Here is a 72,089-nt window from a genome sequence, read left to right as displayed (position 1 = left end):
GCTCTGGGTCGATGAGACCCGTTATAGTGGCATCAATGTGGGCAATGATGGGAGCTGCCACATGCCTAGCCACAGCAGCTGAAGACTTGGCGTTGGGGTAAACCATGGTGCAGTAGTCCTCAGATAGGACGTACGGCCGCTTAGACTTTACATTCCGGGCAAAACCACCAACCCACACCTTCAGTGTGGCCCGAGCCGCAGACTTTTGCTCCGGGGATGCCTGAAATAATAGTGGGAATTATAAAAGGGAAACTCCCAATGGTCCTTCAAGACCATAGCTATCTTACTAATAGTAAATAAAATAAGAAGGCAATATAGCCAACGGGACTCACCGAGTCAGATCCAAGGGTAGTGATGAGGTCGAAGCAAATCACACAGTTATCCGGGTGCCATACCACAACGTCTTCCAGTTGAACCCCACAAGGGGCGTGAGATCGGCAGACGGAGTGGCCACAAGGCTGGTGCAGAACAGCTGCACAGGCCGGCGTCAGACAATGCACCATCTGTAAAAAGAATAGTATATGAGAAACTGTAATTCTCTTAATTAGGGGCGGGTCTGGAGGACCCGGGCCTAACATAGGTCTAACACAAGATTAGAGCTTAACTGTACTATTCTATAAGTGGCCTAACATAGGTCTAACACAAGAATAGAGCTTAATTGTACTATTCTTTTAAGTAGGGCCTAACATAGGTCTAACACAAGATTAGACTGTAAAAAATAAAATAATTTTTTTTTTTTTTTTTTTTTTTTTTTTTTTTTTTTTTTAGGGGCGGGTTCCGGACCCGGGCCTAACATAGGTCTAACGCAAGGTTAGAGCTTAACTATAATATTCTTACATAGGGGCGGGACCGGGGGTCCCGGGCCTAAACATAAGTCTAACTTGAAACTAAAGTATAGCCATCCATTCCGGTCAAGCCGGGAGCATAAAAAAGGATGCAAAAACAAGGAATTAAGACACATAGTGTCTGATTTCCCGGGGTGGGGTAGACCCCGGGCCGGGAAATAAAGGTATATTCAATACCAATTCCTTTAGGGACTCCGGGGTAGTGATCTGTCATATATAATCATCATAGGAAATGTTATAAAATAATAGGGGGGCGGAACTGTAACTAAGAACTGCCAATCGAACCCGGAGGGTTTCGTATAACATAAGCCAGAATGAAAAGTGAATATAAAATAGGGTACACCGGGATCCAACTCTGTAGACCGGTGGCCAACCAGACTAGACAGAGACTAAACCGCCGGGCCACCCGGAGGACAAAGTCCATAAACACTTAACTACCCCCTCTAAAAGGAGGGAAGGCAACGGTCCCTTAGTGGAGGGGGGAGAAGCCTAGCCTCCCACCTAGCTAGAGGGGGAGCGTGGGGGAGGATCACGTGATACGAGGCAGCAGGGCTACCAACTGACGATCCCCAACCAGACAGATCAAACGGAGTAATGGCACAAATATTCATTATAATAATAATAATAGCGTTAAATATATGAATAAACACATAGAAAATTTTTGGGCAAGGCATGCAACATAAATAATTAAATCGCAAAAGACACACCTGATGGCTAAAATAACATTGCCGCCTTAGCACGGTCGGCAGCCATAGCGATACGTAAATGATATCGGCCCAAAAATTGAACCACGAGGATTCTAAACGCTAAATAATGAATATTCACAATAACAAATAATATTTGATAATAAAAATAATACACATAGTAACACCGCAAGTGAAAATTAAAAGCTCTCAAAAACAGGAGTACCAACTGTAGTGAAATCAAGCAAGATCGGTATGAACGAAGAGAATAAACTCCTATAATATAAATATTAAACGATCTAGGTTGCTCAAAACACAGTAAAACCCAGCTTGGTACTTAACTTGGACGGTGTCTCCTGGGAAACCGACGAAGAAGCCATAATTCACTAGAAAATATCCAAAAATTGAGAGCACTAGAAAAATGCGGGTTACTGCACAAGTCGTGCTAAACGGAGTTGTGTTCTGAGCGGATGCATTGTAGTAGTACCGAGTGAGGTTGAACGGCTCTCCTCTATTGGGGTTCTCTGTCGTGGATTAATCTAAATAGTGCGGGACCTCTGGATTATACGCCCAATTTTATACCGACACCAATAGGTGAGCGAGCTAGTTAACCTAGCACTCCTTTACATTTTTTCTCTGGTATATTTAGCAGTAAATTACCTAAGAATAAGTGCTTAAATGGAGCTTATTCACTGGGCGGCACAGGTTCGAGCCCAGAAATGGCTTGCATGTTTTGGTTTCGTACAGGACTGAGCACATCACCGTTGGTGGGGATAAAGGGTGCTGCTTTTCTACCCACCCTCTTACTGGGAAATTGACCAATATCTTTCTTTCTACAGGAGAGAGAAAAAAGCAATCCATGCCAAGAAATATCCCATAGTGGGACGAAGTATCGGTACACACTGCCCCTACTATCTGTCTCTCATATCAAATGCAGTGCCCTTAACCATACCTGGAAATGCTACTCTCTCGAAAAAGAGGTCACTGTCGAATGGTCGAATGATCTCCCCCCGCGTGCTCGAATATGGTACGCACCATAATAGGAATGTACGCAACCCCTAAGGAGGTGTATCGGTGTGCAGTTGTTCACCCACCTGCTACCAGTAAGACCGAGCTCGCGTTCCCTTGATCAGGATGAGGGATGCTGCCTTCGTTCCCTTCATTCTTCAGAATTTGACAGAGCCTACAGCCCAGCAAAACAATTATGGTAGAGCGCCAAATCAACTAACTCTCCGTTTACGCAACCAGCATGAAAGGGATGACATCGGCAGACAATATTTTCACAGAACTTACAACCTGTTTCCAGCTGACTAGTCACCACAAGACACATTTCCACTAGCATGGGCTCTACGCACTCTGTCTCCAAGCTCCTTTTGCCTACGCTTTAACTTATAGTGGCGTTCAAGCCACAAGGCATGTCATGTTTATTCTCAATGTTCTGTACCGACGCATCGAGAACTCTATGCATAGAGATCCTTACATGCATTGAGATCTTCTTACACTTTGAGATTGGTTAACAACATGGAGCTTTTCCACACATCCTCATCCTCATGTTGGAAGAGCAGGTGAATTCCCAGAAACACTCTTACGATCATTGGGACGCCATATCAAGTGTGCATGATCTTCGACAAAAGGCCTTCACATTCAGTGCCACACACTTCCGTTCGCCCTTCAGAAGCTGAAGCACATTGACCTCTGAGAAGTAAAATGTTTAAACTTTTATCCATGCATCTATATTGTTTCACCCATTTCCATTCTCAGTCTAGTATGCAAATACACTGAGAAGGATTTTCCTGAGGTACAGTTGAGACCCCTTCTCATGTGAGAGGAGTTATCTTGGGACATCGTCGACCCAACACCCAAATTTGAATCAGCGGATGCAGAGAATTCAGAGACGGAATCTGCTTTTGTCAAGTTATTGACACATTCAAAAGTTTAATGACCTTGAAGAGGAAACCATAGCTTTCTTCAGGAGAGGAACGACATCCTAGGATCAGTGCTTTGGCACCACGCAAGAATTGCAGACTCCTTAGAGTTGCTACTATTGGAACTTATTCATTCAGCATCATACTGGATTAATTCCTAGATCTCTAGTTGATGGAATTCCTTTCACTCCAGCAATGTATGTTGACAGCATGGACCCTGCTGGAAAGACTTGAGCATGACTCTCAAGATTTTAATCTGCTGCCAAGTGTGGAATAATGAGTTAGGACAGGTCAAATCTGGCGGGCAAGCGGCATGTGCACCATCTAGGGGCGCAAAAGGAAAACGGGGATATAAACAGATTCGCGAGGGAAGCCTCAGCTACCGGAACTGTTATACTACATTATCTTGATTTATTTGTAATAGTAAATATTATCTTGATTTATTTGCAAGTAATAGCATGAGATGGTGCATCATTATTATGATCCCAGAGGGGGCATTATGTTTTATTTATATTGCAAGCTACACAGCAGCCTGATGAGAGTCACACAATTGGATAGGCCAATCATGGGCACATTTTACAGTTCTTCCAATGAGTAATTTTATGCAGGTCTGGCAGTAAATATAAGCATGCATCAGTGTACATACCTAGATTAATATATATGACACTGCATATCCCATATCCATGCATGCCACAGGAAGGTCATATTTATATGTATATATATGTATGTAGCAGGATGGCCTATCACAGATATGGTAGTATATTTTATTTTATAACCATTACAAGTGTGTAATTACGTACATTTATTTTTTCAGCTTCAAACATTCGTAGCATGTACCTCAAATAAAGTCATCAACTCCACGAATGTCTTGTTGACCATGTTTGAAGAAATATTGTAGACAAGAATGCAGGGCATACAGACATGGCCACGTCATTGAGGTGTGAGGCTCCTGGGTGCACGGAGGTGAAGCAGGCGGATGATATGACAGCGTGCATAGCACTGATGCAATTACATCAGAATAACAAGCATGACGACAACTCGTCACGCCAGAAACCCCCCAAAATGAACCGCCCATTACTGAAATAAGGTGTCGGCGAAGATGACTGGGCCGCTTTCACAAGGCGGTGGGAAATGTTTCGCGATGGAACGTCTTTTGCACCTAACCAGACAACAGCTCACCTGCTCGCATGTCGTAAACCAGAACTTGAAGCCGCCCTATTCATAGAGGACCCCGCCATCGCTACAAAGACCGAGGTGGACGTACTAGTGGCAATAAAACGTCTGGCAGTACTGAGTGTGGCCTTAAGCGTATGGAGGACGACACTACTACAAACCACTCAGGCCCCTGGTGAACCTGTAAGGCAATATGTGGTAAGGGTGCGCGGGGTGGCCAATGTGTGTCAGTGGATTGTCACCAGCGCCTGCAAGTCCAACACCTGCACAGAGACTATTACATGTGACTACACAAAGGAGATTGTGAAGTTGATCCTGGTAAACGGACTCGCAGATGAAGAAATCAAAACAAATGTGTTGGGAACCCGAGGTCGATAAGACACTAAGCGAAACGGTAACACTCATCGACAGCAAGAAAACAGCTAGCCGGGCCATGTTAAGTGCAAACCCATCAGTATCAGCCAGCAGGTACAGGAAACAAGCAAAAATGACAACGAACACACCCCCCTCAACCACACCGAAAAAGGGCTACGAACAAGACACCTCAAGACATCAGTTTCGTTGCCAGTGCGGACGCCTCACTCCAAAGTTCGGAAAAGTGAGAGACAAAGTAAAGGAGTTTAATTTGTGCCTAGTATGCTGGAGGGAAAATGTCCAACGACAACGGAAGCCGAGACAATTATCGGCAGGTACTGAAGCAGGGGCGTTATTCTATCGCGCACAAGAAGAGGACACAGAAGCGGACAACAACAGAGTATATGCGTAGGGATGAACTCCTCAAACAAAGTTTTACCTCACCCAATGATACCCATCCGCATATCGGTGAACCCTGCTGCTTACAACAAAAAGATGCCAAACAAATCCTCATCCATTATGGCGGTCGCTGACTCCGGGGCTCAGATGTGCCTGATGGGGCTGCCAATCTTACTGAATATGGGTCTACAACAGCAACACCTCAAGCCAGCTAACAGATGCATCTTCGCAGCCAACAACCAGGAAATCAATGTGCTCGGCTCCATACACCTCATACTATCAGGCAAGAATGAGCAAGGCGCGCACATCACAACAACTGCCACGGTGCATGTCACAGACACCGACAACAAGTTTTACATCAGCCAAGCAGCTATGACGAAGCTTGGCATCATTGACCATGATTTCCCCAGGATTGGTGCCACAGGCAGGGTCGCAGTATGCCTAAATGAAGGGAAGTCCCACAGCAACAACTCGCTCGCAGAGTGCGGATCCCCACGCTGCACTCCACCTCCCGGCAACCAGCCAACCTGCCGTTCAAACCGTCAGCAGAGTTCACCAAAAACATGAAAGTGGGGCTACTGGAACGATATGCATCTTCAACCTTTAACACGTGTCCACACCAGCCACTGCCAACAATAACCGGACCACCCATGGAGATACGGATCATCGACCCTTAGGCAGAACCAACGGTGACAAAGAGACCCCCAAACATACCAGTACACTAGCAAAAAGAGGTGGCGGCCCTACTGGAAAGAGACGTAGCACTGGGTGTGATTGAACCCGTACCACCCAACACACCAGTGACCTGGCTACACAACATGGTTCTCACACAAAAACGAGATGGCACACCACGCCGCACTGTGGAAGCCCCTAAATTGACATTACATTCGAGAAACACATCACACCATCCCACCCATAAAGCAAGCCAGAGCAGTACCTCCTACTATGAGATTCAGGGCCTCTGTAACACGGTTTTTTCGCAATAATTTTTTATCTATGAATTTCATAAATATAACGCTTCTTCAGAATGCACATTATATTACACATAAATTTTGACTATATTCTGCATTACGTAGGTTGAATAAATTTGGTACCTATAATGTAAAAGTGACGTTTTTTGAAGACGGGCCAACTTACTCTGAGAAAAGATTTCGAACACACTCGTTACGTAACCTATGACGGCATTTCTTCCCTCTTTCTCGATCGATGATTGGCTATAAGTAACGAAGGCTATACCTCTGCCAACAATGACACAAAAGTTTAAATAAAAGCAAAGCAGTACACCTTTATGAACTCTGAAACCTCTCCACTGATAATTGTCATAATGAAAAAATCAACAAAATATGTTAATAAATACAAAAACACTTAGATTATTAGTCTAATTCCCAAAATAAGTTTCCTAAAAAAATTATAGTCTACTTTATAGGTCACAATCAGATTGACAAGGTGTAGGGAATAGTTGGTAATTTTCAAAAACGTAGTAGACAAGCTTGATTTGATGACTGCTATATCCAATGTCAAGCAATTTTTATTTATTGTCTATCTACCTACATATTTACTGAAAAAAAAAGCCAGTACCGTATTTTGGCTTTAAACCTTCACCAATAATTATCGTCAGAATGATGACTTCATGAGGCTCCACCCACTTTGGCCTCTTTATAATTCAGGATAACACTGAAGGCTATCATGGGCATTGTTGTATTATAAAATTTAAATTCTGGCTATAAAAACTCAATTCTCGAGTAGTTGTAAGAAGTGCTAAATGATCCTCAAGGATCCCAGCCGTTGGCCTAAACGTTTAATTCATGTATACTACTGTTGCAGCACTACTGCTACAGTAGTATTACTACGCTAGCACAGATACCCCACCCACATTTATGTATCGTTCCGCCATTCATAAAGTCTTTGGCATGTTTTTTTCACTGTGCAATAAGCCATGGCCTCCTCAGAAATTAAGTTTAACATTAGATGATAGGTTATTTCATTAAGCTGACAAATTATGGCAACTGGGTATGTTATTGCCGATGTTGAAGCTAAAGATAAAGTATGGTATCATTGCCTTCATTGCATTATCATCTTTACTACTATTTGTTTGGCTACATGTAGTAACTATTTTAAAAGATAAATGAATTATGTTCACTTTACTTCTATAAATTCCCATGAGATGTACAAATAAAACTCCTAAAACTATTCATGATTTATTTACAAAATGCAGTCATGCCCAAAACATAGCCAACACGGTCGTACGGCCTAAGAAGAAGAAAAAAAAATGATATCGGATGATCCGTTGGTCTGATGGAGATTTTAGCACAAAAATCTTATTTTAACAAAAATAGTTATATAAAGACTGTTTACATACAAACAATCTCTCTCTCTCTCTCTCTCTCTCTCTCTCTCTCTCTCTCTCTCTCTCTCTCTCTCTCTCTCTCTCTCTCTCTCTCTCTTTTTTTTTTTTTTTGGTGGCATAGTGAATAGTTAATGGAAATGTTCAAAAGCCTGAATGACATTACAAGTATTATAATCATGTTACGCTAAATACAAATCAGACCATAAACATTGGATTTAAACTAGAAACTGAATAATTACTTATTCAGGCTATAGTAAATATGGCCACGGGCTTTCTATTGACTGTATAAAGTTGCAAGTCGTAAGGCAAATGCAGTTTTGCAACCACGGGGGCAATTCCAAATCCTGTTAGCCATTCTTGACTGTTAAAGGTTTCAGAGCCGATGGAAGAAGGTGAATGGGTGTCTGGTGGATGGGCGGGGCAAAATTTTGTCAAAAGGTGTTTACATTGCTTACGTAATGAATGTTTTCGACTCTTGGCTCGTTATCACTGGCCATGGCGTCGACTAGATAATTTTTACTCTATAAAAATTAAAACTATCGGGTTTAGGTTATTGATAATGCAGACAAAATTTGTGTGGTTGTAAAATATACGTATGTCAACTTTCAGCTACATCCGATGCTTTGATAAGGAGCAAAGTCCAAAAAACCGTGTTACAGAGGCCCTGAATCTCATAGTAGTGCATACAAAACGGTCACTGACGCTTGGAACTGATTTCACTCCATTGATATTCGCGAACAGCAGACACAAGACAACTTTCCTCACTGAGCAGGGATGATTCCGCTACCGTCGCGCACCCATTGGCTTTCTCGCATCGCAGGGCGCGTACACACAACGATATGATGCGATTATTGCGGACGTCCCAAGAAAGACAAAATGCGTCGGTGACACCCTACTGCGGGACTCAAACTTACAAGAACACTGGCGGCGCGTCATAAATAACTTGGAACTCGTTGGAAGGAACGGCGTCGTTCTCAACCCAGCCAAGTTCCAATTCTCATCTACAGAGGTGGACTTTGCAGGATTCCAGGTTGGAGAAACGGATGTAAAACCCTTACCAAAATACCTGAACGCAATTGCAATGTTCCCAAGACCAAAGAACATCATAGACATTTGGGCATGGTTCGGACTAGTAAACCAGGTATCACACTATGGCAGAACAACTGACTTAATGGAACCGTTCAGGCCCCTACTCAGCCCAAAGGTACGCTTCCAGTGGGGCCCGGAACTCGAGAACGCATTCGAGGTCGAAGGCAGAAATTATACGCGAAATCGAGAAGGGGGTCGAGATCTTCAACCCAGACAAGCCAACATGCCTTAACCCAGATTGGTTAAAAGTCGGAATCGGGTATTGGCTTCGTCAGAAACACTGTACATGGGAGGCCTTCACACCAGGAAGTTGTCCAGATGGCTGGAAGACCACCCTACAGGATCGCGATTTCTCAAGGACGCAGAAAAGTGGTATGCACCAATTGAGGGGGAAGCCCTGGCCGTAGCACGAGCACTCGAGGACAGTCGATTCTTCACCATGGGGTGCAAAGACTTGATAATAGCAACAGACCACAAGCCACTCATGAAAATTCTAGGGGACAAAGAACTAGACACCATCACGAACCCAAGGCTCTTCCGACTCCAGCAGCGAACACTAAGGTGGAGATACCGAATCACTCACGTGCCGGAAAAGGACATACCCGCAGCAGACGCCACATCAAGGAACCCTTCATCCAATACACAGCCAAACACATTGGAGGTGATAACTGCTTTAAATGCCATTCCCTCGACACTCAACCACCTAGACGACATGGAAGCTGCTGTGATAGCAGTAGTAAGGTCGACAACGGACTCAATTAGAGCTGTGACATGGGAAAGAGTCAAAGGAAGCACCGCTGTGGACCCCTGCCTGCAAAGTCTGATACCATTCATTGAAAATGGGTTTCCATCTACAAGGGACAAACTAATTGAAGAGCTACAACCATATTGGCAGTACCGGGACAGGCTGTCGACAGTGGATAGCGTCATCATGATGGATGAAAGTGTCTTGATACCCTCGGCACTACGGGGTGAGATATTGAGAGCCCTACACGCGGCCCACCAAGGAACAAACAAAATGCAAAACAGAGCTCAGGGTTCCATGTTATGGCCAGAACTTGCCAAGGACATCGAAAACACAAGGAAAACACAAGGAACAATTGCCAAGCATGTTGGGGATGTCACTCCCACAACCACGCATGCCGCCGACACAACCGAGCGTCCCAACCCAACCATTTCAGGCCATTGCAGTGGGTTTCTTTGAAATTAAAGGCACTGGCTACCTGGTCATCGTCGACATATTCAGCGGTTGGCCCTACATTGTGACATCGGGTGCAGGGGCCAGGGGTTTCAGCAAAACTATCCTGCACTACTCCGCTACCTTCGGAGTGCCTCAGGAACTAAGCACCGACGGGGGACCTGAATTCTTTGCAAAGGAGACCCAGAGCGTACTACGGCGCTGGGGAGTCAGACACCATCTCTCATCTGTGTACCTCCCCCAGTCAAATGGGCGGGCGGAGGCAGCAGTCAAGACCATGAAACACCTCCTGATATCACACACCGATACGTACAGCAGCCTAGAAAGTGAAGCTGTAGCAGGAGGCCTACTCCAATACAGGAACACACCAGACCAGGAAACCGGCATGTCACCATCCTAGATCATATTTGGAAAAAACCTCAAGGATCTTCTACCTGTGGCGACTGGGACACAGGTCTTCTCCAATCCAGCAGTCCACTCAATATGGCGGGACACATGGGAACGCCAAGACGAAGCCCTGCGCTACCGATTCGCCAAGCAGGTAGACAAACCGACACTCAACACCCGACAGCTGCCGCCTCTGAAACCAGGAGACCGGGTCCTGCTGCAGAATCAGGCAGGTAATGCCAGGGGGCGATAGGACAGAACAGGTATCGTTGTGGAAACAAAACATAACCAATACTTAGTCAAAGTAGACGGGTCCGGGCGATCAACACTGCGCAATCGCCAATTCCTTCGCCATATACAAGGACTATCAAAGGTTGGACCATCAACTCTCGCCAGCTCTGCACAGACACATGCACCCGATAAGAGAGCACATAACTCCCGTGCACGGCAACCGTCGTACACCACACGAAAGACCCACACCACCAGGCACACAGCAAGAAGGGAACCCCACGGAGACACCACCCAAAGCCGAAGGTCAGACACCTGTCAGGTCGCCCACCATAATCAAGTCTGTCCCCGACGCTTCAAAATGCAAGCCAACCGAGTTACCAACCAGAGAAAAACCCAGCTCAAAATCGCCCATAACACAAAGCACAACACCCTCTCAAGGCAACACCAGACCATGCAGATGCAGATGATCCCCCGAGTACCTGAAGGACTATGTCACAGAATAGGTTCTCAGCTGAAAAACTGGGGGGGGATGTGGAATAATGAGTTAGTACAGGTCAAATCTAGCGGGCAAGCGGCATGTGCGCCACCTAGGGGCGCAAAAGGAAAACAGGGATATAAAAAGATTCGCGAGGGAAGCCTCAGCTACTGGAACTGTTATACTACAATGATCTTAGGAATATTATCTCTATTTATTTGTAAATAATAGTATAAGACAGTGCATCATTATTATGATCCCAGAGGGGGGTAATAGTATAAGACAGTGCATCATTATTATAATCCCAGAGGGGGCATTATGTTTTATTTATATTGCAGGCTACATAGCAGCCAGATGAGAGTCACACATTTGGATAGGCCAATCATGGGCACATTTTACAGTTCTCCCAATGAGTAATTTTATGCAGGTCTGGCAGTAAATATAAGCATGCATCACAGTGTACATACATAGATTAATATATATGACAGTGCATATCCCATATCCATGCATGCCACAGGAAAGTCATTTATATATATATATATATGTATGTAGCAGGATGGCCTATCACAGATATGGTAGCCTATTTTATTTTATAACCATTACAAGTGTGTAATTACGAACATTTATTTTTTCAGCTTCGAACATTCGTTGCATGTACCTCAAATAAAGTTATCAAATGCACGAATGTCTTATTGACCACCAAGTATGCTGCTTTCATTCCCAGCCTCAAAAAAAAAATAAAATCATGCTTTGAACACAGGGCAGTCATGTCTTTTGTCACGACCCAAGACTTTACAACCCTCAAGAGGAGAAAGAAGAGCACGAACTATGATTCTGTCTAGTGTAAAGGCTAGAACCTTCTTGCCACACCAATCGGGTAACCAGTGGGTGAACTGAATCCTGAAGAGATGTAATAATACCAAAGCTTACCACTAATCCACAGAGGTGAGACAGGAGGAATGTTTCTTATGAAGTGCGCCATGGAAGGAAGTAGATGTCACAATGTAGATGTGGAAGAAGGCAATCTGTTACAATGAATGCCTTTATAAGGCAACTAGTCTTGTGAACCACATAGCACTTTAAAGCTAATGCTTAAGAAAACTTCGGAAATATACAGGTCCAGTTCTGCACTGTCAGTCTCTCTCTCTCTCTCTCTCTCTCTCTCTCTCTCTCTCTCTCCCCCTCCCTAAAAAGGCACAGACAACACTATTCTTTTGGTTTCAACCTTGCTTCATTACATTATCATACCACACAATACATTATATTCCTTTGCCTCCACACAATGAACGGGAGAATAAAAATAGCTTACCAAATTAAAAAATACAACCAGCAGGCTTTCAGAAGCGACCCAATCCGTAATTTCCACCCTCCGGCTTCCCAACAATCCTTTCCTTGTTATTAAGCCTTCAACGTCTAGATCCAGTTGCCGTGGAAGAGCCTGCTATTTACTTATGAACAAATATATTCATATATTTATAAACTATTCTCATAATATAAAACTTTATACAACCAAGCTACATAATATATATAATAAGTTATATGCACAAATAAGTGAGAAAACTGCAGTTATAAATGAAAAAATTCCTTTTGCTTTCATTACTATATTTTCTTGTATAATGTATAAATATAATTTTTCAATATTTAACTTAGCCGGTGATTATAATAGCTGCAACTCTGTTGCTCGACAGAAAACTCTAAGGAAAAAATTCGCCAGCGATCGCTATACAGGTTGCGGGTGTGCCCAACAGCGCCATCTGTCGTCCAAGTACCCAGTACTCAATGTAAACAAAGAACTCAATTTTCTCTCTGTCGTGCTACCGGCAAGACCTACTAATTCGCTGTGCTAACTGGATTTGTTTTCACAACTATTTGGTGAAGTACACTACAGGGTATTCTAGTTTTGAGCTTTCGCTGTGCAGGCTTTCTCTTCAAAAATCCTTGCATTCTTTTTTTGATTACGGATTATTTGTTGATGACTTTGTTTAGTTTTTGAATTCCCCTTTGACCAATTCAAAATGGCTGACCCTTCACAAGTCCCAAAATTTAGGAAGTGTAATGCTAGGGACTGTTCAAGGCGTCTTTCGAAGGCCTCTATCGACCCTCACACTGTTTGTTCCAATTGTCGGGATAAAACCTGTCAATTGGAAGATCGATGTGAGGAGTGCGTTGGGCTTTCGGAATTCGATTTTATCGAATTCCAAAAATATACACGTAGGCTAGAGAGAGATAGAGTTAGGAGAAGTTCCTCTCGATCTATTGACATTTCCTCTCCTCATGCCCCACAACCTATTCCTTCCCCTGTAGTGGTTGCTCCTAACCCCCCTTCTGGCACTCAGGAACCTTCGATGGCTGATATGATGCGTGCCATCCAAGCTCTGGGTGAGAGAGTTGAGTCACTGGCTAGTGACCGTAATCAGCTCATGGCAGATGTCAAGGAGCTGAAGTGTAAAAGTACAGTGGGAAGTGACAAAGTGAGTGATAGTGTTGTGGATAGTGTTGCGCTTGAGGGTTCGTCTGTTAGTGCCTGTCGTCCTCCTAGTCCGGGACCTCTTGCAAGCGAACAGACGTTCCCTCTGTGGTTTCGGGCGTATCTACCCAAGATCGCCCCCACCACACAAAGACGAGAGAGCCCATTTATACCTCGTCTGCGGAAGAGGTTTCTCGCAAGAAACCATGGACCAAGGTCTCACGACCGTTGAAGCGCAAGTCGGTCCCTTCCGCGGCAGTCCAACGGCCCAGTTGTAGCCACTGGGTCAGTTCGGACTCGCTGCAGTCATCAGATGACTGCTCACCTCCAAAGAGAGGTAAAGCGGTACCGCCTCAGACAGTTACACCGTCTGTCGCCGCACCTGCTCCTGCAGACCCTAAGTGGTCTTTGCTGCAGAGCATGCAGTCCCAATTAACGTCTCTGATGCAGGACTTGCGTGCGGAGAAGGTTGCTGCTGCACCAGCTAGTACAGCCTCTTGCCTACAACCAATCACACACTCGGTTGTGCGTCCTGTGGACGCTGAGGCGACCTTCTTGCGCACTCCAGTTGAGAGAGTCCCGCCACCCATGCGTTCCAGTGTGCCCTGCCAGCCGCATGTTGACGTTCAGCGACGCACGGAACCTTCCGTTGACGTTCGTGAGGTACAACAACCGTCAGAGTTGTTTTGTTTTGACGCGGTGCGTCAACCTCCGCAACCCAGTGTGGTTGCCACTGCTCACCCACATCAGGCTAGACAGTCTGGAGTAGACGCTGTGCGTCCCCGCGCTGCTATGGTGGTTGCCAGCTCACAGACTGGGCAACAGTTCCATGACGTTGCGTCCGGCTCAGTCACGCATGCACCCGTGCGACCGGACTCAGCTAACCAGCCGTTACCTACTCCATTACCGCTTCCTCCTCAATACTCGGATGATGGTCTTTCTGATGATGATGGTGCTGCACACGTAGATGAACCACATTCGGATCTTGACGAGCCTAAGTCTACGCAACCCTCTTTGGACTTTAGGAAGGTTTTAGCACTGTTCAAAGAGATGTTTCCGGACCAGTTTGTGTCTGTGGCTCCGCGCTCTCCTCCGTCAGAGTTTGTTTTAGGTATGCCGTCATCCTCGCCTGCCTTTACTAGACTCGTCCTCGCTCGCTCGTCCAAGAGAGCTTTACGAGTGATAGGAGAATGGATGCAGTCCAAAAAGAGTCTAGGGAAGACAGCCTTTACGTTTCCCCCTGCTAGACTCTCTTCTAGATCGAGCGTCTGGTATGCCACGGGAGAAGTTCTCGGCTTGGGAGTTCCTGCCTCTGCCCAAGGCGACTTCTCAAGTCTTGTAGACTCTCCCCGCCGGCTAGCCATGAGACGCTCAAAGATATGTTGGTCATCTTCGGACCTGGACCACCTTTTGAAAGGGATATTTAGAGCCTTCGAGGTCTTCAACTTTTTAGACTGGTGTCTGGGAGCTCTAAGCAGGAAGATCTCTCCGACAGAGAAGGAGACTTCATTGCTCATCATGTCCTGCATGGACAAGGCCGTACGTGACGGATCTAATGAGCTTGCTGCATCTTTCGTGTCCGGAGTCCTCAAGAAGCGTGAGAACCTTTGCTCTTTCCTGTCAGCTGGAGTTACACCTTGCCAAAGATCCGAACTTCTGTTTGCTCCTCTTTCCAAGTGCCTCTTTCCAGAGGACTTGATTAAGGAGATTGCTGCTTCTTTGATACAGAAGGATACTCATGATCTGGTTGCGTCCTCTGCTCGCAAAGCCACCCCTTTGCCTACCTTGTCAGCTAGACCAAGGATGGACACTCCAGCGTCCCGATTTATTCCGCCCTTTCGTGGCAGAGCCTCCAGCAGAGGAGGTGCTCGTGCCGAAGGGAGACGTGGAAAGAAGAAAGGAACCAAGTCCTGGCTCCACGATCAGAGGGTGAATTTTCCCAATTTTTTTTTCTTTGCTAAAAGTCTTCCTTTTGCCTATCAGAAGGCTGTGATATGTGTAGAATTCATCTCCAGCCTCTATAATGCCCCCCCTGGTCATCAACGCCCCCCTTATGTTAATAGTAAAAATACGAAATATCATTAATAATTTTCTAATTTTTTCAGTTTACCCCTTAAAAACTGTTCAAAGTCGTTTTCTCATATCAGTGATACCAAAGAAAATGGGCTCAGGGGAGACTATGATTTTATATCCAATATTTTCGTCATCAGACAAAAATCGTAATTTCTCGTTTTTTCTTTTTCGGGAGAGGGGTGTATTTCTTTGCTTGTCCTGCTCTTATGCCTTAAGTAATATAATATTTAGATGTTTTAGGCCATCAAGTGACATAATACCTAGAAAAACACAGAAGGTTTTTTCCCTAAATCGAAATTTTAATTTTTGGTGAATATTTATTTCTAGGTATCCCTCCATCACCAGCCGGGCTTTCACTAAAGTTAATGCTCATTTTTTTCTTACTGTGTGCTTATTTACTGTTCGATTTTGATAAAACTTTGTCTGCTTGTTCCAGGTGGATAAACAAACATAATTACAGAGCGAATTTCAATTCAAGACATTAGTTTCTCACTGGTCACCAAACAAATTTTATGTCGCTAGCTCCGATTTTCACATTTTTATTCATAAAATCCTTTATTTTCCCTGTAGGATGATAAAACTTACAGAGGATATGCCTTATTATAGTGCTAATAATCCCTGAAAATTTCATTAGCGTGTCTTGATTAGTGTATTTTTGGGAAATATTTTTTACGATTGGCACCCCTTGAAAGCGGAGCCTAACCTTAAAGGCAGAGTCTGACTGCCAGCTTCTTCAGACAGCAGTGGGAGCCAGACTCAAGAACTTCTGGCAGACCTGGGAGAAGAGAGGCGCAGATGCACAATCTGTGAAGTTGCTCAGAGAGGGGTACAAGATCCCGTTTGTACGAAAACCCCCTCTAGCAACATCTCCCATCGATCTCTCCCCCAGGTACAGAGAGGAAGACAAGAGACGAGCATTGAAACAGGAAGTGTCTCTCTTACTAGAAAAGGGAGCGGTAGTCAAAGTCCTGGACCATCAAACCCCGGGCTTCTACAACCGTCTCTTCTTAGTGGCAAAGAAGACAGGAGGGTGGAGGCCGGTGCTAGACGTCAGTGCGCTGAATGTCTTTGTCACAAAGCAGACGTTCTCCATGGAGACCACAAAGTCGGTTCTAGCAGCGGTCAGAAGGGAAGACTGGATGGTCTCGTTAGACCTAAGGGACGCCTACTTCCACGTCCCCATCCACCCGGACTCCCAACCTTTTCTGAGATTCGTTTACAAAAAGGTTGTCTACCAGTTTCAAGCCCTGTGCTTTGGCCTAAGCACAGCTCCTCTTGTGTTTACGAGGCTGATGAGGAATGTAGCCAAATTCCTTCATTTAGCGGATATCCGAGCCTCCCTCTACTTGGACGACTGGCTTCTCAGAGCTTCTTCCAGTCGTCGCTGTCTGAAGGATCTAAAGTGGACTCTAGATCTGACCAAGGAATTGGGTCTCCTTGTCAATATAGAAAAGTCTCGAGTGGTCCCATCCCAAACTATTGTGTATTTAGGGATGGAGATTCACAGTCTAGCTTTTCGGGCTTTTCCGTCGGCCCCCAGAACAAGCCAAGCCCTGTTATGCATCCAGAACATGCTGAAGAAGGAACGATGTTCAGTCAGGCAGTGGATGAGTCTGATAGGGACGCTATCATCCCTGGAACAGTTCGTAGCATTAGGAAGACTACACCTCCGTCCTCTTCAATATCACCTAGCATTTCACTGGAAAAAGGACAAGACGCTAGAAGCGGTCTCGATTCCGGTTTCCGAAAAGATGAAGTCTTGCCTGACATGGTGGAAGGACAGTATCAACCTCAGAGAGGGTCTGCCCCTGGCTGTTCAGACTCCCAACCACGTTCTCTTCTCAGACGCATCGGACGTAGGCTGGGGCGCGACATTAGACGGTCGGGAATGCTCGGGAATATGGAACTCGAGTCAAAGGGACAATGCATATCAACTGCAAGGAGCTACTGGCAGTACATCTGGCCTTGAAAAGCTTCAGGTCTCTCCTTCAAGGCAAAGTGGTGGAGGTGAACTCGGACAACACCACGGCTTTGGCGTACATCTCCAAGCAAGGAGGGACCCACTCACTGACGCTGTACGAGATCGCAAGGGACCTCCTCACCTGGTCAAAAGGTCTAAACATATCGCTACTTACGAGGTTCATCCAAGGCAACTTGAATGTCATGGCAGATTGCCTCAGTCGGAAGGGACAAATTCTTCCAACAGAATGGACCCTCCACAAGGATGTATGCAAGAGTCTTTGGGCCACCTGGGGCCAGCCGACCATAGATCTCTTCGCAACCTCGATGACCAAGAGGCTCCCAATTTATTGCTCACCAATCCCGGACCCAGCAGCAGTTCATATAGATGCCTTTCTCCTAGATTGGTCACATCTAGATCTATATGCATTCCCTCCGTTCAAGATTGTCAACAAGGTACTGCAGAAGTTCGCCTCTCACGAAGGGATAAGGTTGACGCTAGTTTCTCCCCTCTGGCCCGCGAGAGAATGGTTCACCGAGGTACTTCGATGGCTAGTAGACGTTCCCAGAACACTTCCCCTAAGGGTGGACCTTCTACGTCAGCCACACGTAAAGAAGGTACACCAAGGCCTCCACGCTCTTCGTCTGACTGCCTTCAGACTATCGAAAGACTCTCGAGAGCTAGAGGCTTTTCGAAAGAGGCAGCCAGAGCGATTGCTAGAGCAAGGAGAACATCCACCCTTAGAGTCTACCAATCGAAGTGGGAAGTCTTTCGAGACTGGTGCAAGTCAGTATCAGTATCCTCGACCAGTACCTCTGTAACTCAAATAGCTGACTTCCTCTTATATCTGAGGAAAGAACGATCTCTTTCAGCTCCCACTATCAAGGGTTACAGAGGCATGTTGGCATCAGTCTTCCGTCACAGAGGCTTAGATCTTTCCAACAATAAAGATCTACAGGACCTCCTTAAGTCTTTTGAGACCACGAAGGAGCGTCGTTTGGTTACACCTGGTTGGAATTTAGACGTGGTACTAAGATTCCCCATGTCAGACAGGTTCGAGCCGCTACAATCAGCCTCCCTGAAAGATCTCACCTTAAAGACTCTTTTCCTGGTTTGCCTAGCCACAGCTAAAAGAGTCAGTGAGATTAAAAAGGTTATGGAATTAGGGAATTGTAGTGGTTGAGCCCTCACCCACTACTGCACTCGCTGCTACGAATGGTCCCAGAGTGTAGCAGTTCTCGTAAAGAGACTGGACATCCTTAAGATAAAAAGACGCGAACACTGACTTGCTTCTCCAATAGGTTGCGTCGATTATACTTCGCAGAGATCTATTTTGTTTAAAGGCCACGGAAGTTGCGACAGCTCTAACTTCGTGTGTCCTTACCTTCAGCAAAGCTTGGTCTTCCTCATTCAGATGGGAATGAGCTTCTCGTATTAACAGTCTGATAAAATAGGATAAAGCATTCTTTGACATAGGCAAAGATGGATTCTTAACTGAACACCATAAAGCTTCAGACAGGCCTCGTAAAGGTTTAGTTCGTTTTAAATAGAACTTAAGAGCTCTTACAGGGCATAAGACTCTTTCTAGTTCATTTCCAACCATACGATAAGCTTGGAATATCGAACGATTTTGGCCAAGGTCGAGAAGGCAGCTCGTTTTTGGCTAGAAAACCAAGTTGTAGAGAACATGTAGCCGTTTCAGATGAGAATCCGATGTTCTTGCTGAAGGCATGAATCTCACTGACTCTTTTAGCTGTGGCTAAGCATACCAGGAAAAGAGTCTTTAAGGTGAGATCTTTCAGGGAGGCTGATTGTAGCGGCTCGAACCTGTCTGACATAAGGAATCTTAGTACCACGTCTAAATTCCAACCAGGTGTAACCAAACGACGCTCCTTCGTGGTCTCAAAAGACTTAAGGAGGTCCTGTAGATCTTTATTGTTGGAAAGATCTAAGCCTCTGTGACGGAAGACTGATGCCAACATGCTTCTGTAACCCTTGATAGTGGGAGCTGAAAGAGATCGTTCTTTCCTCAGATATAAGAGGAAGTCAGCTATTTGAGTTACAGAGGTACTGGTCGAGGATACGGATACTGACTTGCACCAGTTTCGGAAGATTTCCCACTTCGATTGGTAGACTCTAAGGGTGGATGTTCTCCTTGCTCTAGCAATCGCTCTGGCTGCCTCCTTCGAAAAGCCTCTAGCTCTCGAGAGTCTTTCGATAGTCTGAAGGCAGTCAGACGAAGAGCGTGGAGGCCTTGGTGTACCTTCTTTACGTGTGGCTGACGTAGAAGGTCCACCCTTAGGGGAAGTGTTCTGGGAACGTCTACTAGCCATCGAAGTACCTCGGTGAACCATTCTCTCGCGGGCCAGAGGGGAGCAACTAGCGTCAACCTTGTCCCTTCGTGAGAGGCGAACTTCTGCAGTACCTTGTTGTCAATCTTGAACGGAGGGAATGCATATAGATCTAGATGTGACCAATCTAGGAGAAAGGCATCTAAATGAACTGCTGCTGGGTCCGGGATTGGTGAGCAAAATATTGGGAGCCTCTTGGTCATCGAGGTTGCGAAGAGATCTATGGTTGGCTGGCCCCAGGTGGCCCAAAGTCTCTTGCATACATCCTTGTGGAGGGTTCATTCTGTTGGAATTATTTGTCCCTTCCGACTGAGACAATCTGCCATGACATTCAAGTTGCCTTGGATGAACCTCGTTACTAGTGATATGTTTAGACCTTTTGACCAGGTGAGGAGGTCCCTTGCGATCTTGTACAACGTCAGAGAGTAGGTCCCTCCTTGCTTGGAGATGTACGCCAAAGCTGTGGTGTTGTCCGAGTTCACCTCCACCACTTTGCCTTGAAGGAGAGACCTGAAGCTTTTCCAGGCCAGACTTACTGCCAGTAGCTCCTTGCAGTTGAAATGCATTGTCCTTTGACTCGAGTTCCATATTCCCGACCATTCCCGACCGTCTAATGTCGCACCCCAGCCTACGTCCGATGCGTCCGAGAAGAGAACGTGGTTGGGAGTCTGAACAGTCAGGGGAAGACCCTCTCTTAGGTTGATATTGTCCTTTCACCAAGTCAGACAAGACTTTATCTTTTCGGAAACCGGGATCGAGACCGCTTCTAGCGTCTTGTCCTTTTTCCAGTGAAAAGCTAGATGGTATTGAAGAGGACGGAGGTGTAGTCTTCCTAGTGACACAAATTGTTCCACGGATGACAGCGTCCCTACCAGACTCATCCACAGCCTGACTGAGCAGCGTTCCTTCTTCAGCATCTTCTGGATGGATAGCAGGGCTGGGGGCTGATCGTCTTGTTGTTCAGCAACGTCCTCATCAGAGGGTTCCTCATCCGAAACTGATGAGGAAACGGCAACGGAGTGGGCAACGTCTGGCTCGCTGAATCCGGTCGCACTGGTGGATGCGTGACGGAGCCGGACGCAATATCATGGAACTGCTGCACAGTCTGTGAACTGTCAACAACCATGGGTGCGCGAGGAAGCACAGCGTCAACCCGAGACTGTCTAGACCGTCTGGGTTGTGCAGTCAACACCCTACCGGGTTGCTGAGGTTGACGCACTGCGTCAAAACAAGTCACCTCTGCTGGTTGTTGAACGTCCTGAACGTCAACAACCACCTACGAGCGTCGCTTAACGTCAACGTGCGGCTGGCAACCCACACTGGGTCGCATCGGTGGAGGAACCACCTCAACTGGCAGACGCGAGTAGGTTACCTCAGCGTCAACAGGGCGCACAACCGACCGGTTGGAAGGTTGTTGGCCAGAAGGTTCGGTAGCAACCTTCTCCGCATTTAAGTCCTCTATCAAGGACGCAAGCTTGGACTGCATGTCTTGCAGCAAAGCCCATTTAGGGTCTACGGGAGCAGGTGTGGCAACAGACGGGGTTAGCGACTGAGGCGGAACCGTTTACCATCCCTGAAAGCCTTGTTATGCGTGACATAATAGTACAGCAAAACTTCAAAGGCTCGACAACAGCTGTGAAGTTGACCTGTAAACAACTTGGAGCGTCTCCTGGCTAGGCGCCAGGGAGAGTTTACCAGAATTGAGAAGTCTATCTGGGCAGAGGCATGAACTCCCAAGCCGAGAACTTCTCTCGTGTCATATCAGACTCTCGCTCTATAAGCCAGTTTAAAAGAAGGGAAAGCAAAGGCTGTATCCCCCAAACTCCTCCTGGTGAAAAACCAGTCGCCTAGCCAACGTAACGCTCTCTAGGAGAGCGAGAGAGCACTAGCTTAAAAACAACGGCTTCGAAGTAGCTAGGCCTAGTGTAAGCTCTGACGTTTAGGCGAACGAGGAGCAGCAGTTACAAAAAGATCCGGACGAAGATCCTTAAAAAAATCATCATGATTTAATTAAAGTCCATAGGAGGCTAAGCAGCTTTAGGCTCCTCTCCATCTGACAGAGTCCTCAAGGGAATATCAGTAGGAGGGGGAACAGCAACTTCCTCATCTACAGGAACCTTGTCCGATTAAAGCTGAGTCTCTCACTGGTGCATTAGTAGCGGACCAGAACGCAACGTCATGTAACTGCTTGACAGTCTGTGAACTGTCAACAACTGAACTGTCAACCACAACAGGTGCGTGAGGACGCACAGCGTCCACTCGAGACTGCTTTGACTGCCTAGACTGAGCAGTCAAAACGACTCTAGAATGCGGAGGTTGACGCACAGCGTCAAAACAAGTCAACTCCGATTGTTAGTGAACGTCTTGAACGTCCACAGGAGCATCAGCAAGTGGCCTAACGTCCAAATGCGGCTGAAAAACCACACGAGACCGCATCGAGTGTGGTTCTAAACAACCTGACTGACGTGACTAAGCTACGCCAACGTCAACAGTAAGCACAAAGGAACGTTAGGTTGGCTGAAAGCCAGGATATCGATGAGATAAACGGCTAGACTCAACGGACTAATCGGTAGAATAGTCTTCCATAAGGGAGGCAAGCATATACTGCATGTCTTGCCATACAACCCATTAAGGATCAACGGAGACGAGGGTAACGTCTGTGACCGCAACACTTTGCCTACAAAAAAAGACTCTCGGAGTCTGTGTTATGCTTTTGTTAGGCGGCGAGCAGTTATCCGATGACTGCATAGGGTCAGAGCTGTCCTAATGGTTGTAACCAGGACGCTGGACCTGTCCTGAAAGGACTGACTTTTGCTTAAGGGCTTCGAAACCTTGTGACAGGTTTCTTATGCGAAAAGCCTACGGATGACGAGGAGAAACAACGTCTCTCTCGTCTTATGGTAGGGGAGATCTTGGTAAGATACACCCGATACCATAGAGGGAAAAACGTCTGTTCGTTGGTCAAGGCCTCTCGAACCCATAAGTCGTTTGACATTACTTCTCCCCTGGGCTTGGGAGCATGTAAGAGGTCCCGGACTAGGTGAACGACAGGCACGAACAGACGAACCCTCGGACGCAACACTGTAACACTTTGCGCCTCAGACGCAACACTGTAACACTTTGCGCCTCAGACGCAACACTGTAACACTTTGCGCATATCACTTTATCACTTCGATTTTCGGTTTTGCACTTATTTCTACCTGAAACACGCAATTCTAACCTTCATTAAAAGGTAGTAATTGCGAAATCAGTCGTATAATGCAAGCTCATTAATACCAGCAAAAAACAGAAAACATATTTTAAGATAAAAAAATCAGTGGTTGGGAAAGAGACTAAACACTAGTTCATATAACTACGTTTTCAATCTCTCACCGCACATAGCCTGGGGACGAGAATAAAAACCTAAAAACGTTTTATCCTTCCTCCCCGTACAGCGACTAGGGACGCGAGTAACACGAGAACAACGTTACCCGCTTGAACGGAACGTTTTCTCTCCTCTCTCTCCCTCCGTCTCTATCTCTCTCTCTCTTTCTCTCTTGATTTCGTACCTAAGAGAAGAGCCCAATTATATTTCGTCAAAAAAAACATGTTATTTGACTAAAGGAAAAAACTGAAAGGTTTTTCAATAAAAAGTTCCTTTAAATTAGAATTTAAAACATTTAAGCTAAGAAAGAATGAACAAAACGTCAGAATCGATTTACTCTTACTGCAAAGTGAAACCGTGATACACTCTCTCTCTATCGTAACGATAGAACGCATGTTGAACGTCCTGAACGTCAACAACTGCGTAGCATAAAAAAAACTAAACATTAGTTCATCTTTGAAAACAGTACGAAGACTATCAAAGAAATTCTTTCATAAAATATTACATTTAAAAAGTTTTAAATCCTTAGCTCTTTAAAAGCTAATTACGATATAAAGGGCTCAACGTTGATTAACTTCGGTTTCCAAGTTAGGACCGCCTACTCTCAGGAAAGGTCTATATAAACAAAACATTTATTTTCATGTTTATAATAAATGGAAAGTTAATCGAAGAGGCCTAATAAAGGCGGAGAGATATAAAATATATAGAGGAAAAACTATAACGTGATAAGAATTACTAAAAGCCTAAACACACTTCCGTCTAAGGGAAGGGTCGGCCATTTAAAAGTGAAAGAAAGTCCATACTCTCTTTGTCACCATAATTAAATCTATCCAAAACGAGTTCAAGATTTAAGATGAAGATAAAACACCTGCATAGCGAAAGCTCAAAACTAGAATAAAGTACTTCACCAATTAGTTGTGAAAAAACTCCAGTTTAGCAACGGCGAATAAGAGCGTCTTGTCGATAGCTCGACAGAGAGAAAATTGAGTTCTTTGTTTACAATGAGTACTGGGTATCTGAACGACAGATGGCGCTGTTGAGTACACCCCCTACCTGTGTAGCGATCGCTGGCGAATTTTTCCGTAGAGTTTTTCTGTCGAGCAACAGAGTTGCAGCTATTATAATCACCGGCTAAGTTAAATATTGAAAAATTTATTTTATTATAAAAATAACATTTTTATATAAACCTGTACAATTTATTTTATACACATCTGTATTATCAATACTATTCTATTTTGAAAATTTTGGTACGACCATGTATTGCTACAACATGCTCCTGTCAAAGCTGTTAGTCAGACTTAAAATATGCTCCTGTTGAAGAAGCTGTTAGTCAGACTTTAAATATGATCCTATCAATTAAGCTGTTAGTCAGACATTAAATATGCTATTGTCAATGAAGCTGTTAGTCAGACTTTAAATATCCCCCATGTCAATTCAGCTGTTAGTCAGACTTAAAATAAGCTCTTGTCAGTTAAGCTGTTAGTCAGACTTTAAATATGCTATTGTCAATGAAGCTGTTAGTCAGACTTTAAATATGCTATTGTCAATGAAGCTGTTAGTCAGACTTTAAATATCCCCCATGTCAATTCAGCTGTTAGTCAGACTTTAAATAAGCTCCTGTCAGTTAAGCTGTTAGTCAGACTTAAAATATGCTCCTGTCAAAGAAGCTGTTAGTTAGACTTACAAATTTGATGACTGACAGAAAAGAAAACTTGAGTGATGGTCTGAATGTTATAATCTTTCTTTGTTTTTCACATCTTAAAAGTAACTTGTCTTTTTCCGGACTAAACAAACCTGTATCCTTTAACAAGAGTATGCTTTCAGCTAAAGTGGCAGGGAAGCCTCACCCACTGTTCCCTCACTTTGACCTTCAGGCTAGGACTTGCGAAATGGTTGGGGCGGGAAGTCTAACTAAAAACTTGGGTTTGTATAGTTATAGAAAAAAATACAAATTACTTTAAAAATTTGTGCTTTGTTCCTACACAAATACAAAACCCATTCTTTAATATGAGACTTGTCCTTTAGTGGGATAAAGTCCCCTTAACCAAACTGGCTGGTTTACAATCCTGAGAAATGTCTAAGCAATTAGTGATGACTCGTGTCAACCTCTTAACGACCTGTAATGACTCATGTCAACCTCCTAATGACCTGGCCATACAGCTACCAGGATAGATTGTCCAATATTCCTGCTCCTAATGCACCAGAAGGTAAGATAACACTAGTTGCTGATTAGTAGCGCTCCAGGAACTACTGAAGCGCTAGTTGGGAGCCATTCATGATGATCTAGCCTCTCAACTGGCAAATGAAGGAAAAGACCTTGGTGATTGTAGAGTAAGTTTTGAAGATTTGTCTTCATAGGGACATGTACTAAAGTCTGATTCTACGATAAACTTTGAACAATCCTTCCTGCATTCAGGACATTCCGCAAATGACAATTCCCTGCAGAGGAAGAAGGCCTTAACAAGAGTTGGCAGATCTCTTTCAATAACTGAAATGCTTCTGGCTTTCATGCTCTCAGAGGCCAACGGAGCCCTATAAGTTAGCCTTTGGAGAGCAAGAGTAAAAAGAGTGGTACTATGCCGATCTTAGCAATATCAAACGAGTGCTTGTCCTTAGCTGGAGAGAATAAGTACTGACAACTGTGCAAGCACAATAAGGCCTCTTGGTGCTAAGATTGAAACTGAGAAGTTCCATGTTCTAATCCCTATCATATGAACGAGTTGGAAGATCTTGGTGTTTGGTCAAATCTTGCGGTATGGGGAGATCTGTCCTGGACCAGTCTCAATGTGGGAAGATCTAGGTTTTATAACAATCTCAGTGAGTCAGAAGATTTTGAGCTTTGAAGGACTGCGGTATGTTGGAAGACCTACAGGTTGGGAGCTTGAGAGAACAGATAAAAAGTGACCAGTGTATTATTCCCTGGTGATTTGAACATAATGATCACTGGGAACCCAATCAGAACGAAACAATACCAGTAGCTCTATAATCCATAAGATACTGAAGAACAGGTACAGGAAATCAAACATTGAAGTGTCTCATTGCTTGGTGTGCAACAATCACGTAAAAGACCAATGGCGTAGTAACACGACCAGTTAAAACGGTCTATTGGTGACAGATCATGCGCGATGTGATTGTGCACATGGTGATCATGTCGTGAGATCAATCTTCTAACATTATGTTCAAGCTGCTTGTTGATTGCATGCTCCTGCTCTTTCTACTAAGTTGTAGTCTTTGGAACTTTCCAAAGAGGGAAGAGAGGAAGGGCTGCACTATCATCCTACACAGAGGTGATCATGTTTGGTTTTTGAATTCTCATATCAAACGAACAAAATCAGGGGCAAACCTTGCAGAGGAACGGGCAACAGCATGAAGGTCTGACTCCTCAGAGGCCTAGGTACTTTTTGCTCCTGTGCCCTTAGAGCCTAGAAAAGCAGTAGGTGCTTCAATTTCTGATTGGATAACGTAAGAGCATGGTACTGAGCAGCGTGTAAGCATGTCGTGCGAAGGCCTGTAGGTGTCGAGAAGTCTTCCCCGTGATAGTGCATACATGATTCAGGATGGTCACTACAACATTTAGTGGTCCTGATTTTCTTGTCTCTCAGTAATTGCCAGGGGGAGGGGGTGGAAAGGGCGGTGCTTTTTTACCCTAATCAATGGTAATACAGCTTGGTCCCATATGAGATAGAGTGCTGGTATAGGAGTGTGAACACCTGTATCATATACAATTTAGATACATACCACTTCTCCCTCGAGAGAGATCATCGAAGACTCGAAGGTACGTTGATCACACATCTTAGACTTGTGTCTTCTACTTGAGGTGAAAAGCAGTACACCACTAGGTTGAAGACACTGTATTTGGAACAAGACCAAACAACAGTAAAAGTGGAGCATTCTGTTGTTTTTTCCCAAAGGGACGACTCTGTATGCAGTATTCCTTTCTCTTCGATAAGTGAGCGAGAGATTGTCCAGGATGGAGAAAGGACATAGCCCTTTATTATACCGACAGTAAGCGTACTCTTTTCATGAGAAAGTGTGAACACCAGTGTCGTATACAGATAGTCAGTGATGGGAGAGTTCATGCTACATACCCTATCGCCTGACGTAAGAGGTGAGAATATACTGCTACCAAAGCAGCACTTGCCAATATCTGTTCTGAAGGGTCAATTCTTGGCATGCCCTACTGCTGTCACTCTCCCAAAAGTGAGACAGAGATTGTCCAGGAAGGAGAAAGAAGGGCAGGGCCCTTTATTCCTACTGACAGTGGACATGCTCTATCTCATGAGAAAAAGGCATAGGTAGCAAGTGTATTAGCATCTGTTTCTCCTATAAAGAGGAGAAACGGTAGGAGTACCATGTACGCGATTCCTATTGACCGGTCTTTCTTATAGACTGGCAGCTACAGGCACTTTAATCATGTGGAGAGGAAAAGGCACTTTAATCATGTGGAGAGGAAAAAGGTTTGAATATTTGAACTTATAGGACCTTCTGTATGATTTAGTGAAATGAACTTCTGGCTGGCTGTACTTTTAGGCCCGGGAACTGCATCAAGACCCCCCAAAATACATGGTTAATCCTGCAAAGAGAGGAATGGATGAAACTTGGTACTATTGAAAGATTACAGTTTCTTGACTTCGAAAACACCAATACCAGAAATTTTATTCTGTACTTTCCCCCTCGCCAGAAGCCCGTAATGACCCCTCCCGCCTGTAGAGAACTTTGATTCATGTGTTGTGAGGAATGAATGATAGGTCAGGTGAATGGACTGGGCTCCAGAAATGATCATGCTAGAAGTTCTATATTGTACATTACCCCAGATAGAAGGTTTTTTAGGGGGTCCAAAATACATGGTAAATCATGCAAAGAGGAATGGTTGAAACATGGTGCAATTGAAAGATTACAGTCTCATGACTTAAAAAACACCAATACCAGAAATTTTATTCTGTACTTTCCGCTGCCACAAGGCCATTAATACCCTGTTTATGATACTTCCAGTACACATTCTGTAATTCCAGACGGAAACTAACGAGTTTGAGCAGGACTTGAACCCCAGTCAGGGATGTTACCACACCAGCCACCACAACCCTTCACAATCGACTCTGGAAGGCCGTTTGCATCGCACCAAAGTGGATTAAAGTGCCCATCTTTTTCTTGCCAGCCATGATCAAGAGGCTTAATATCTTTATCTGCATGTTTTGTACCTGCTCTATTCTACAGAATGCTGACATATTGGGCATGCTTAATATGAAGTTTCAATATTTTGACACACAAGGTCTATAAAGCACAGTCAATCTTTTTCACTTAGTCTTACAGGATTTTTTACTTTAAGGCATTTTAAAGAAACAATCAGTGACTCGTTGAAGTTTTCTTTCTTTGTATATACTGAATTTATTCTAAATGACAGATTTCATATCAATGTCTTCATGCAACAATTTCAATTCTTGCACTGCATTTGTGTCCTTTTCTAGCTTTAACACTATGTGGGCCTTCCCTCGCCTGTAAAATGCAGATGTGAAGTGGCAGCCTGTCCGGCCATGGCATACCATAAGAGCTTCACTCAAACCATGTTGTGTTTCTTCTAGATGTCGAGATAGCTGTTACGTTGACATGCATCCTCTTATTTCTACCTCTAAATTGCATCATTATCTACAATTCTGCTGGTAGTTTTTGCACCACACTTGTCAGTATCACCAGTACATGTGTCAGAAGACCTAATGACCATATTTCCCCCTTCTATCATGACATGGTAGCAAATAAGGGTATAAGCTACTTCATGACAATCTTGGATTCTTCTGGCTTCTCAACCACTAGCATTTCCATTGCATTTGTTTGATGCTTAATGAAGTTTCCACTTTGTGAAGCATAAACAGTTTTCCCAGCTACTATCGATGCATAGTACTCGTTCTCTTGTTCTCATAACATGAACTTTCCAAGTTCATCCTCGACAATGCCAATCTTCAACAGTTCACAGCCTTTGTCGCTGTTGATGGGACAAGTACAAGAGGAAGGCCAAGGTTTGGGTGGATGGATGGTGTGAAGAAAGCTCTGGGTGATAGGAGGATAGATGTGAGAGAGGCAAGAGAGCGTGCTAGAAATAGGAATGAATGGCGAGCGATTGTGACGCAGTTCCGGTAGGCCCTGCTGCTTCCTCCAGTGCCTTAGATGACCGCGGAGGTAGCAGCAGTAGGGGATTCAGCATTATGAAGCTTCATCTGTGGTGGATAATGTGGGAGGTTGGGCTGTGGTACCCTAGCAGTACCAGCTGAACTCGGCTGAGTCCCTGGTTAGGCTGGAGGAACGTAGAGAGTAGAGGTCCCCTTCTTTGTTTTGTTTCATTGTTGATGTCAGCTACCCCCAAAAATTGGGGGAAGTGCCTTTGGTATATAGGGCCTAGATGGACTAAATGAATGCATTGTTTCTTATTAAGTCAATACAGTCCCTCCTTTAAGATGCTCAATGTCCTTGATTAATGGTTGCTGATATTGGTCTAACAGCAGATGTACTCTTGTTTACTTACCAAAACAGACTTCATCTATCATATCCCAAACAATTGTCCAATATACTGACTTGGTGTGATGAGGAAGTATTTCGTGCAGTATACATCCTCCATCAAAAAGCCGAGACTGAAATGTCCATTCTTTGACTGATGCTACATCGATCTTTCACACCTGAGTTTTTATAGAGTTTCCTTTATCTGTCTTGGTAGGAGTTCCATCAGTATGTGCAATTGAAAAGGATACCTCTGTTACTGGATAAGTCAGTTTCTCCTGCAAATCAACATTGTTTACTTCCATCATTGATATCCTTGGCAGTACATTTCCAAAGGCATCACAATCTCCTGCAGCATTTAAAGCCTTTTTGTCCTTTGTAGGTCTTCTCATCACCTTTCCACTCTTTTATGAATCTCTCCCAATGTTCAGCGCCACACTACCCATCAGATAATAAGCTGCTTTTGAAGTAGCCACTCTACCTGTGGCAATATTGATCAGACCTGCATTTCTAGAATAAGACTTCTCAGATGGGTTATGTCAGTTAGTGCTTAAGTATCTTTGTTGTCTATTAATACTCGACTCTTTTGCAGCTGATTAGCAGGTGTTTCGCTAGGTTGGATTCCAGTGAGTTGTTTGAATTCTGAAACTGCACGACTTCTCCGAAATAAACTTACATGGCATCTTGCACATGCATTTTCAGAGTTTTTGAAGTGGGTTATACCAGTAGATGTTGATCTTGATTTACACTTTTTTCCAGTGTAGTCAACTAGAGCTCTGGAGAACGATTCTTTGGTCCTTCTGACTGAGAATGCTCCAGCCTTCAATGCTTTTAATTCATCAGATGACATATTCTCAAGATTCTGTAGATACTGACAACCCAAACAAGCATAGTTAGGTCTATTCAAGAGCAAAAAACACCTCTACAATATTTGGGAGTATCTATATCTAGTGCTGAACATCATTCTGTTTGACAGCCTTTTGTAGTTTATGATAGAGTCGATTGAAAAAGTAAATATAGAGTGCTCGATAAGCAGCTGTCTTACCAAAATTCCCATCCAGCATCTGTCTGAAATACTTCTCATATTGTTGCTGAATAAGATGGAATTCTTCTCTGTCAGAAAAGCACACCATATCCTTCGGATTTTCAATGGCTTGACTTTCTCTGATAAGGTCAGTCACAATATTTTCCATACAATTACCAAAGATTTTTACAATAACATTCTATCTACAATAGTTTAAGCAATTTGGTGAATGTGTGCGCACCTATTATACATTTTTTCCCTCTAGAAACCCAGAACATCAGACTGTCAACAAGTAACCAAGGCCAGGATCATGGACATATGTGTGGAATAATGAGTTAGGACAGGTCAAATCTGGCGGGCAAGCGGCATGTGCGCCACCTAGGGGCGCAAAAGGAAAACAGGGATATAAACAGATTCGCGAGGGAAGCCTCAGCTACCGGAACTGTTATGCTACAATGATCTTAGGAATATTATCTAGATTTATTTGTAAATAATAGTGTACGACGGTGCATCATTATTATGATCCCAGAGGGGGCATTATGTTTTATTTATATTGCAGGCTACACAGCAGCCTGATGAGAGTCACACACTTGGATAGGCCAATCATGGGCACATTTTACAGTTCTCCTAAAGAGTAATTTTATGCAGGTCTAGCAGTAAATATAAGCATGCATCTCAGTGTACATACATAGATTAATATATATGACAGTGCATATCCCATATCCATGCATGCCAAAGGAAGGTCATATTTATATGTATTTATATGTATGTAGCAGGATGGCCTATCACAGGTATGGTAGTATATTTTATCTTATAACCATTACAAGTGTGTAATTACGTACATTTATTTTTTCAGCTTCAAACATTCGTTGCATGTACCTCTAAGTCATCAAATACATGAATGTCTTATTGACCAATATGTTCCTATGGCTCCAAAGAAGGCTAGTTCAAGATGGAAATTCCCTAGGAGTATCACAAGCTTGTCAAACTGTGGTTCCTGTAGCTCCTGTATTGACAGAGCCTTAATAGCTGCGGCCAGGTCATACGAGACATTCCCATCTCGTCTGCCACCTGCACTGAGCGTATCAGCGTTTCCTGAACATCATCATTTCTTACGGGTGACTGCAAAATGAGGTCAATATATGCAATTCTCCTTACTAGCATGGGGTCAGTAACAAATTTAGAATAGAATCCATTGAACATGGATGATGATTTCATAAAGGCCTGAATTAACCAGACAAACTCCACAACACTGAAACTGATGAGTTGGATTTTAACGTTTGTGTATCAGTTATCATGAGACATAATTTAAGATATCCTGATTAATACACAACCATAGGCCTACAGGGCATAGCTTCCTTTACAATAAACAGCACTTAGTACACACAAATACCTAGCAACAATATAAAAAAAAAGTTCAGTTTACAGTTGGCCTAACTCAATAAAAATCCATATTTTTCAACAATGTATGAAAAGAGCAGGGTGCATAGGAGCATTGGGGGCTTCAGTTATGGATGGGGAGAAATTTTTTTTTTTTTGAGGCCTATTTGAACAATGACATTCGTGGCACTGGAGTTTTTGAAGATGACTAACAAAAATCGATTTGCAGAATCATCCATCCTCACAGTATGTAATTATGAGTTTCTGGCAGGAGGAAAGTACAGAATAAAATTTCTGGCATTGGCGTTTTTGAAGTCAAGAAACTGTGATCTTTCAATCGTTCCAAGTTTCCTCCATTCCTCTCTTTGCATGATTAACCATGAATTTTGGACCCCCTAAAAACCTTCTGTCTGGGGCAAAGTACAGGATAAAACTTCTGGCATGATTGTTTCTGAGGCCTAGCCCATACCACATCTATTAAAATTGGTTTCATCCATTCCTTACAATACATGATTCAAAGGGATTTTGGGGTCTTATTGCAGTCCCCAGGGCCTAAAAGTACAGGATACAACTAGCCGGAAGTCCATTACACTAAATCATACAGAAAGTCCTATCAGTTCAGATAATCAAACCTTTTTCCTCTCTTTGCATGATTAAAGTGCCTGTAGCTGCTAGACTATTATTCTCCTCTAGAAGTAGTTGAGAAGTTATCTGCTTCGCCTCTACAGGAGGACCAGTAGTAAGGTCCTATGTTGTTGTCATCTTGAAGCATGATACAATCTCGTACATAACAGTGTACCAAGGTGATCTGGCGCTTAGGGGAAAAAAAAAAAAAAGTTGGAGATCTAGAATGAATCCGTGGGGATCCAGCATGTGTGGTATATATCCATGAGAATCCTGCGTGAGGTGATCTAGTGTCCAAGTATGTCTAAGGTGTGTTGGTGTTGGCATACATAGAACTCACAAGTCTGTTTTTCCTAGGTCTTGCGAACAGGTTAGAGAGCGTGCATGCAGTTGACGTCTTCTGCGAAGGGAATCAAGGGCACTCCTAGAGTAGCACGGTCTCTTTCATGGGGAGAAAAACGGTAGGAGTCAGGTGCACACAATTCCTATCGATTGGAGCCCTTCTATCCTGACTGGTAGTGTGAAGAGACAAAGGTGAGGCAGAGGTGGAGGAGGAACTTGAAGTTCTTATCTTCAGGGTCATTCAGGCCAATGAAGACGCTTCCATGGGGAGGAAGTCACGGGAACTCCATGAAGAGAGCTGAACCAGGTAATATGTCCATGACAAGCATGTCTTTCTGAGAACTGGAAGATGGGGAAATAAAGGGCACTGCCCTTTTACTTCACACTTGACAGCAGTAAAAACTTTTTCCTATGGCTGTGCAAATCAATTTCTGAGGATAACCAACCTTGTTAGGAATACGTTGCCGTCATCATTACATGGCCACAGAAGCAAGGGATTAATCAGGAATACTGTTTAACAGAAACTGGTACACAGCTACAGTTATCAGGAAACAGCTGTAGCCAGCTTCTCTAAAAGCATACTCCTATCAAAGGACAAGGGTTTGTATCTGTGTAGGAACAAACTTCTGTCTTATCTACATACACGATGTTATGATTACCCTTTACAGATAACTATTGAGAACATTTCCTGTTGTCTAGCTCTCTCTGCATCTGGGAGAGGAGAAGCAAATATATTAGCACACTTTACACTCTACTATTAATCACAAGTATAGAATATATTAATGTAATGTTATACAAATATTAAAGACTGCCCTCGACTCTGTTTAAGAATTTCTTGATAGGTGACTCTATGGTTCCTCCAAGCCAGACTGATATTGAACTTGCCCTTTCTATACCTGTTTATCCTTATAATAAGATCTCTTTAATTCCGCTCAACCAATCTCTTCTTAAAATTAGCGGAAGATCAGTCCCCTCATCTGGCTGCTTTTTTTTCAATTTTCACAGAGATCATATCTTCAGTCACCTGAAAAAGAGAAGAAAGCAAATGTTTTTCCATTAAATTCTTTTATAATTTGAAAACGTGCATAATGTTTACCTACTATACTGTATGCTCTTAGAGAGCATTACTTTGATAACATATAGCTAATGAATACTAGGGAAAATTCATTTAAACAGGACAGTTAATGTGTATAGGTACTGGGTCTGTATGAAATAGAGAGAGTTTTTTCAACTATCATTAAGTCTGAGCCCTCAAGGAGTGAAGGACCTCCCCTAAAGCAGCTTTAGTTTCTGAATGTATATCTAGAGACTTATGAAAATCATGCTTAAATGTCTTCTGGACAATTTGTGATCATTACAACACAACGACATACACGATTCCATTGATTAGAGGTCAAGATAAACCATACATGGGCAATTTACGATCCATGAAGGATTATTATTTTATAAAAAAAAAAGTATATTATTTTATAAAAAAAAAGTATAAAAACAATTACAAAAGGATTATCCAAATCACAGCTAATATACCATGGGAACTTTAAGGCTAACCTCAGGCTATTAGAACCACTTAAAGCCACAACAGATGCAATATACTGTATAAGGCCTGATTGCAATAAAGTGTGGTAAACGATCTGACGTATGCAACATACACAGACGCAATCTAAGGGTATTTTCCATCTCGCCCTTATTCACCCATTTTTTCTTTCTTTGTGATAATTTGTATGTTTTAATCTAGCTATTAACAAATTTTTCTTGTCTTTTAATTCAAGGTAGAAAATTATCCTTTTATCATTAAAATGATGAGTTTTATAAAATATTCAATTTTTTGAATGTTGAGGATAAAAGGGAGGCAGATACAATTGCTGCTGCAGGTGTTGAGGTGCTGGTGATGGGAGATGAGAATGAGAGAGATTACAAGAGAGGAAGTGAGGAGAGCACTAGATGAAACGAGAGTAGGAAAAGCATCTGGTATGGATGGTGTGAGAGCCGAGATGTTGAAGGAAGGGGGTGTGACTGTACTTGAATGGTTGGTGAGATTGTTTAATATGTGTTTTGTGTTGTCAATGGTACCAGTAGATTGGGTTTGTGCATGTATTGTACCACTATATAAGGGTAGGGGAGATGTGCATGAGTGTTGTAATTCAAGGGGTATTAGTTTGTTGAGTGTAGGTTCTTTTAGTAGACTGTTCCTTGATGAAGAGGTACAAACTCCTTCTCATGTGAACATAAGGGTTAGTACCGGCAATGATGTTTGGAGCAGAGACGTGAGCAAGAAAGAAGACAGAAGAGAAGAAGATGGATGTGGCAGAGATGAGAATGTTGAGATGGATGTGTGGGGTGACAAGAAGAGATAAGATACGGAATGAGGTAATTAGGGGTACCATAGAAGTAAGAAAACTATAAGATAAGATCCAAGAAAGTAGACTGAGAAGAGATGAAGATTATATTGGGAGGAGAGTAATGGAAATGGAGGTACAGGGAACGAGAAGAGAGGGAGACCAAAGAGAAGGTGGGTGGACTGTATCAAGGATGACCTTCGATCAAAGGGATTAACTGGTGATGAGGTGTGGGACAGAGATAGATGGAGAAACTTGACCAGAAACATCGACCCCACATAGAAGTGGGAAAAGATGTAGACAAAGAAGAAGAAGTGTAGTTAGAAAAGTGTATGGTAGAGTACTGATTAATAGGATTAAGGATAAAACAGAGAATGCAGTCTTAGAAGTGCAGGGTAGTTTTAGAAGAGGTAGGGGATATATGAATCAGATTTTTACAGTTAGGCAGATATACGAGAAATATTTAGCAAAAGGTAAGGAGGTGTATGTTGCGTTTATGGATCTGGAGAAAGCATATGATAGAGTTGATAGGGAAGCAATGTGGAATGTGATGAGGTTATATGGAGTTGGTGGAAGGTTGTTGCAAGCAGTGAAAAGTTTCTACAAAGGTAGTAAAGCAGTGAAAAGTTTCTACAAAGGTAGTAAAGCAGTGAAAAGTTTCTACAAAGGTAGTAAAGCACGTGTTAGGATAGGAAATGAAGTTAGCAATTGGTTTCCAGTGGTAGTGGGGTTGAGACAGGGATGTGTGATGTCGCCGAGGTTGTTTGACTTGTATGTTGATGGAGTGGTGAGAGAGGTGAATGCTCGAGTGCTTGGACAAGAATTAAAACTGGTAGACGAGAATGACCATGAATGGGAGGTAAATCAGTTGTTGTTTGCAGATGATACTGTACTGGTTGTAGACGCGGAAGAGAAGCTTGGCCAATTAGTGACAGAATTTGGAAGGGTGTGTGAGAGTGAAGTTGAGAGTTAATGTGAGTAAGAGTAAGGTTATGAGATGCAAGAGAAGGGAGGGTGGTGCAAGGTTGAATGTCATGTTGAATGGAGAGTTACTTGCGGAGGTGGATCAATTTAAGTACTTGGGGTCTGTTGTTGCAGCAAATGGTGGAGTGGAAGCAAATGTACGTCAGTGAGTGAATGAAGGATGCAGTGTTGGGGGCAGTTAAGGGAGTGGTAAAAAATGACAAATTCATAGATGATTTGTATTTTTCCTAACGATACAAACCTAGCTATTTACATGGGGTGATTACTTCGGCGCAGCCGATGACTAGCCATAAAGTTTTAACGAGGGTTTCCTACCCCACCGCTAGTTAGCGGGGGGGGGGGGGGGGGGGTAGCTAGCTACCCCTCCCCCTCACACACACCGGAGAATACTCCACTTTACTTAGAGGTAGGACTTATCTTGGGGGACAGGGCTGGCGGGCACATAACTGTAAATAGCTAGGTTGGTATCGTTAGGAAAAATAAAAATTATCTACGAATTTGTCATTTGTTCCATAACTGAATACAAACCACGCTATTTACATGGGGTGACTTAACCCTTAGGAAGGGTGGTAAGTCCCGGCCATACTGGATTTGGCTTGCCCGGGGATTCCAAATTTGAGTGATCAAGTACTCGGACAATAGGGAATCCCTGCTCCTCGCTGGCGGTTGTGAAACTGCCGCGGCCTACATAAGGTGTGCGCGAAGGTAAAAAGTGACTTGTCCCAGGCAGTTGCCCTGGAGTCCCTCAGAAGGAAAACCAGGCTAGGACTCTCCCAATACCACCTCGTCAGGGTATGGGGACATGACAGTATTACACATAATACTAGGAACACAAGGAAGCATGGTCTACCAGCAGTGGTTTGAGGTCAGCTGTGCAGAGAACCCAGGATGCTGCTTTTCTCCGTGGGAGGAGAGGATGAAGAAAAGAATAAGGGCCAGACAGATCTTTTCATTCATGCAGACTAACACCAGGTAACAATGCCCTCAACCTTCTGCTACTTGTCCATCAAGGAGCTTGAGGTTTAGACCAGCTGTTGTGAAGCCACCACAGGGCCGATAGAAACGTATCAAGCCTCCTGTGGGTCATGTCTTGCAGGTAAGGGGCTGAGAAGAAGGGCTGAGACTTCAACATCCCCGCTTGCAGGACCTGCGTTACTGAAAGAAGCTCCATGAAAGGCAGGGACGTATCCAAGCCCCTGACATCATGGGCCCTAGGGCGATGCGACGGAGAAGGGTCAGGATCCAAGGCAGGGTGTAGCACCCTGCGAATCAAGGCCGAGATGGTACTCCTGGAGACCCTTCTCCCCGTCACCCAGGACCCACGAACGAGACTTGGACCTGGAGACGAATTGCAGCTGTTCTCTGAAGACACCAGCTTGGACCCTCTGCCGGCAAGGTAGGAGATGGTCTGAGTAATCTCTTACAGGGCGGAGACTCGAGCCCCGGAAGGAGTCAAAGCGGGTCCGGCACTCCCGGATTCTGAGTCTCGGCAACAAACCTCAGGGACGAACCTGAAGTTGTCTCCCCCTAACCCCCTGAATGGGCGAAGTCGTAAGAGAGACCAAGTGACTCGCTTGGCTGAAGATAGGCTAGCAGGAACACTGTCTACCCAGAAAGAAGGTGATCTGGGGACTACGTAGTGGTTCGTCAGGAGGGTGTCTCTTAAGAGACTCGAGGACTCGAACCACGTTCCAAGGAGGAGGTCTCACCTTTGACTGAGGGTAGGAGAGGACAAGACCTCGCATGCGAGGGAAGAGTTCCAGCGGGGAGAAATGTTAGTCCCTAGAGCCAGGAGGCAGGACTCACGGCTGAAGGATAGCCCGTCACAGTCGAAACTGAAAAGGCACATTTATCCCGCAATCCCACTAGGGGCTCCGCCATTGCTGGAGGCGGCATCGTGTGGAGGGATGCCCTCTCCCAGACACCGACCACAGAAACTCGCCCTATCGCCTGGGAGACTGCTGCGGAAAACTTACGCAGGTGTCCAGGCCTCCTTTTCGCCACTTGTTGCGAAAGTCCTCTCTCTTCGAGGAGAAGCTGGACAGACTCCCGGAGGGAAGAGGAGCAAGCCACGGGGGCGACACATCGATGGTGTCCTACCGTTGCTGGAAGGTCTCCTACCAGAGGGCCTTGGGATCCGTGAACGGAAGCAGTACAGCGGGAGCTTGCAGCTCAGTGCTGTAGCGAACCGCCCCACCGAGGCAGGACTCACAGGCTACTTGAGGATCCAAAGACCACTCGGAATGTGGTGTCCGTGACACAATGCTCAGACTGTAGGCGAGCACATTCCTTTGCCTGGAATCAAGCGAGCCATCAAGAAGACCGAGGGGGACTCGGACCATCCCGGTATCTCTACCGCAGGATGGGATGGTCGTACCAAAAGTACCTCCTTGTCTGGGCCAGAAAATGCTCACTGTGGTGTTGTTGACCCTCATAGCCACAGAGTAGTCCGCCAGGCTAGGTGGAGCTACTGGAGAACCCGAAACACGGTTTCCGCCTCTAGTAGGCCTAGAGAAGATTCTTCCAGATTCTGACCCCCGGCCTGAGGACCCGTGGGTCAGAACGAGGGACCCCCCCTCTCTTTGACGCGTCCGAAAACTGCATCAAGTAGGGGGAAGGACGAGAAGGGCCACTCCCTCTTATAGGCCCTTGACATCTTCCCACCCCTGCGGGTTCGTCTGAACCAGAGTCCCCTAGGGATTTCCGCGTCTGGGGAGACGACTCCCTCGTGCCCTAAGTCGCCACTGGAGAGAACTCAACCTGGGGCGACTGTGAAAACCAGACGGGCCAGAGAGGAAAGACGTAACAACCTTAGGTTGGAGGGTCTTACCGTGAGAGGAAAGGTCTCACGACATTCCTCTGCCTCGGTACCATGACGTCTGAAGGAAAGACTACGGGAGATAGGAGCCTAAGACCAGGCTCGGTATACCAGACTCTGAGAGGGCTGCGGGGAGGACTCCTCGAGGACCACCATGACTTTTAAGGCTTGGTAAAGTCCGAGGAGCTTGTCCCGATGACGAAGAAGGGAAGCCTTCGAGTCTACCAGGATCGGCTAGCCACCCAGGAAGTATCGGAGAACTGTTGAGGTGCCGTGGAAAGGCCGAAGCACAGCCCTTGAACTGATATGCCCGCCTTCCGGGCGGACTCCAAAGTACTTCCTTGAAGATGGGTGAACCAGGACCGGGCGTACGAGTCCTACCGGACCAGTGTACCCATGAAGACTTGTGGTCTCACCGCAAAGCTGACCGTGTCTGCTGTTGCTATGCTGAACGGAGATTGTTTGACAATCCTGTCCAGAGTTGAGGAGGGAAGGAGACGAGCTCGGATAGCTGGCCCTCGGTCTAGTCTCTGACGCTCTCCATTCCCTGAGACCAGGGCAAGCTGCACTGGCGTAAGGGAGTCCTTGGGTGGGTAGAACTCAGTCCAGGATCGAATCCTTCCCTTACCGAAGAGGGATCTCTGAATCAGGGATCCCCTTGAGGTTTCACCTGAGGGTCAGAACCTGCCAGAACGCAAGTTCCGACCCCTGGAGCTCCTCCTCCTGATGGACTGGCAGCAAGGTCTCCCGTCCCCAGAAGCTCTTCCTGGGGAGACTCGTAGACATGCCCAAAGGGTCCAACTGGATCCTGCCGGATCCTTGCGGAAGACAGGGCCTTAGGATCCCTCCTAGGAGGGAAACAGGACCCTAGCGATAAAGGATATAAGGCTTCGCCGGAGAGGGCGCTGCTCTGCGCTGCGGGGAAGGGAAACGCGGAGGTGGCCTGACCGTCATAAGCCCTGATGTAACCAGGGCACGGTCGTGTCAGAGAACGGTGCGCCGATCACGCTAACGATCGCGCGAAAAGCACAGATCTGGGAGCGCGTGAATAAGACATGCATAGCAGAATAAACGCGCTCACGTGCACGCGTACCCGCGTGAGTGTGGGCGTCTCGGCGACCACGTGAACGATCCCCGCGTCTCCGTGTGTAAGAAGATCGGTGGTGCTTGTGCGTGAAAGATCGAGGACGAGGGACACCATCCCACGCGCGAATCGATCTCGGCGAAAAAGATCGCCGGCGCTAGCGCCCTTGGCGAGTGCATGTGGGAAACTATCCCATGCGCGGAAGAATAACGCTGACGATCTTCGGTGCTTACGCGAGTACGAAGATCGTCGGCACCTAAGTAAGACGATCGCGCAAGCCCGGACGATCTTCGACGCTCACGCGTAAGCAAAGATTGTCGGAGTTTGCGCGCGAGAGAAGATAGTCGGCGATCACGAGCGGGAACCTCGGTGCCCGCGCGCGCGAACGATCTACGATGATCGCGAGCGGGAAACCGCACACGGACGAACCGTGCGATGATTGCGTGAACCTCAATGGTCGCGCGCGGGAAACCATCCCGCGGACGGAACGACCTTCGGTGTTCACGCGTACTGATAAGACCGTTGGAGCTCGCGCGCCTAGCGCCTAATCCAAAGATCGGCGGTGAATGGCCGTTGACCATCACGTGCGGAGAACCGCGCGCGGGAAACTATCCTGCGCACAGAACAATCATCGGAGCTTAAGTGTACTAAGAAGATCGTCAGCGCGTCCTCTTAGCGCCGGATTCGAAGATCACCGGCTAACAACCGTCGAGGCTAACGACTGTTGCCGGATTGACGATCACCAGCGGAAGGGCCTTGAAGGTCGCGCGCGGGAAACTACCCTGCGCGCGGGCGATTATCAACGCTTACGCGTTAGCGAGAACAGCGCATTAGCAGGAACAGAAGATCGTTGGCTAACGATCGTCGACGATCGCGCGCGGGAACCCATCCCATGCGCGGGCGATCATTAACGCTTACGCGCTAGCGCAACCAGAAGATCGTCGGCTAGACCGTCGACGAACGTGAGATCACACGTGAGATACCATCCCACGCGCGGGCGATTATTAACGCTTACGCGTTAGCGTGCGTCCGAAGATCGTCGGCTAACGATCCTCGACGATCGCGAAACCGCGCGCAGGAAACCATCCCGCGCGTGGGCGATCTATAGCATTTAAGCGATCCGCAACATTTGAGCGCGTAACGGGAGATCGTTGGCTAACGATCCTAGACGATCGCAAGATCGCGCGGGAAACCATCCCGTGCGCAGGCGATTATCAACGCTTACACGTTGACGCGCATCAGAAAATCGTCGGCTAACGACCCTCGCCGATGGCGCGATCCTAGACGATCGCAAGATCGCGCGCGGGCGACCTACAGCATTTACGCGTTGGCGCGTAACAGAAGGTCGTCGCCCAGCGATCCTAGATGACCGCGAGATTGCGCGCGAGAAACCATCCCGCGTGCGGGCGATCATCAACGCTCACGCGTTGGCGCGTAACAGAAGGTCGTCGCCCAGCGATCCTAGATGATCGCAAGATCGCGCGCGGGCGATCATCAATGCTTACGCGTTGGAGCGCATCAGAAGATCGTCGGCTAACAATCCTCGACGATCGCGGGATCGCGAGCGGAAAATAATCCTGCAAGCGAGTGCGTCAACGATCGCGCGTGGGAAACCATCCCACGCGTGGGCGATCGTCAAACGCTTACGCATTAGCGCAAGCAGAAGATCGTCGGCTAACTGTCGACGATCGCGAGATTGCGCGCGGGAAACCATTCCGCGCGCGGGCAACCATCAACGCTTACGCGTCAGCGCTCATCAGAAAATTGTCGGCTAACTGGTAGATCAGGAACTGGGATGCGTCCCTAAAAGGGAGGGCAGCCCCTGAAAAAGACGCGAAGGTCTACTTCAGTGCCGACGAACAGCTGAGGGACTGCTAACTACTCCGAGGAGTGGTCTCTGTGAGGTACCTTTCCCGCGAACGGGAGAGGTATCCTTCGTAGAAGAGACTCAGAGACACCGTAGGCTGAAACGCTGGAGAGTGCCAGTGCGCTAACTCAGGAACCCCAACGATATGCGCAAAATGCGCAGGAAACGTAGCAGCCTAACAGAATACTGGAACAGGGTGTCTCTGAGGGCAGACTCATGAACAGCAGGAACAGCAGTCAAGCGCAAGCTCGTAAGGGAACGTTGGCGCGCAGGTAATACCTGGCACTTAAGGGACTTACTCAAGGTGTGAGAAAGTCTCTCCTGCCCCGAAGGGAGGAGCCCATTAAATAACGGGGCGTGGGCACCCAAGGCGCGTCTGCAATCAGGAATGGATACAGCAGGCAACAGGTACACTGAGGAGTAGTTGCAAGACCCCGAAGGGTCAATGCAACGAGAAAACGAAGTTTCTCCGTCACTAAACACCGAAGTGTAGAAGTGACTAAAGTTACGAGAGCCCGAGGGAACTGCGTAACTAAGGCCCGAGAACCCGAAGGGTCAGGGGAAAAAGGGAAACCGAAGTTTCCCCGTCACTAAACACCGAAGTGTTAGTGACTGAACAGCAAGCTGTTGTTGACAGGAACAATCCTCCGAAGAGGAGTCTCTATGAGTGGCCTCTCTCGCGAACGAGAGAGGTGAGCACTTCGTAGAAGAGACTGGCGATGGAGCCCCGAAAGGCCCTGAGATCAGCAGACGTAACAGGAACAATCCTTCGAAGAGGAGTCTCTGTGAGTGTCCTCTCACGCGAACGGGAGGGGACACTTCATAGAAGAGACAAAAGGAGCAATCCTCCGAAGAGGAGCCCTTAGAGAGGCCTCCCTCGCGAACGAGAGGGGGCCAGACTGATCCTGCAGCTGCTCAGCCCCTTGAGCGTAGCCACAGAAGCGACCGCTCAGCCCCAAGAGCATAGTCGCTAGTACCATGGTCTAGCCTTGCAACCGCTCAGCCCCTTGAACGAGTCACAAGGGCGGCTGCTCAGCCCCCAGAGCATAACCGCCTAAAGACCAAGGAAGTAACAAGGGAAGTTAACTAACTACCCTGGAGGCGAACCTCCTTATCGTTCTAGGATGCAATGAAGAGCTGGCAGTAGTCAAGGGGGAACTTCTAAGAGAAGAGAAAACCCCCGACGAACGCCATGCGAGACGGCGGCAAAGCCGACTCCCCAGGATAAAAGGACAGCTCTGCTTCGAAGGCACAATAGGCACGAGGAAACAGCATCCCAAACTGGAAAATAAAACAAATAATTATTTAACAGAAATTCCCCCGGGTGAAACTCCGAAGAGAAACCCCGAGGGAAAAAACATAAGAATGAAAGAAGGTATGAGCCCCTCCCCCCCCCACCCGGCATGCCCGGGTGAGGGGGGAGGACGACGTTAACAAACAGAAATATAACATAATAATTACGCAACTGACTTTGATTGTTCCAAGGATCACCGACCCCCGAAGGGACGTGAGCCCTGAGCTGAAAAGTTAAAACACAATTATATTCATAAAAATAATTGAGACAAATAAAACGAAATAGCGACTCAGACTGAGAAGCTATCGTAGGCGTAGTACGGAGTAAGAGGTGAACGACCTCAAGAGAAGGCCGGACTCCACGAAAGGCAACCATGGTGGCCTAGAAGTGCAAGGCCGAGATCACAGAGCCTAAGCTGGCGGACTCCGGCAGACGTACACAATACACACCGCACAACACCGAAAGCAAAGGAAACTTACATTTTTTATACACAAAAATATATATAAACATCAGAAATGTTTAAATATATCCAGTATAAGAAAAGGTAAGTTAAAAGACAAACAATAATGGCCGTCAAGAGAGCATAGGAGCGGAAACCTCCGATCACTATGCGAGCCAAAAGTAAAGTGGAGTATTCTCCGGTGTGTGTGAGGGGGAGGGGTAGCTAGCTACCCCTCCCTACCCCCCCCGCTAACTAGCGGTGGGGTAGGAAACCCTCGTTAAAACTTTATGCCTCGCCATCGGCTGCGCCGAAGTAATCACCCCATGTAAATAGCTAGGTTTGTATTCAGTTATGGAACAAATAGAGGGTTAGGCATGAATGTAAAGAGAGTTCTGTATGAGAAAGTGATTGTACCAACTGTGATGTATGGATCGGAGTCGTGGGGAAAGAAAGTGATTGAGAGACAGAAATTGAATGTGTTTGAGATGAAGTGTCTAAGGAGTATGGCTGGTGTATCTCGAGTAGATAGGGTTAGGAACGAAGTGGTGAGAGTGAGAATGGGTGTAAGAAATGAGTTAGCAGCTACAGTGGATATGACTGTGTTGAGGTAGTTTGGCCATGTTGAGAGAATGAAAATGGCTGTCTGCTAAAGAAGGTGATGAATGCAAGAGTTGATGAGAGAAGTACAAGAGGAAGGCCAAGGTTTGGGTGGATGGATGGAGTGAAGAAAGCTCTGGGTGATAGGAGGATAGATGTGAGAGAGGCAAGAGAGCGTGCTAGAAATAGGAATGAATGGCGAGCGATTGTGACGCAGTTCTGGTAGGCCATGCTGCTTCCTCCGGTGCCTTGGATGATCCGGAGGTAGCAGCAGTAGGAGATTCAGCGTTATGAAGCTTCATCTGTGGTGGATAACAGGGGAGGGTGGGTTGTGGCAATCTAGCAGTACCAGCCAAACTCAGTTGAGTCCCTTGTCAGGCTGGGAGGAACGTAGAGAGGAAAGGTCCCCTTTTTTGTTTCATTTGTTTGATGTCGGCTACCCCCCAAAATTGGGGGAAGTACCTTGTATATGTATGTATGTATTCTTTACAGACTCTCCTCTGTTCTCATACACCTGACAACACTGTGATTATCAAACAATTCTTCTTCACCCAAGAGGGTTAACTACTACACTGTAATTGTTCGGTGGCCACTTTCCTCTTGGTAAGGGTAGAAAAGACTCTTTAGCTCTTCTAGGAGAAGGACACTCCAAAATCAAACCATTGTTCTCTAGTCTTGGGTAGTGCCATAGCCTCTGTACCATGGTCTTCCACTCTCTTGGGTTAGAGTTCTCTTGCTTGAGGGTACATTTGGGCACACTATTCTATTTTATTTCTCCTCTTCTTGTTTTGTTAAAATTTTTATAATTGTATTTAGGAAACATGTATTTCAAAGTTATTACTGTTTTTGATATATCTTATTTTTCCTTTCGCCACTGGGCTATCTTTCCCTGTTGGAGCTCCTGGGCTTATAGCATCCTGCTTTTTCAACTAGGGTTGTTGCTTAGTAAGTAATAATAATAATATATGGTCAGTCTCTAGAGAACTGTCCTGTTCGATAGGGCAATGACCCTTGCATCTGCCATTCATGAGCGGCCCTTAAACCTTGAAAGGAAAAGTGTTAAAATAATGTTATGATCTAAGGACTGATATTAATTAGCACAGAATTCATTCATTGACTTAAAGATTTCAGGTCACAAGGAAATAATCTTTGTATTTTTCTCTTTAAGATTTGAAATCAGTGTTGACCAGGTCACTTAAGAAATGCAGATGGAATTGTTTGAGTTCAAAGGGAATAAAGATTTAAACTGGCATTTGGGAGCTTATTCATTACTGAAGTTTAAAAATAAAAACATATCTAAAGAGGGCTTTCCACTTATCGTTGATTTTGCAAGAAAGAAGACATCTCTCTTTTTAGGTACTTGTAAATGTAAGCATCTGTTTATGAAAATGAAAAGTGACATTTGGAAGAGTTCTTTACATGGGTGAATATTCCTGCTTGCACTGCTATCTTCTCCCATGTAAAGAACGAGGGTTTATATTAGAGTTGGAAAAAACAAAAAACCATAAACAAGACCAAGAATGACGGACTATCATCTTGAATATAACCCCGAGAGTGGCCACCTTCAGCATATCCTCAAACATTGATATGCTTGTGAAGAAATGCCCTTTCAAGTTTCCCACTTGAATGATTTCATATAAATTAATACACTATGCGATTCAATAAAATTGTTTACATTCTTACCAATGATTTTTCATTACCCTTTTCTTATACAGTATAAAGTGTTGATAAGTTAATAAATAAGAATTAGTATTTGAATATATCTATAGCTTTCTAGACTATACAGTACAGTATATGAAAGACTAAGTAGGTATGCAGTCTATAATTAGGGCTCCGGCAGGCTGAAAAACTTAATCTGGCCCTTACAATAACAAAGGTTGATCATGTGTACGATAAAAATTTTAACTTGCAACCTTTAAGAACTATTAATAGAAATATCCGTTCAGTTTCACATATACTGCACAGTATCTTCATTATCATTATAATTCTATACTTTTAGGATACATGGTTAAAAGAATAAATATATTTGCACCTACCTACTTTCGTGGAGAGAAGACTACGTAGGCTTGATTTCAACCTCTGTTCTATTCCTGAAAGTATATAAAGTTCATTAATATATTTTCACTCCTGTCTTGTCTTAAATCTTTGTATTTTCATAAAAATTTTTACATCGCTAATCACTTGTTTTTCTCCCTTTTAGAAAAACCAAGAAATATATCAACAAAATTCAATTAACTTTTATGTTAAAAATGTATAGCCAAATTTAATAACTTATGTGGCAAAGTTAAAAGCATGAATCTTGAAGTTCCGCAGAAACCGGAACTAGAAGTGTACCCTATCTAAATGACACAGAAGTTAGTACTATCTACATAGGAATAAACTGAACTTTCAACATAATTGTGGTATCAGATTATTAAACCAGACCTTATGCATAAATATGTTATTTTTATTAATAAAATAAATTTTTGAATATACTTACCCGATAATCATGTAGCTGTCAACTCCGTTGCCCGACAGAATTCTATGGAGGGATACGCCAGCTATCACAATACTAGAAGGGGGTGTACTTACCAGCGCCACCTGTGGCCAGGTACTCAATCATTTGTTGTTGACACCTCCTCAATTATTCCTCGGTCCACTGGTTCTCTCTGGGGAGGAAAGGGAGGGTCGATTAAATCATGATTATCGGGTAAGTATATTCAAAAATTTATTTTATTAATAAAAATAACATTTTTCAATATTAAACTTACCCGATAATCATGTAGCTGATTCACACCCAGGGAGGTGGGTGAAAACCAGTGTACATGATTAAAGGATAGCTAAGTATCCCAAATTTCATATAACAGTTATCTCAAATAACAATGAAATAATAAGTACCTGGTAAGGAAGTCGAATAGAACCGTTACTCTGCCTTTTATTTAAAGTTCGTCTTCCTTACTGAGCGCAGCGTTCCTCTTGGAGGCTGAATCAACCCAAAGGTGCCAAAGTACAAGGGGTTGCAACCCTACTAAAGGACCTCTACCAAACCTTTAACCCAGGCGCTTCTCAAGAATGAATAGACCACCCGCCAAATCCAAGGATGCGGAAGGCTTCTTAGCCTACCGTAACAACCATAAAAACAACAATAAAAGTATTCAAGAGAAAGGTTAAAAAGGTTATGGGATTAAGGGAATGTAGTGGCTGAGCCCTCACCTACTACTGCACTCGCTGCTACGAATGGTCCCAGGGTGTAGCAGTTCTCGTAAAGAGACTGGACATCTTTCAGATAAAATTATGCAAACACTGACTTGCTCCTCCAATAGGTTGCATCCATAATGCTCTGCAGAGAACGGTTTTTATTAAAGGCCAACGAAGTAGCTACAGCTCTTACTTCGTGGGTCCTTACCTTCAGCAATGCAAGGTCTTCCTCCTTTAAGTGAGAATGTGCTTCTCTGATCAGAAGCCTTATATAGTACGAAAGCCCATTCTTGGACATGGGTCTCGAGGGTTTCTTGATGGCACACCATAAGGCTTCTGACTGTCCTCGAATAGGTTTAGACCTCTTCAGATAATATTTGAGAGCTCTGACAGGGCAAAGAACTCTCTCTAGTTCGTTACCTACCATGTTGGAGAGGCTAGGTATTTCGAACGATCTAGGCCAAGGACGTGAAGGAAGCTCGTTCTTTGCTAGGAATCCAAGCTGAAAAGAACATGTAGCTGATTCGGTTGTGAAACCAATGTTCTTGCTGAAGGCATGAACCTCACTGACTCTCTTAGCTGTTGCAAGGCAAACGAGAAAAGCAGTCTTGAGGGTAAGATCCTTGAAGGAAGCTGACTGGAGAGGTTCGAACCTAGATGTCATAAGGAACCTTAAGACTACGTCTAGATTCCAGCCTGGAGTGGAAAGACGACGTTCTTTAGACGTCTCAAAAGACTTGAGAATGTCTTGAAGGTCCTTGTTGGAAGACAGGTCCAAACCCCTGTGGCGGAGGACTGAGGCCAACATGCTCCTATACCCTTTAATCGTAGGTGTTGAAAGGGATCTCTCATTCCTAAGATGAAGAAGGAAGTCAGCTATTTGGATCACAGAGGTATTGGTAGAGGATATTGAATTGGCTCTACACCAGCTTCGGAAGACCTCCCACTTAGATTGGTAGACTCTACGAGTGGAAATTCTTCTAGCTCTGGCAATCGCACTGGCTGCCTCCTTCGAAAAGCCTCTAGCTCTAGCGAATCTTTCGACAGTCTGAAGGCAGTCAGTCGAAGAGCGTGGAGGTTTGGGTGCAACCTGTCTATGTGTGGTTGACGTAGAAGGTCCACTCTTAGAGGTAGAGTCCTGGGGAAGTCGACTAGCCATTGAAGTACCTCTGTGTACCATTCTCTTGCAGGCCAAAGGGGAGCAACCAGCGTCAGCCGTGTCCCTTCGTGCGAGACGAATTTCTGCAGAACTTTGTTTATAATCTTGAACGGAGGGAATGCGTACAGGTCGAGATGGGACCAGTTCAGAAGAAAAGCATCCACATGAACCGCTGCAGGGTCTGGAACAGGGGAACAATAAAGCGGAAGTCTCTTGGTGATGGAGGTGGCAAACAGATCTATGGTAGGTTGACCCCACAAGGTCCAAAGTCTGTTGCACACACTCTTGTGGAGGGTCCATTCCGTGGGAATGACCTGATTCCTTCTGCTGAGGCGATCCGCTGAAACATTCATATCGCCCTGGATGAACCTCGTGACCAGTGTGAGGTTTAGACCTCTTGACCAAATGAGGAGGTCCCTTGCGATCTCGTAAAGGCTCCTCGAATGGGTCCCTCCTTGCTTGGAGATGTAAGCCAAGGCTGTGGTGTTGTCTGAATTCACCTCCACCACTTTGCCTAGCAGGAGGGACTTGAAGTTCAACAGGGCAAGATGAACTGCTAACAGTTCCTTGCAGTTGATGTGGAGTAATCCTTGTTCCTTGTTCCATACTCCTGAGCATTCCCGTCCGTCCAAGGTCGCACCCCAGCCCGAGTCCGATGCATCCGAGAAGAGATGAAGATGGGGGGTCTGGATGGCCAATGATAGACCCTCCTTGAGAAGGAGATTGTGCTTCCACCACCGGAGAGTGGTCTTCATCTCTTGGTTGATAGGGATAGAGACTGCTTCTAGAGTCGAGCCCTTGTCCCAATGAGCTGCAAGATGGAATTGAAGAGGGCGGAGGTGGAGTCTCCCTAGCTCGACAAACAGGGCCAGAGATGAGAGGGTCCCTGTGAGACTCATCCACTGTCTCACTGAGCAATTGCTCCTCTTCAGCATGCTCATGATGCACTCTAGGGCTTGGTTTATCCTGGGGGCCGATGGAAAAGCCCGAAAATCCCGACTCTGAATCTCCATTCCCAGGTACACAATGGATTGGGAGGGAATGAGTTGAGATTTCTCTATATTGACTAATAGACCTAGGTCTCTGATTAGATCTAAAGTCCAAGAGAGGTTCTCCAGACAACGACGACTCGTGGAGGCTCTCAACAGCCAGTCGTCTAGGTAGAGGGAGGCTCTGATGTTCGATAAGTGCAGGAATTTCGCTACATTCCTCATCAGATGAGTAAAGACCATAGGAGCTGTGCTTAGGCCAAAACACAGGGCTTGGAACTGATAGACAACCTTTCCGAAAACGAATCTCAGGAAAGGTTGGGAGTCTGGATGAATGGGAACGTGAAAGTATGCATCTTTCAAGTCCAACGAGACCATCCAGTCCTCCTGTCTGACCGCTGCTAAGACCGACTTGGTCGTCTCCATTGTGAACGTCTGCTTGGTGACATACTCGTTGAGAGAGCTGACGTCCAGCACCGGTCTCCAACCTCCTGTCTTTTTGGCTACAAGAAAGAGACGGTTGTAGAAGCCCGGGGATTGATGGTCCCGGACTATAACCACTGCCTTCTTCTGCACAAGTAGCGACACCTCCTGTTGCAATGCTAGCCTCTTGTCCTCTTCTTTGTAGTTGGGAGAGAGGTTGATGGGCGATGTGGTCAGAGGCGGTTTGAGGCAGAATGGAATCCTGTAACCGTACCTCAGCCAACTGACAGACTGTGCGTCTGCACCTCTCTTCTCCCAGGCTTGCCAGAAGATCTTGAGTCTGGCTCCTACTGTTGTCTGGAGAATCTGAGAGTCAGTGCTTTCCCTTAGATGTCCTGGGTCCTTTCCTAGACTTGCCCCTGTGAGAGTCTGGACGGGAGCTTCCTCGGCTGGGGGCTCTACCACGAAAGGGCGGTATGAACCTAGTGGCCGGGGTATCAGCCACTGGGGAGCGATAAGTCTTGGGGACAGAGGTGGTAACCTTAGACTTACGAGCCGATGAGGCTACAAGATCGTGCGTGTCCTTCTGTATCAGGGCAGCCGACAAGTCCTTAACTAGCTCCTCGGGAAAGAGGAACTTTGAGAGTGGAGCAAAAAGGAGCTGTGACCGCTGGCACGGTGTAATGCTGGCTGAGAGGAAGGTACACAGTTGTTCCCTTTTCTTCAACACCCCTGATACAAATAACGACGCTAGCTCACCCGATCCATCCCTGATAGCCTTATCCATGCAGGACATAATTAGCATGGCAGAGTCTTTGTCCGCAGGAGATGTTTTCTTGCTGAGGGCTCCCAGGCACCAGTCGAGAAAGTTGAACATTTCGAAAGCTCTGAACAACCCTTTCAGAAGATGATCCAGGTCTGAGAAGGTCCAACAAACCTTCGAGCGTCTCATCGCAGTCCTCCTAGGCGAGTCCACCAGACTTGAGAAGTCAGCCTGGGCAGAGGCAGGTACTCCCAAGCCTGGTGCTTCCCCTGTGGCATACCAAACGCAACCTTTCGAAGCGAGCTTCGTTGGAGGGAACATGAAGGAAGTCTTGCCCAGGTGTTGTTTAGACTGAAGCCACTCCCCTAAGATCCTTAAAGCCCTCTTGGAGGATCTAGCTAGGACAAGCTTAGTATAGTTCGACTTAGCTTGTTGTACGCCTAGCGAAAACTCAGATGGAGGAGAGCGGGGAACAGCAGAGACGAAGTGGTCAGGGTAAAGCTCCCTGAGTAGAGCCAAGACCTTTTGAAAATCAACAGACAATGGAGAAAGCTTAGACTCCTCCACGTCTGATGAGGGATCAAGGTGTGCCTCCTCATCATCCGACACTTCATCAGCAGAGGGTAGCGAAGCAATAGGACCAGAATGCTGAACCGCAGAGTCAGAACGGGTAGGAACAATAACAGAGGTTTCCTCATCTTGAGGGAAAACCTGAGGCTCAGACTGCAAAGGCTGAACAACAGACGGAGCAGAAGGCAGGCGCATGGGTGAAGGAGGTTGACTCCTAGCAAGAGTTGAACCCAAGGATTGCACAAGCTGAGCGGAGGACGGAGGCGGAGTAGTCCGTTCCTGTTCCTGTGAGATGAGTGGAGCATGAGAAGGTTGAGGCTGCGCAGAACAAGGTAAAGTTCTCGCAAGCTGAGGCTCCTGAGGCGCAAGTCCATGGTGTAGAGGAGCTTGCCTAGATGAGGGTTGAGCTCGCTGCAGCGATGGTTGAGCAGACAGACTCACGGAGGGGAGAGGTTGTTGTACCCCAACCGAGAGTTGCACCACTGGTGGAGCAGCAAGGGGAGGAGGAGGAAGAGTGGAATAACTCTCCTGATCCCAAAGCAAGGGTTGCCTTAAAGAAGGCTGAGGCTGAACAACACTGTGAACAGCAAACTCCGAAAGTGGCTCAACATCGTACGCCTGGCAGATGGTGCTGCGACCAGGCGGAGCAGGTGCAGGCTGGGCGAGCACAGGCGGAGCAGGTGCAGGCTGGGCGAGCACAGGCGGAGCGAGAACAGGTGGAGGGAGTGTAGGCGGAGGAGGAGGTGCAACACTCTCAGCCCGACACTCACGCATCAAGTCCGAAAGCTGAGCTTGCATGGACTGAAGCAGGGTCCACTTGGGGTCGGCAGAAACGATAACAGACTGAGGTAAAGTCACAGTCGGGGTCTGTATAGGCAGAACCTTACTCCTCTTGGGCGGAGTACAGTCGACCGATGACTGAGGCGAGTCGGAGCTGAGCCAATGACTACAACCTGACTGAGCACTCGCTGACTGAACTCTACGTTTAAGCGGTCTCGAGACCTGAGACCAACGTTTCTTCCCTGCATGAAGATCAGCGGACGAGAAGACGGGCTCAATCGTCTGCAGGTGGGAGTGACGGTCTAAGGAAGACACGCCCGCAACCACCGAGGATAATTCTGTGCGCCTAACAAGGCCTGTCGAACCCTTAAGCCCTTCGACATTGCTTCTCCCCTGGGCATGGGAGCTTGCAAGAGGTCCCGGACTGGGAGGACGACTGGCTCGCACAGAAAAATCCTCACGCACCACACTGGCACCACTAGCACTTGGCACTGCACAGACACTAGCACTCGTCACAGCACTGGCACTATTTCCACCCACTGCACTCTTGACCTTCAGTTCTTTAACCTCGGCCATCAGAGACTTATGGTCACTTACCACTGATTCTACTTTATCTCCTAAAGCCTGAATAGCACGCAAAACAGTTGACATATCAGGCGGAGGGCACACAGTAGGTTCGGGGGTAGCCACTACAGGGGTAGGAAAAGGTAGGGGATCATGAGGTGAGGAAAACATAGAAGAGTGAGAAGAACTTCTCCTAACTCTAGTTCTCTCTAACTTAGATGAATATTTTAAAAGACGTACAAAATCCAATTCCAAAAGTCCGGCGCACTCCTCACACCGATTTTCTAATAGACAGGGCCTGTCCCTACAGTCAGAACAAGCGGTGTGAGGATCTACCGAGGCCTTCGGAATACGCCTATTGCAAGACCTACATCGTCTATGGGAGGGAGCTTGCGAAACGTCAGACATCTTGTTTCAAAGAGTTAGTCAAAGGGTGATCCAAAAACAAGCAAAAATTCATTAACCGTTAATCAGTATTTATATAAAAGCTATCTAGCTAATATAAAAAGGATTCCAGTATGCGACAGCCGTTAATCTAAGAGAATACTTCACCAAATATCCATGAATAAACTCGAAGACCATGAGCGTATCCCAGAACGTCTAGCCGGAAGCACGACAGAGGAATAATTGAGGAGGTGTCAACAACAAATGATTGAGTACCTGGCCACAGGTGGCGCTGGTAAGTACACCCCCTTCTAGTATTGTGATAGCTGGCGTATCCCTCCATAGAATTCTGTCGGGCAACGGAGTTGACAGCTACATGATTATCGGGTAAGTTTAATATTGAAAAACTAAAAATTCATGCAATACTCACAATCTAACTTGCAGCAGTTGTGGTTTTACTCTTCCTCTGTAAATCAATGCCAATTAAGATCAAGTGTTGGGTCTTCTCGAGTCCTTGACTTCCTCTGAGTAACCCCAATCCGTAGTGGCATCTTCACCATTTCCATCCTTCTCATTTTCCACATGAACTGTAAAAAAACAAATATATCAACATTATGGATGAAGAGGACAGCAAGAAGACTTTGGATCATTTTACAAATTTATTCTACAAACCAACGTTTCAGGAATCCATTCCCCATCATCAGGGTTCCATAAAAAATGAAATTGTGTTTACATTAGAAATTAATGATACTACAATTTTTCCTTAAAATGCTTGTGGTAAAAAGAAAAATAGAAAAAGGTTAAAAGAAAAGAAAAATGCAAAACTTAGTCAATATATAGAAATATGTTGCGAACTTAGGTCCTTTACAATTATGATATCAAAAACACCTGTGATCAAAATAGAATGGCAAAAAAAAATTTATACATATATATTTGAATGGTCAAACTTAATGTCAAGAAATATGGCTGAAAACTATATAACTATATCAACATTATCCTTTACTTTTGAATGCCCTCCAGTTGATGAATTAAATGGGCCTTATTCATTACTGTACTTATAATACTGCAAACTTTATTAAAAAATTATCTAACTGTGAGATCTTTAAAAGAAAATTCTTCCTTAGGTTCAAAACAAGAGCTTTTTAAATACAGTACATCAGTAACAAACGGTGATGTATAACCCTTACTCTCTGTGAAACGAAGTTTCTTTTTGTGAATTAAGAAATGTGCCAACATAATTATTGTTACTGGTACCTAAGGAAGCGCGAAAGAACCTTTTGCACGACCTTTGAACTTAACATGTATTAATTCACTCAAATATGAACCATGTTTAAAGTCTCTGTGATAACGACGTCCAAACTTATGGCTAATTACGTGAATTGGACATTTTGCTTGACAATGACCTTCCTAAATTTAATCATTTCCAGCTTTTTACATAAGTTAATCCTTGCAAGTTTCATTACACTACAATTAGAATTGTGGCCAAGAAACTGTTCACAGACACACTCGGAAACACACAAACAGGGGGTAAAACATAACCTCATTCCATCTTCGTAGGTAGAAGTAACAAGTGATTGCAATGAAACCTTCCAAGGAAAAGGGTCCAGTTGAAAACAACCCTTGGATGGAGTAGGTTTAAAACCTTCCAAGGAAAAGGGTAAAGTTGAAAACAACCCTTGGATGGAGTAGGTTTGAAACCTTCCAAGGAAAAGGGTAAAGTTGAAAACAATCCTTAGATGGAGTAGGTTTGAAACCTTCACCAGAAATAAATACATCTGTAAATTCACCAATTTGTAATACTAGGAATGCAGTTAATTCTAATAGTCATGCCTTCTCCATCATGAGCCTCAATACTGCACAGTATTCTAGAACTTTTATTCCAGCCATGACCAAGTTATGAAATTTGTTTCCTAATCAGGTAGTTAATCAGTGGAACTTGAAAAGTTTAAACTTGCAGAGAATGTTTTTATGTTTAACAGGTTGACATAAGTATCGTTTTATAGATTATATATTAAAGACCCATTTTAATGTTGGTATTGTTCTTAAAATCTATCATAATTGTTAATTATTTAGCTTGTAGTTTACATATTTCCTTTTCCCATTGAGCTATTTTTCCCTGTTGGAGCCTTTGGGCTTGTAGCATCCTGCTTTTCCAACTAGGGTTGTAGCTTAGCTAGTAATAATAACAACAAGGACTGCGCAGAAACCTTCCTAGGAAAAGATAGTTCAAATATTCCTTAAAAAAGAAGCATGATTCAAAACCTTTTCAGAATATAATCTCTGGTAAAAGACCCTAATCATAGTATCATACCTTCCTGGCATGTACAGTATAATGTACATAAATACAAGTATAAATCATAGCTGTGATGATATGAGCTGGACTTGTGTTTGCTACAAGTCAGATTGACTAAACTCCTTTGAAGTTTGACTTAATAAGGTCTCACTTGAATCTATATTAAAAAAGGAAGGTTTGTATTAACGTAGGAACAACTGTTTGTGTATGCAAGATAAAACTAAAATATAAATATACAGACACGTTACAGGAGGAACCGAGGGCGTCTCCTTTGTACACCAAGTAAATGTCTCAAGACAGTATGCAATATTGAGTAACTCACCTAGCCTTCATCCAATATGTCCAGGAAATATCAAGGCTTAGGCTGTGGTTAAAGAGAGACAGTAAAAGTGGAGGTCACTCACATGTCATTCAACCACTCACTACCGAACACTTAGAAGAGACGCTATACTGTCCAGGTGCTTGGGATATTACACAACTTGTTAGGAAGCCATAAGAAGTCTTAAGGAAAATGGATCTAAGGGTTTGAGGACAATATCCCTGAGGTTATAAGAACTAAAGGCAGTCAGGGTCAGCCAAATATAAGCACTCCTGAGAAACTGTTGTGGAAAGCCAGCAAAGGGGGAATTCCTCCGACTTCACGGTAACAAACCAACACCGCCAACTGAGAACCGGCAAGTTCAATTACTGTGAAAAGCCAAAATGAAGTAGTATTCTTGGAAGCTCACTTAACACAACAGCCTCTAATCACGAATGACTGGCAGAGTAACTTTTCAGATCGAAAACAGAAGTTTATTCATTGCAGGTTTTTATATTTATTCAGTTTTTCAAATGCTCTTCCTCATTTCTATTTCTTTTCTATCACCTATAAGGAGAAATAATAAATTTGGACATTAATTTGTAAGCGTACATAGATATGTATGCATCATAGCATGATGTGTCGTCGGCTTCTACTCAATTCCAGCATTTGCTTTTATCAGTTTGGTTCGCAATAAATTGTCATCCCATTAACTATCATTAATATTGTTTCAATTTGACTTATATAGTCTCAACGTTTCTTTTCCTAATATTTTGGCATTTTAAATACCTTATTAACTTTTCTCTTATCTTATTATAGTACGGTATGGGCACATGTTTAATATTTTCATATAATGATGCTTTATTATTATAACCTTAGTATCCTTTTCATAAAACTAATTTAAGAATGATGTATTTCCTGGACCAATTATTTTCTCCATCTTTACGCATGTGGTGGCCGATTTGGTAACGACCCTGACTCGGTGAAAACCCGACTGGGATTTGAGTCCTGTTCAAACTAGTTAGTTCCTTTGGTTGCTGCCACCTCACCGTCCTTGTGAGCTAAGGATGGGGGGTTTGGGGAGCCCATAGATCTATCTACTGAGTCATCAGCAGCCATTGCGTGCCCCTCCTTGGTCCTAGCTTGGGTGGAGAGAGGGGCTTGTGCGCTGATCATATGGTCAGTCTTTGGGGAGTTGTCCTGTTTGATAGGGCAATGTCAATGTCCCTTGTCTCTGCCATTCATGAGCGACCTTTAAACCTCCTATTATGAATCCTAAAGAAGATATTGCTACAAATAATGGGATATAAAATCTCTCTCAAGATTGCAGTGTATATCAAGAACCAAAGATTCCTGGCATCACTTCTTGATGCAGAGCTGGCGAACATTTACTGTAATTCCTCCGATATTATCATCCTTATTAAAGTATTACTTGCTAAGCTACAACCCTAATTGGAAAAGCAAAGTGCTATAAGCCAAAGGGCTCCTACAGAGAAAATAGCCCAGTGGGTAATGGAAACAAGGAAATGAATAAACTACGACAAGTAGCTAGAGTTCTCTTGCTTGAGGGTACACTTGGGCACTCTACTCTATCTAATTTCCCTTCCTCTTGTTTTGTTAAAATCTTTATAGCTTATGTAGGAAATATTCATTCTAATGTTGTTCCTGTTCTTAAAATATTTGATTTTTCCTTGTTTCCTTTCCTCACTGGGCTATTTTTCCTGGTGGGTCCCCTGGGCTTATAGCATCCTGCTTTTCCAACTAGGGTTGTTGCTTAGCAAGTAATAATAATAGTAATAATAATAATAATAATAATAATAATAATAATAATAATAATAATGTTGAACACTTGAAATATTTTAATAAGAGTAACAACATTGAAATATATCTTTCATTAATAAACTATAAAACCTTTAAAAAATAAAGAGGAAGAGAATTACGATAGAATGATGTGTCTAAGTGTACCCCCAAGCAAGAGAACTCTAACCCAAGACAGTGGAAGACCATGGTACAGAGGCCATGGTACTACCCAAGCTTAGAGAACAATGGTTTGATTTTGGAGTGTCCTTCTCCTAGAAGAGCTGTTTACCATAGATAGAGTCTCTTCTAACCTCACCATGAGTTCACCTGGAATGAAGAAGATTTGTTTGGTAATCTGTGTTGTCCAGTGTATGAGGACAGAGGAGAATGTGGAAAGGATAGGCCAGATTATTTGGTGTATGGACAGGCAAAGGGAAAATGAGGCATATCAAGAGAGAAGGATCCAATGTGGTACTGTCTGGCCAGTCAAAGGGCCCACCAAATTCCTCGAGGTAGTATCTCAACGGGTGGCTGGTGCCCTGGCCAACCTACTACATTTCAGATGACTATCTCAGTTTCTCCTTCCTTTTATGGAAATTGTTCCTCAGCCCTTTGCATTCCTAGATGACCTAAGACTTCTGCCTTACTGAGAAGTTAACATTTCTATTCCGCAACTAATTTTGTTACCCTTTTGACATTGTTTTCATATCATTCTAAATCTTTTCCATTCTGACAACTCTTAAAATCTGCTCTTATTTTCAGGTCTTTTACTCAAAAGCTCTCACTGTCATCCTTTGATATAAAAATACGGTAAATGTGTAAAAATGATGTAATAATAATCGGTATTGAAATAATAATAATAATACCAAACTGGACTAGGCTACTCTGGTACTTCACTCACCTACAACTCTATTCTTTCCTGGTCGTCCAGCCATCACATGAGCCGTAATAGGCAGACGTTGTTTGGGGAAGAATACTGTGATAGGTTGCTGTTGTTTCCGTCTTGTCATTTCGTCCAACGCCTGTTGTAGAGGTAACATCGCATCAGTTAGGCTCCGGGTAACTTCAATGCTGCGAACCATATGGGGTTCGTACTCCTTTATCTTGTCTTTCAAATATTTAAAGTCTCTCAACACTTCACTCAATCTTTCCAAAGTCCAATTTTGCAGTTTATATTCTTTGCAATCCTTCTCCTCTTCAGTTGCTGACCTCATGATTTCTTCCAACTCTGTACCTGACAACTCTTCCCTGTGTTCCTCTATATGTGCGAGAATATCTCTGTCTGACATGTCCCCCATTCCTACACCACCGAGTTGACTGGCTAAGTGCACTATCTTCCTAACGTCCTCATCAATTTGTGGGAAGCCTTCGAAATCATGCACAACTTCAACCCATAAATTCCTCCAGCATGTATTGACAGTTTCTGGCTGTAACTCATCCACTGACAATCTAATGAATATAATGGCATCAGCAATTGTGAACTCCTTCCAGCTGTATATTAAATTTGTATCAGGGTTTGCATCAACAGCCATACCGAACATCTCGAAGACCTGCCGAGTGTAGGAGGCTTTTACGCACTTAACGATGCCTTGCTCCAAAGGTAGCACAATCGGGCTCACATTGGCAGGTAGAAATTCAACACGTACATGCTCGTTTTCAATGATGATGTCCTGAGGATGGCTGGGGGCATTACCTATAACCAATAATACATTGAAAGGCAAACCCTCCTTCTCTAAATACAACTTTACCTCGGGAACAAAACACCCACGGAACCACTGCTTAAATAACGAAGCAGTGAGTTCCGCCTTCGCATTTTGCTGCCAGAACACGGGAAGTGTCCACTTGTACTTGTCTTTCAGGGCGCAAGGGTTCTTCATTCGATACACAACACCTGGCTTGATCATGTGACCAGCAGCGTTACCACAAAGAACTACACTCAGACGATCTTTCCACTCTTTAAACCCCAGTGTCCGCTTTGCCCTTTTATGGATATACGTCCTGAAAGGCATCCTTTTCCAGAAAAGCCCTGTCTCGCTGCAACTGAACACTTGCCTGTGATCATAGCCTCCCTCTCTTATAATGTCTTCAAACTCCAACTGATACGCGGCTACTGCCGATGCTGACTCCAAACTAATTCCAAAATCCATAGAACGGGATTGAGAATGGGTCTCCAACACCAGTGGTGACCGATCGTGGTCACTGCTCACGGCAGTCAACTGAGAATGAGACCACTTACTATGACTATCAGGTTTTTCCGAATAAATCCTATCCTTGAATAGATTAGTCTCTTGAGACACTGCCGAAAGATCGGCGATAGGGCCACAGTTGATCCTACTCTTCTCCAAATATTGCGCAAGCGACGGAACATGATGGACCTGAGCAGGTTGACGTTTGGCCTTCTTCCTCTTCAGAAACGACAAAGGATTACAGAACAGAGACAATTTTGACTCCTCTTTCAAGATTTCTTCTAAGTCTATACGATTTGTGACTGCTGCTGATGCCGGATTTAGTCTAGTTCCAAATTCCATACAGGGGGACCGAGAGCCCAACTCCAAAGCCGGTTGCGACTGATCACAGTCAGTGCCCACCACATTCAACTGAGAACGAGAACACTCGCCAAGATCATCATGTTTTCCTGAATAACTCCTATCCTTGCATAATTTAGTCTCTTGTAACACTGCCGAAGCACCGATGATAGAGCCACAGGTGCCCCCACTCTTCTGTGAATGTTGTGCAGGTGATGGAACATGATCGAACTGAACAGGTCGACATTTGGTCTTCTCATGCCGGGCAGCCTTCATCCTCTTCGGAGCCAGGATAGGATTCGAAGCTAAAGGCAATGCCGACTCCAACGAGGTGGTAGAGGAAGAAGAAAGTCTACGCTTTGCAACTCGAGTCCGATAACTTCCATCGTCCATTTCTACCTTAGCAATGGGTGGAACAGATGACTTAGGTGGAATCACTAACCCAAGTGGAACCAACGTCCCAGCTGAAACCGATGACCTGGATGGATTCGAAGACCCAGATAGAATCGATGACCCGAGGTCTGGATGAGAGAAATTTTGCTTGCTCTGGGACAAGGCTGGCACCAGGATCTTCATTACTCTGGGATATTTGGCAGATGTAGGGAAGGATTCTGGTCTAGGCAATTTCTGATTCAACACAGGGTGCAACTTATCTGGTAGTGGTTTGTGTAGGGTCGTAGTAGCCCTCTGCATTGAATTGCGTTGGGTCGTAACCTTCTCCAGCAGTGTATTGCGTTGGGTCGCATCCTTTTCCAGCAGTGTCTTGCGTTGGGTCGCATCCTTCTCTAGCATTGTATTGCGTTGGGTCGCATCCTTTTCCAGCAGTGTCTTGCGTTGGGCCGAATCCTTCTCCAGTGTTGTATTGCGTTGGGCCGAATCCTTCTCCAGTGTTGTATTGCGTTGGGTCGCATCCTTTTCCAGCAGTGTCTTGCGCTGGGTCAAATCCTTCTCCAGCATTGTATGGCGATGGGTCGCTTCCTTCTCTAGCATTGTAGTATTGCGTTGGGTCGCATCCTTTTCCAGCAGTGTCTTGCGCTGGGTCGAATCCTTCTCCAGCATTGTATGGCGATGGGTCGCATCCTTCTCTAGCATTGTAGTATTGCGTTGGGTCGCATCCTTTTCCAGCAGTGTCTTGCGCTGGGTCGAATCCTTCTCCAGCATTGTATGGCGATGGGTCGCATCCTTCTCTAGCATTGTAGTATTGCGTTGGGTCGCATCCTTTTCCAGCAGTGTCTTGCGCTGGGTCGAATCCTTCTCCAGCATTGTATGGCGATGGGTCGCATCCTTCTCTAGCATTGTAGTATTGCGTTGGGTCGCATCCTTTTCCAGCAGTGTCTTGCGCTGGGTCGAATCCTTCTCCAGCATTGTATGGCGATGGGTCGCATCCTTCTCTAGCATTGTAGTATTGCGTTGGGTCGCATCCTTTTCCAGCAGTGTCTTGCGCTGGGTCGAATCCTTCTCCAGCATTGTATGGCGATGGGTCGCATCCTTCTCTAGCATTGTAGTATTGCGTTGGGTCGCATCCTTTTCCAGCAGTGTCTTGCGCTGGGTCGAATCCTTCTCCAGCATTGTATGGCGATGGGTCGCATCCTTCTCTAGCATTGTAGTATTGCGTTGGGTCGCATCCTTTTCCAGCAGTGTCTTGCGCTGGGTCGAATCCTTCTCCAGCATTGTATGGCGATGGGTCGCATCCTTCTCTAGCATTGTAGTATTGCGTTGGGTCGCATCCTTTTCCAGCAGTGTCTTGCGCTGGGTCGAATCCTTCTCCAGCATTGTATGGCGATGGGTCGCATCCTTCTCTAGCATTGTAGTATTGCGTTGGGTCGCATCCTTTTCCAGCAGTGTCTTGCGCTGGGTCGAATCCTTCTCCAGCATTGTATGGCGATGGGTCGCATCCTTCTCTAGCATTGTAGTACAGTGAACCCTCGTTTATCGCGGTAGATAGGTTCCAGTCGCGGCCGCGATAGGTGAAAATCCGCGAAGTAGTGACCCCATATTTACCTATTTATTCAACATGTATATTCAGACTTTTAAAACCTTCCCTTGTACGTAGTTCTGTTAACAAACTACCCTTTAATGTACAGAACACTTAATGCATGTACTACAGTACCCTAAACTAAAACAGGCACAAATATTAAAGGTGATTTTATATCATGCATTTCCTAAACACGCTAAAAAGCACGATAAAAAATGGCAACCAATGTTTTGTTTACATTTATCTCTGATCATAATGAAGAAACAAACTGGAGGTAGAGCTTTGCTTATTACCCAGACATATTTCCCATACTTTTCCCTTAGAACTACATCACATCTTCCTACTTTAGATATATATATATATATATATATATATATATATATATATATATATATATATATATATATATATATATATATATATATATATATATATATGTGTGTGTGTGTGTGTGTGTAAATATATATATATTTATATGTATACACATATACATACCTACATATATACATATATATATATATATATATATATATATATATATATATATATATTACTGTATATATATGGGTTATGGAAAAAATCCGCGAAGTGGTGAATCCGCGATGGTCGAACCGCGAAGTAGCGAGGGTTCACTGTATTGCGTTGGGTCGCATCCTTTTCCAGCAGTGTCTTGCGCTGGGTCGAATCCTTCTCCAGCATTGTATGGCGATGGGTCGCATCCTTCTCTAGCATTGTAGTATTGCGTTGGGTCGCATCCTTTTCCAGCAGTGTCTTGCGCTGGGTCGAATCCTTCTCCAGCATTGTATGGCGATGGGTCGCATCCTTCTCTAGCATTGTAGTATTGCGTTGGGTCGCATCCTTTTCCAGCAGTGTCTTGCGCTGGGTCGAATCCTTCTCCAGCATTGTATGGCGATGGGTCGCATCCTTCTCTAGCATTGTAGTATTGCGTTGGGTCGCATCCTTTTCCAGCAGTGTCTTGCGCTGGGTCGAATCCTTCTCCAGCATTGTATTGCGTTGGGTGACAACCTTATCCAAAACTGAATTGCACTGGGTCATAGCAACCTTCTGTAACGTATTGCGTTGTGTCGTAACCTTCAGTATTATACTGTCTTGGATCACAGACTTCCCCAGAATTGTATTCGGTTGGGTTGTAGTCTTTATAACCACACGCCCGTCCTTCATAAGTGGGGAGGTTGATTGAGGCGACATTGTCCGGGAAGTGGCTGGCGAAAAATCGTTTATTGCTTTACTGGGAAATTCTTTTCACTGTATGAATAGGAAGTGCACTCGCAACACGGTGGTTTATATGAATACGTCCTACTTCTAGAAACAAAAATTGTAAGGATCAACATCAAAAGGAGACAAATCTGACATTTGACGTTACCGCCATTCGCTCCAGGGCACCTTCTCAGATAAGGTTTCACTTGGGCAAAATCAGGTATTACCATGTGAATTAAACACACAAAGGCATACAATCGATTGAAAAAAAAGGTAACACTTCACAATGACTCAGTCTGTAGCCATAACTGTGAAAATCATCAGACAATTATCACAAATAAACAAGAACTTCAATAGACAGCGCTGGTTCCCCAAGTGGACTGTGATCTTTCAGCTCCAGTGTTGTCAATGTCAGGTGGGTAACGTCCTAAAAATCCCCAGAACTCATGATAAAAAATCTCCAAAACAACCAAAAAATCTCCATTTCCACAAATATATTTTCTTCTGATCCTGTAGGCTTTACTAGTATAGAAATTAATCCTTATACTTCATATAAGTGCAAGTATACTAATTGCAACAATATAAAGGTTTACTCATCTTTGTTTCTTTGTAGAAATCTGTACAGAATATCCCACCAGAAACCGAAAATCTCCAAATCTAGGGATAAATTCCCATATCTGGCAACACTACTTGGCTCCGCAAAAAATGTTTGCGGCCACTCTATAGCATAATAGATACGTGCAAAGCCTCTAAGCTTATATTTATATCTTGTAGTTAAGCTTTTTCCATTGTACCATAAACATAATTGTACCATAAAATATAATTGCATTATATTCTACAGAGATAAGCCGTTTTCAGGTTATCTAAGAATGAAAAAAATGAAAAAACAATAAAACTAAGAAATAAATTAGTGGTTGAGAAGGGGACACAATGGTGTAAGGTACTGGAATGAAATGCTGTCTTCATAAACACAAGAAAAATATTTATTTGAAAAACGTTAATTGCATTACTGATAAAAATCTAACTTTAATCTTATCCCATTCTTACTTCAGGTTTAGGGTTCCTCGTTGCTCTCTCCACAACAATATGATTGTGGGCACACTACTAGAAGAAGCTTAGTAGACGCAATCTGCGGAAAATTCATTATCATTAGTTACCTCCTACACAGACAGCACAGCTTGCATACATTTACTTCTAACTTCAAGGTCCTGTTGATATATTAGGTAACTTCTTTAGTTGGTGTTTCTAAATTCTCCAATTCTATGCAGTTGCTTCTAAATTTTCTTAATTCATTACAGCTAAACGTTTGCTCAGTAGTATCTTGTGCCTAACTTCACAACACACAAAGCCTTATCATTTTCATTCCCGTTTCTATAATTTTCTTTTAATTCTATCATATTCAATCTTATTTTCTTAAATATAGCTGCTTCTCCAGTATTAAGGTCTATGTAATCTTTTCTTCTATTGCTATTTACAAACCTCATTTCAGCTTTCTCTTCTTTTTTAACATTTGTCACTTTACTTTTTTTTTTGAGATATTTTTTCATACTTCTTCAAATCAGTTCCCAGATCCTGGTTAATAACTGCTCACTTCACAAAATAAGATTGCGGGTACTCTATCGCATTGTAGATAGTTGCAGAACTTCTAAGCTTATTCTTATTATTGAAATCAAGTTTATTTTACCCGTACCATAAATAAATCAATAATGAAAATCTCAATCATTACTTTGATCCCATTCTACCTTGCTATCCTCAAATTTGACAACCTATTGTGGTCAGTTTGGACTATTTTAATTTCTTTCATGTGCATTTCCCTAATTAGGTATGCAACCTGTCCTCATTTTGAACATGGAAATAAATGTTCTGTAGTATCTTCTCCATCTTTGCAAATGTCAAACACATCATCTATGTATTTTCTCATGAAATTTCCTCTTTTCTTCCATAGTTTCTTTTATCTTTTCCACAATTCTTTTCTTAATGTCTTTTTTTTTACCTGTTATCACTTGTTGCATAAAGTTTCCCTTTATTGTTATTTTTTATTATCTACGAAACAGCAAATATCTGTTCATTGGCGTGTTAAAATAAATTTCAGGATCTGAAGTGACTTTTTAATGGAACATTAAAGTGTTTATTACTACAATAATATACATTATAATACATAAATCGAAAACTAACTTTTTTAAGTTCTTTTCCGATTCTTTAGTTCTCGCTAAAGGTTCTACATTGTCCAAAATGGCGATTATCAAAATTTGATTGATTTTAACCATTAATCCTAAAGCCACATCACTACATTGCCATCTAACCTGTCACAAGATTAATTTAATTTTTTGAGGTCACATTTCTTTATTTTCCATTTACAAGTTCGTTTTTAATACAAGTTTAATTTGCATTGAAGTGATTTTTTTTTCTTTTCAAACTTCAATACCATTGGCTATTGTTATTTCGTCTTTCCTTTAAAGAAACATTGACATTGTATGAGAGAGAGAGAGAGAGAGAGAGAGAGAGAGAGAGAGAGAGAGAGAGAGAGAGAGAGAGAGAGAGAGAGAGAGAGAGAGAGATAGAAGCTGGTATTTAACAACTGACCATTTCCATGTAGTTAACCAGCTAATGGAAAAATCAAGAGTATGACAAACAACAATGTATGGCATTTATGAGAAATCAGCAGTAATGAAAGCCCTTTAAAGGCAATTAATAGTTGAAATTCATGTTAGAACATTTGAAGATATCTATATGGGAAGGAAAGCAATCCTAAAACTACATAAAGATTGTGAAAAAAATTCTGATTGAGATAAGAGCTATGGACAGAGTTTTGTGAATACCTTTGGGGCTATGTTTAGTCCAAAGGGCATGGCTGTGAAGACATATTTTGTCTTCTGTAGCCTGAATCCTAGGTAGGACTGGTAGGTGCCAGTAAGCATCTGTTCGGTCTATTGAGACTGTGTACGCCCCTTTTTGGTAGAAGAGTCCTTATGTGTTGCCATGTAAGCATCCGGAACTTGTTGAGTGGAGACAAGTCTAGAATGGCTCTGGGTTTGTCCAAGTCTTTCTTGGGAACACAAAACAGCCCTCCCTGGAATTTTGATGGACTTTGCTTTTCTAATTACCTTCTTGTTCAAGAGTTCTGAGGTATATTCTTCCAATAAGGGGGTGGAGTGTTGAAAGAATTTTGGAAAAGTGGGGTGGATTTTTGTTCCATTTCCAACCAAGTTCATTCGTAATTTGGCTGTGGACCCACGGATCGAAGGTCCAACGATCCCGAAAGTGGAAAAGTCTCCCTCCTACCTGGAACCTCTCATTGTTTAGAGGTTCCTGAGGACTTGTTTCCGTGACCACATCCTCCTCCACCATTGGGGGGTTTCTGGAGGATCCTCTTTTTGGGCCCTTACCTTTGTATGGCCAAAAGGTGGTAGAGTGCCTTTCAAAGCCTGGATTAAACACAGGTGACTGGCTACCAGCTGTTGAGAGATCATCTGGAAGGTGGTTTGCGGCTGGGCTACCATTTGAGGCAACGTGGTCACGGTCATGGTCGGAAACTGTGCAGTTCTAATGAAGATTTCCTCTGAGGACATGCCCCACTTTTGCAGAAGGTTCCTATACTCTGTGGTGGCTTGGGCAATGACTTCTTGAACCACTTCCTGTGGGAAAGGGTCTACGCCCCGGATACATGATGAAATCAGTTTTCTGGGTTCGTGTTTCACCGTTGTTGCGGCAAACACATGCTCTCTACAGGTCCTTTTTTGACCTGAGAAAAGCATACAAATCCATCACAAGGGTGAGGCGTTATTTAAGGCCTACACACATTTCCAAGCAGTTCTGATGAGACAGGGAGGCGGCAAGACTATCTTTCGTCTCCTGTTCCTTTCTCAAAAGACGGTTTGGCCTTTGGAAGGTTCTCATTAAACTGCTGGCCTGCTATCTCCAGATCCAACTTCGAGACGGAGAAGGTTAGATGTACCACTTTCCACTTCTCCTCGCAGGTGGGCATAGCTAGAAATAATGGTTTGCATTTCTCTAGGATTGAGAAGGGTTTGCCCTCTTCAACTGCTCTCATGACACTGTCTAGGGCTTTCCCCGAAAGGGGGAAGGCTCTGGAGGAAGGAGCAATGACGGTTCGGTGCTTCTTGCTCAATGCTGAGACTTTGGAGTTAGTAAATCCAGCTCCTTTCTGGGTCTTGGTAAGGATGGCTTGTGCCTTGTCATGTTCGAGGACAATGATTTCCTTCGATATAGTTTCCTTACGGGATGAGGGTTCATCTCGCAGTCTCACGTAGCAATCTGGGTACGCTGAAAGCTGGGCTAGAATTGAAGCTCTTCAAGGGGATTGGACCCCATCTTCTCTGAGATACAAAGCTTCCCATTCAACATGGGCATGTGTTCCATCTACCTCCAGGGGTTAGTTCAGAGCAGTGAAGGAGGTCAGATATTTTAAGGGGCTTCGCGGAGCCCCTGGAAGCGCCAGGGCGTTTCCTTCCCTGTACCTCTCTCTTCATCTCTTTGAAATCTTGCCTATTTTCCTCTTGTTCCTTCCGGAACAGTGTCAACATCTGCTGGATCAACTTTAGGAGCGTTTCGCTCCTGCCGACCTGTCTAGCCAGTTGGGGAGTTGGGGTTGAAGAGGTTGACAGCATAGGTTGATATGCCGGCACAGTGAGCTGAGGGACCTCAGTCACCGTCAAAATGGATCTTTCTTCCTCCGTGAGTGGTTGAACCACTCCTTATTCAGGGCCTTCTTGCAGTAGGTCCTGTCCGGTGTCAATGGACACCTCTGACATCCGATCTTGGTGGATGTCCAAGCCTTGCGGTGCCTTGTTGATATCCGCGTCCACTGTCTGTTGGATAGAGGGAGGATGGACCTGTACCTGAGGCACAAACGTATTCGATTGAGCCTTAGGGAACAGTAGGCATTTCAAAGATTTGTTGGGTAGGTAAGGTCCCGGAGAGTTCTTCTGGAAGCCTCATACTCACCTTTGATGGGTTTCCCTTGACTCCGTAGTGTCAGGGATATCTTTTACAAAGCCGTCAGTCAGCAAGGTCAAGCGACTGGAGTGACCCATTGGGTCCAAGAACCTCAGGGATCCAGATATGATGCAGCAGGGGCATAAAACCTGTACATCCTATGCCCACAAAAGTCCTTACTCTCGGGGTTGCAGAACACAACAGTACACTTCGCCCTTGGCTCCTCCTGTAAGGGGGAAAAGGGTGAATGAGTGCTAGGTTGTTTATATCATTGATATAATAAATGTTTCAAATACGGGTCCCAGTACCTCAGGGATCCAGATACGATGCAGCAGGGGGCATGAGACCTGTACATCATAGGACCACAAAGTTCTTTCTCTTGTGGTTGCAGAACACAACTGTACCCTCAACCATTGGCTCCTCCTGTAGGGGAGAAAAAGGGTGAAATGAGTACTCTGTTGTTTATATCATTGATATAAATACACATGCTTAATAATAGTATTGCTTACTATTATTTTTAATAGCTTAGAATAGTAAGCTAGAAAAGAAGTATGAAAGACACACATCTGTGTTTCCTCTCCAGGCAATTGCTGTGACCTCCATCATTATTAATATTTTTAATTTCCTTATTAAAGAAAATACAGAGTGGGATAACTCTCGTACGTAGAGCCGCAGTCAGTGAATATTCACACTAACTCTTCCACTTGTAGAATATTAATACTGCACAGTAATAATCAGTATCCCGATGATCTAGGATTCATCAGGATGTTGAAGGAATACTTCACATCAACATTTTATTCGGTCTCAGCAATAGACTGTGAAAGGATACACAGAGTATGTTGGAAAGATTTATACTACTGTATCATTGAATACTGTAGTTTTATAACTGCTGTATTGTTATACTGTATGAATACTAGCTACTGTATTGTCATATACTGTAGCTTTACCGGTATACTACCGGGGTTAGGTTAGTGCCTGGCGGCACTAACTGATAGGGACAGAGAAAGGATGGGAAGGAGGACTCCAGTTTAGTACAATAATTAGGATATAGGGGGCTACTGCCTTCTACAGCCTTCTTCCCGGAATGGGAATTCTAATGGGAGGGAAGGAAAACATTGATTCTAGCTTCCATCCAGCCACAAATTCTGTTACTGGCTGTACTGCCGGTTACAAGGTTTGTGGATGGCAGTCCAAGAGAGGACTGAAGAATTCTCAGCAGTATAATGGGTTTCCCACCGGCAGCCGTCAGGGCCGGCTCAACCTTTCCCGAAGCTTTGCTTCCGTAAGGGAGTTGGTTGAGGCGGTAACCTAACCGCCGTTTGTAGGAACCCAGCCGGTAACTCAGTTAGCCCGGCAAGTGGGGATGATTGTAGAATACCGGCCAAAGGACATTTATGACGGCTAGGCCGGCACTAAAGGACAGGAAGGGGAGGGAAAGGGTCTTATATTTTACAGAGGAGAAAGGTTGCGGCAAATATGTCGTCTACTGTACTGTTGGCTGTAAATCAAGGAAGCCTAGCTTCCTATACCGGCGCCGTCATGGGAATAACAATTCCCTGCTGGTGACATTGCCGGATATAAGACATGTCTTCTAGTCCACAAGGGAGAAAGGAGGCGGCAATAATGCCGTCCACTTTCGGTTGTAGACTAGGGAAACTTAGCTTCCTTTGCCGACGTCATAGCCGGCAGAGGAATAACTATTCCTCTGTCAATGACAGTGTCGGCGGCACTCAGGGGAGAAGAAGGGTTTATCCTCTTTTCTCTAAAAGACAAGCGTATTGAATTACACTAATAATTCTAGGGGATATATGTATCCCCGACCGAATTAATAGAAACGATGCTAGAGGTTAAACAATGGGATTAACGTATACTAAACGGGTTAGGCTAGCCTAACTCGAGTGGGGACCGCAGCTACGAGTGATACCACCGAGGCCCTATTATATACAAAATAAACGTTATAATTGGAAGAGGAAATATTATATGTGTAAATGCAATCTACACTAGTATAATTTTGCCTAACTATCTAGAAATTTCTTTAAAGCTAAATACCGGGAGCATCGCACTACTAACTAAATATTGGCATTTATGGCGTGCGATAGCGGTTTCAAGATGGCCGCCTCCGGAGATGGCAGTGCTCCACTTAACACACCTAAATATGTTAATTTAACTGTTAGAAGGGACCTATAAAATTATACACAGGAAAGATTAAATACTCAACTTTCTAGAGGATGAAGATGCTGGAGATTGCATGATAATATTCCTTGAAAACAGTAACAACACTGAGAGAAACAAGGGAGAGCACTGTGCTTAAATGCTACTTTCAAAGGAATAATGCGCTATAGTAGTACAGGGAGGGGGTCCACCGGGTACCTTGATAACTGCTCCTCTTCGTTCGCAACTCTTCCCCCTCAAAGAGTAAAATCTATTCGGGGTGAAGATTGCTATGTGTCGTATCAAAAAATACGTCCCCTGATATTATGCGATATCCTTAAAGATATATTAAGGATACTCGCACTAGGAGTTAGAATTCTGGAGACCTATGGTTAATTCTCTGGTAGTATCACTGTAGGTAAATATCCCTTAGAAAGCTGCCTAAAGGATCCTTCCATCAGGACGACATGGCTGAGCCCAAAAATGACAAATGCGTAGATAATATGTTATTTTTATAATAAAATAAATTTTTGAATATACTTACCCGGTGATTATATAAGCTGCCGCTCTGGTGCTCGACAGAAAACTCTACGTTCAAAATCCGCCAGCGATCGCTATGCAGGTAGGGGGTGTACTTCAACAGCGCCATCTGTCGGGCAGGTACTCAGTACTCAATGTAAACACAGAACTCAATTTTCTCCTCGGTCCACTGGGTCTCTATTGGGGAGGAAGGGAGGGTCCTTTAATATATAATCACTGGGTAAGTATATTCAAAAATTTATTTTATTATAAAAATAACATTTTTCAATATTAAACTTAGTAAGTGATTATATAAGCTGATTCACACCCAGGGGGGTGGGTAGAGACCAGCAAAAATTGTTTACATTATTATGAGCTAAGGATTTTTTATTTCATTTTAGCAGTTATTCAAAATAACAAACATAAAATAAATAAGTACCTGGTAAGGAAGTAGACTTGAACAATTACTCTGCCTTTTTAAGTACGTCTTCCTTACGGAGCCTCGCGATCCTCTTAGGATGCTGAGCGACCCCTAGGAGCTGAAGTATCAAGGGTTGCAACCCATACTACAGGACCTCATCAAAACCTCTAATCTAGGCGCTTCTCAAGAAAGAATTTGACCACCCGCCAAATCAACCAGGATGCGAAAGGCTTCTTAGCCTTCCGGACAACCCAAAAACAACAATAAAACATTTCAAGAGAAAGATTAAAAATGTTATGGAATTAGGGGAATGTAGTGGTTGAGCCCTCACCCACTACTGCACTCGCTGCTACGAATGGTCCCAGGGTGTAGCAGTTCTCGTAAAGAGACTGGACATCTTTAAGATAAAAAGACGCAAACACTGACTTGCTTCTCCAATAGGTTGCGTCCATTATACTCTGCAGAGATCTATTTTGTTTAAAGGCCACTGAAGTTGCGACAGCTCTAACTTCATGTGTCCTTACC

General features: G+C 44.4%; 1 protein-coding gene across 1 annotated transcript; it reads right to left on the bottom strand.

Annotated features, from left to right (window-relative positions):
• Positions 1 to 33,915: 33,915 nt before the first annotated feature.
• LOC137624276 (titin homolog) lies at positions 33,916 to 62,209 on the bottom strand. The gene is made up of 4 exons (XM_068354818.1): positions 58,701 to 62,209; positions 53,839 to 53,995; positions 46,636 to 46,689; positions 33,916 to 34,201 (listed from the first exon to the last, which is right to left on the bottom strand). The coding sequence occupies exons 1-2, from the start codon at positions 62,197 to 62,199 to the stop codon at positions 53,898 to 53,900; spliced, it is 3,597 nt and encodes a 1,198-aa protein (XP_068210919.1). The 5' UTR covers positions 62,200 to 62,209; the 3' UTR covers positions 33,916 to 34,201; positions 46,636 to 46,689; positions 53,839 to 53,897.
• Positions 62,210 to 72,089: the final 9,880 nt, after the last annotated feature.

Source organism: Palaemon carinicauda, chromosome 31, assembly GCF_036898095.1.
Source record: "Palaemon carinicauda isolate YSFRI2023 chromosome 31, ASM3689809v2, whole genome shotgun sequence".
Lineage (NCBI taxonomy): Eukaryota > Metazoa > Arthropoda > Malacostraca > Decapoda > Palaemonidae > Palaemon > Palaemon carinicauda.
Note: the sequence above shows the minus strand (reverse complement) of the source record. Positions and strands in the feature narration are given on the sequence as shown.

Bases quoted from the DNA above. Each gene is read 5' to 3' on its own strand.
- LOC137624276 (XM_068354818.1), bottom strand. From the start codon at position 62,199: ATGCTGGAGAAGGATTCGACCCAGCGCAAGACACTGCTGGAAAAGGAT. The intron at 53,996-58,700 runs GTGAGTGAAGTA...GTTTTTTTACAG, and splicing joins AGGAAAGAATAGAGTTGTAG to TTCATGTGGAAAATGAGAAG.